The 71,057-nt window shown below is 51.8% G+C and overlaps 1 protein-coding gene across 1 annotated transcript; it reads right to left on the bottom strand.

Moving 5' to 3' along the window:
* Nucleotides 1–26,166: 26,166 nt before the first annotated feature.
* Nucleotides 26,167–52,616, bottom strand: NEURL1B (neuralized E3 ubiquitin protein ligase 1B). Its single transcript, XM_080942541.1, has 5 exons — nt 52,496–52,616; nt 36,039–36,584; nt 28,688–29,380; nt 27,066–27,191; nt 26,167–26,767 (listed from the first exon to the last, which is right to left on the bottom strand). Exons 1-5 carry the CDS (start codon nt 52,524–52,526, stop codon nt 26,523–26,525), a joined length of 1,641 nt encoding a protein of 546 aa, XP_080798667.1. The 5' UTR covers nt 52,527–52,616; the 3' UTR covers nt 26,167–26,522.
* Nucleotides 52,617–71,057: the final 18,441 nt, after the last annotated feature.

The following is a 71,057-nucleotide window of genomic DNA, read 5'->3' as shown; positions in this document are numbered from 1 at the left end:
CACCAACCCCGACCTCCCGCAGCAGTGTGACTTGTTAAGAACCTTCCTTGGAATCTTTCCACTCACAAGTGAATTTCCCAGAGAGGGCTGATACAGAGCAGTGGCTCTCATGGCTGTCTGCGCATCAGAGCATGGACTGCCTGGTCCTACCCTTTGGCAAGTCCAGATGCTGTTGCCATAGCAACCACACTTTGAGAATCTCTGGTGTGGAGGAAGCCGGGTTGCAGGGTTGGTAGTCAGACATGCGAAGGAAGGATGGAAGTTTCTAACTCTACTGGATTCTGCTGTGCCTCAGCTTCCTTATTCTCAAATGTGAAGAACAAACAACAGGCTACCTGATGCTGGGGTTATAGGGACTGCAGAGCCCAGGAGGGACCGGAACTCTCCTGTCACCAGCTCTTTCCACAGATGTTTGCTGAGCAAGCACTGTACTCCTTCCCCAAGGTGTCCAGGCCCTAGTTCCTGTGGGCAGCATGAATCCTTCCTCCCCCTGAGGGGCAGGATGTCCTCTGGGCGTGGAATGGGAGGTAGCATGGGAGGGGCCAAGCCAGGGCTTGGTCTCTAGTTATCCTCAAGGAGGAGACCTCAGGAGCCCAGTTTCTCCTCTTGATTGTGGAACCCCTTCAACTCCAGTAGACTCCACCCCCTACCTACAGTTACCAGAGTCAGAAAGCAGCACATAAGAGCGGCGTGTTGGAATCGCACACTAGCCCACTCTGGCCCACTTGGGGTGAGACTGAGTCCTGCGCTGTGTGGTACGTTCATCAGTTACTGAGAAGCTGTCTCGGTGTTCAGATCAACCCTGCATCCCTCTGGTGCTCTCTCGTTAAACGACCCTTCTCGGACTCAATAATGGGATGGGATGAAGCTGTCACTTGGAAGCCTCACAGAGGGCCGTAGAGAGCCTCCTTGAATTGAAAAAAAAAAAAAAAAAAGGTACAATCCTACAGAGTAAGGGAAAGACAGTCTGAGGTTGCCGAGGTTCCTCAAAATAAATCTCCGAAGGTTTCAAAGGGGGAGAAGGAATTTCGGGCTAATCATGTCGCATGCCAAACGGCAAACGTTCTGCCCACAGTGTGTGGAGGGATGGATGGGAAAGGCAGACACACTGGGAAGCTGCACCGGGCAGCTTACACTGCAAACTCCTGGGTACAAGTCAGGGCTTTTCAGCAGCCACTCAAGTGCAACTCTAAAGGAAATCAGCTGGGTGCGTTTCCATGCCACAGCGCCCTCTGGTGGGCTAACGATGTATGGGCCCCGTGACTCAAGGCTGTTGCAGCCAGACAAAACAGGAGAGGATGGATGGGGCAAAGCTTGGCACAAGGGAGGGGCAATTTGTACCCCCTTTAGGGACCGGGAGGAGCTGCCTTCCAGGCTGGACAGGGCCTCTCCAGGTCAGGAGCGGTTTGGAAGTGGAGATGGCTGTTGTGGCAGAGGTGAGGGAGTTACTATGAGAGGAATTCCTGAGGAGGTGAGCGGTTTTGGAACCTAGTTATATATCTGTAGGTGAGAGCTAGGTCTGAGCGTGGCTCCTAAGTTCATACGCTGGAAGATGTGCCCTAGCATAGCGCTGCAAGAGCTGAGGCCTTTGGTGTTCTGTTAGATCACTGAGGCCCCTGCCCTTGTGAGTGGATTAGCACCAATATCAGCGAGTGTGTGTGAGCATGCGCACTCACCAATTATCATGTTCTTACCAACCAAGAGCACCTTGGCAAAAACCCAGCAAAGGCCCAGAAGAAAGGATCCGTAGAAACACAGCCACCATAGTACCCAGGGAAGACTAGTTTGCCGTGACACACTGTATCTACAACAAAGCAGTGTGTGAGAATGTGTCAGCTTATGAATTGCTCCTAAAAAGTAGCTACTGCTGTGTTGCTGGAGAAGTTGTGAATTGTTTCAGTCTTTTGTGGAATGTTTAGGGTATAGATCTCACCTCTTAGACCTTGGCTGTGTGTGTGTGTGTGTGTGTGTGTGTGTGTGTGTGTGTGTGTGTGTATGTGTGACAGAGAGAGACAGAGAGGGAGTGATATACAGAGAGGGGGGAGGCAGAGAGGGGGAGAGAGAGTCATATGTATGGAATATGCATTCTGGGATATGGTCTCATCCTATAGCTCAGACTGGCCCAGTGCATGATCATTCTGTCTAAAGCTCCCTAGTGCTGGGATCACAGGCCTGTACCACCGTGCCTGGCTATCTTTGTTTGTTTTATGAACTGCCAGTTCTTTTCAGGTTTGGACCCATGCAAACAGTTGAGCTACGTAGAAGGACAGCTTCAGGTATCCACACAGCAACAGCACGCTAGATCGCCGAGATGTTTCCTACACAACCATAGTGTTTATTACCAGGGATGGTGACTGGGGTATGGGGTATGTGATGTTGGGCTACTGTGTACGATAAGAATGAACGATGAAAGGATGCAGCAGCCACCCAGAACATGCTGCGGAGCCCGGACACCGCAACTCCAGAGGAGGTGGAGGAGCATGTGGTGGAGTTCCCTGAAGCCCTCTCTTCTCCCATCTCATCTCCTAGCCTTGTCAGCTTTCCCAGGGCCTCTAGCCTTATACTAGGTACAGCAGTTTACACCGTGCTTCGGACACAGCTCACACCAGCTGCCCATCCCCGCCTGCCCTCTTTTCTCTCTTCCTCTCTTGCTCCTCACTCTCTGACCTACAAAAGTCTGTCACACATGCACCATCCCCCAGTTATACGTGTGTACACACCCTACTGGTTTACATGCTCAGCCCACCACACAGGCGCTCTCCTCTTACACACGTATACACACCATACTGACTGACAAGCACACACTCCTTACACACTTACATGTCTTACTTCTTACAAACCCCAGTCTCTCATACAGAAACACACTCTGTAATCATACTCTACACACACACACACACACACACACACACACACACACACTACTTACTTAAATGATGCTGGTCACTCACACATACACATTCTATTGTATGAATACCCACATACACACAGCCCACACTTGAGTGTACCAAGTACCCTTTGTTACCTGTACACTCTTTACACACTCAAAAGCCTAACTTTCCTTCACACTCACACATACTCACCCTCAATTTACACATCCATGACTCAACAATCTTGACCGATTTCCATCCCTAACTCACTATTTCTCACCCTCAGCTGTAATTCACATCTTCTGTTTGCTCAACCCTGATCCCCTTGACCCTCAGCCTCTCTCTTGTGTCTTCTGCTCAAAGAGGCAGCAGTCAGCAGCCCACCTTCTCCAGCTGGTGATCTCGGAGGTCCTTGTGAGCCCTGGCCTTCTGAGGGCTGCCTTGGAGACGTGGCATCCCTTTCTCTCAGAACGGAAGACACTTCTCCTTTGCTCAGAGTCAGTTTTACAAACTGCTGCCTCTTTTTTGGTTCCCTCCCCCATGTTCCTCTGGTTCTTCCCGCTTCGGCAGCCAGGGCTATTCTGTTGTCCACGCAGTCCCTGTCCTAAGAAACTGCCTCACCTTTGACATCTCGCACCTGAGTACCCGGATGTCTACCCACATTTCCTGCCCAGGGGTGCCGAGTAAGCGCTCTCTCCCCTCCCTCCGCCTCTTTCCATGGTTCATCTCCCCTCCCCTCCATCATTTGCTGCCCTCCCCGTCTACTCCCCTCTGAGTGGCACCCACTCTTCCACTGGCTTCTGCCATCTTGTTTGTCTACAAATCCTCAGGCTGGATGAGCTCACCTACTTTGTCCTTTTCGACTTAAAACAACTGCGGCCGCGGGCAAAAGAGAAGCGTCATATGTTGCTGGGGAGAATAGAAAGCTATTCACCCAATAGGAGATCAGTATGGGGTGACTCAAGAACCCACACATAGACCACACGCTATCTCACTCCAAGTCGGCACATCACAGAGCATTGTTCACAGCAGATTGGTTGTTATGGAAGGAACCTCAGTGCCCAACAACAGAAAACTGAATAAGTGTGTGTGTGTGTGTGTGTGTGTGTGTGTGTGTGTGTGTGTGTGTGTGTGTGTGTGTGTGTATGTGTGTGTGTGAGTGTGCATGCATGTGTGCATATGCATGTGTGTGTAAGTCTTTTTCAGTTGCTCTTTATCTTCCGCTTTTAAGATGGGAATCTCTCATTGGATCTAGAGCCTATCTTTTTGGCTAGACTGACTTGCACACATCCCTTACTCTGCTGTCCCAGAGTTGTACAGATTACAGGTATGTGCCACCATGCCTGGTGTTTTGTTTGTGTGAGTGCTGGTGATCCAAACTCAGGCTATTGCACATATATTGCCAACTGAGCCATCCCCCAGTCTCACAATGATATGTCCTCAGACATAAAGAGTGACTTTGTATCATTTGCCAGACAAGGGATACAAAGGGCGATAATCAGGGTAGGTGAATTAGTATGTGTCAGCAAGGCAAAGATTGTATGTTTTCTCTCATTTGTGGGACTTGGAGTTCAATAATCCGTAAGATGATATACAAGAGACTGCCTCTGTAGTAAGAGAAGCTGATGGGAGGGGGAGGGCTGCAAGAGGGAGGGGTGTGGAGAACAAGGCCAGGGGTATATGCTTGAAGTGATTATGTAATTGCATGAAGATGAATGTGTGTAACCCTGTCTCAAATAGTTTTCAAAAAAAAATTAAAGGCCTCAACAGAATTATTGGCATCTCCATCAAAATTCTGAAGATGCTGTTCATAGAGGAACTAGAAAAAGTAATACCCAAAGGTAAATGGAAGCATAAAAGACCCAGAATGGCCAACATGATCGCTGTATCTGATTTCAAATTACACTACAGAGCTACAGTAACAAAGACAACGAAGTGGGGTAGAAAAGGAGAAACAGACAGGCAGAGAAGTGGAATAGAAGTGTTCACTCCACAAGTGAACCTACACAGCTAAAACTGTTTTTTTAAAAGGGCCCACAACACACATTATGGGGGGACTGGATATCTGCACGCAGAAGCATGAGGTGGGGGTCCGTCCTCATGCTTTATGTAAAGAACAACTCCAAGTGGATCAAAACCTTAACCTAAGACCCAAAACTTTGAAACCAGAACAGAAAACATGCCAGGACAGTCACAGACAATAGAGCCCGGACTCTAGTTGTCCCGAGAAGAACAAGGACTGACATATAAGGTCACATCAAATGAAAAGCTTTAGTACCGCAAGAGAAACCCTTCCCAGAGGGAGCGGCAGCCTGCAAAATGGAGACAGTGTTTGCTAGCTACCAACCTGGCGGCGGACTAATGTCTAGACTACGTAAAGAAGTAGGCAACCTAAACACAAAGGAACAGATAATCTAACCAATAAATGGGCAAATGAACTGAATAGATACTTTTAAAAAAGAAGAGATATAGCCAGCTGTGGTGGCAGATGCCTTTAATTCCAGCACTTGGGAGGTAGAGACAGGAGGGTCTCTTGAATTTGAGGTCAGCCTGGTCTACATAGTAAGGCCTTGTTTGAAAAAAGAAGAAGGAAAGAGGGAGGAGGAGAAGAGAAAGAGAAGAAGGAGGAGGAGATACAGACAAATGAGAACATGAAAAAAGAAAAATCAGCATCTTTAGCCATCAAGGAAATGCAAGCCAGAACTCCATGGAAACCCATCTCCCATCCGTCAGAGTGGCCGTCACCAAGGCAACCAGCACTGCTGGTGAGGCCGTGGGGCCCAGGCACCGCTTACTCATGCTCTTGGGGATGAGTTAGTAAGTTAGTTTAGCCACTGCGTAAATCAGTATGGAATTTTCTGTAAAACTAAAGCTGGAGTTTTCATGTGACCCATCTTTGTCACTTGAAGGTTTACTCTCAAGAACCAAGGTGAGGTGCAGCAAAGGTGCAGGTACTTCGGGACAGCATTGTAACCAAGGTATGGACAGGTGCCCATCGGTGGATGCGTGAACAAAGTGTGCTGTTGTGGTGCATGTGTGTGTGTGTGTGAGTGCATGCCTGTAATCCCAGCACTCAGGAAGCAGAGGCAGGTGGATCCCTGTGAATTTGAGACCAGCCTGGTCTACAGAGTGAGTTCCAGGACAGCCAGGGCAACACAGAGAAATCCCAGCTAGAAAATAAAACAAAAGCATCAAAACAAAACCACCAAACAAACAACAAACAAGAAAACAGAGAGAGTGTAAGTTGTGTGTGAGAATGGTGTGTAAGCCGCTGGCATGGTGACTCAGGTCTGTGATTCCAGCCCATGGGTGAGGGCATTAAGGCACATGGAATGTTGCAATTTTGAGGTTAGTCTGGGCTACATAGTGCATTCCAGGGCAACCTGGGCTACAGAGTAAGATCTTGCCTCAAGAAACCAAACCAAGGGGCAGAAGAGATGGCTCAGAAATCAAGCACACTTGCTGTTCTTGCAGAGAACCCACTGTTGCTTACCAGCGCCCACATGGGAGCTTACAGTCACCTGCAACTCCAGTTCTTAGGGTCCTAATGCCCTCTGCAGGCTTCGTCAGGCATGTGTGTTGCACTTACATGCACATGGGAAAAATATGCATATAGAAAAACAAAAACCAAACCAAACCAAACCATCCAACCAACCAACTAGCCAATAACAACTAAAATAAAAACTATAAAGAAGACATTAGAGTCTGACTCAATTATCAATAATAACAAAACACATCCCTTCCAGTCAACTGAGTGTAACCAAAGAGTATCAAGTTAATCCATATCAGAAAGACAGACATTACAGGCTCTAGTTACTTTGCTCATTGCAACAAAATATCCCATAGAGGCAACTGTAAGAAGGAAGGGTTTATTTTGGCTCACAGTCTGAGGGTTCAGTCCATCATGGAGGGAGACTGGGAGGAGGAGAGCCACTCTAAATTGTGTTTGAAGGAGCATGAGGCAGCTGGTGACAGGTTCTGCAGCCGAAAGCAGAGAAAGTTGAATGCTGGTGCCCCTCACTCCCCATCCCCCACTTCCTTTTATTCAATTGAGTCTCCAGCCTCCAGCCCATGGGACAATGCCTTGCACACTTAGATGGGTCTCTAAATTCAGTTAAGTGTCCTGGAAACGCCTTCACGCAGAGGAGTGTGTCATAGGCGATTTGAAGTCCAGTCCGGTCTTGAATAAGAGCAAGCACTCTACCTGATGTGTTTTCTCTCACATGCAGCATCAAGAAGAAGAAACAAGGGCTGGAGAGATGGCTCAGTGGTTAAGAGCACCGACTGCTCTTCCAGGGGTCCTGAGTTCGATTCCCAGCAACCACATGGTGGCTCACAACCATCTGTAATGGGATCCGATGCCCTCTTCTGGCGTGTCTGACAGTTACAGTGTACTTGTATATAATAAATCTGAAGAAGAAGAAGAAGAAGAAGAAGAAGAAGAAGAAGAAGAAGAAGAAGAAGAAGAAGAAGAAGAAGAAGAAGAAGAAGAAGAAGAAGAAGAAGAAGAAGAAGAAGAAGAAAGAAGAAGAAGCCAGGCTGTTTGGGAAGAAGAAAGGAACCAGCAGGGGCTGCAGGACCATGCTGCATGTATACATAAAAACGTCACAATGAAATCCAGCATTTGATACAGGTCCCAAATGTCAACAAAACCAGCAGACCCTCAACTCTCAAAGCTCAGTAGCTTCTATACTGGGGCATTCATTGTTGGGAACATTTTGGGAGTGCCCATAACCAGACTTTGGGGATGGGGGTGACTCCCGCTTGTCTTTGCTTTAGGGCTCTGTCTGCACTTATTGGGAAGAGCCTTGCATCTTAATTAAGTGTTTGGCACTACATAGACGGTCACTGTGTTGACTCTCCTTATCCCCAGCACCAGTTTCTTCTGTCATTACGGTCCATTGGCCAGTCATCCAGGAAACCTCTGAACACTATACACTACCTGTTTCTCCAGTCTCCTTCCAGCATCCCAGAAGAAAATGTATGCTTTCATCTTTGTCCCCTCAACCCCGGTCACTCTGCAGGACACTTAGGTATCAAGTCCAGCTCTTGCTTCGCTCCCTAGCGCCCTTGCTGTTGCTGTGCCCCAATCCCACCTCCTTCAGCAGCAGCATCTTCGACACAGGCTTCTTCATTCTCTCTTCTGGATGCTGCACACCCTGCTTCATCTCTCCATCCTGAGGCTCCTTGATTGCCATGAGCTCCCGTCTCTCTGTCCACCCTTATCTTTTGATCTGACCCAATCCATGAATTTTTTAACAAGATTTACTTATTTTGTGTATGTGAGTACACAGTCACCCTCTTCAGACACACCAAAAGACGGCATCAGATCTCATTACAGATGGTTGTGAGCCACCACGGGTTGCTGGGAATTGAACTCAGGACCTCTGGAAGAGCAGTCAGTGCTCTTAACCACTGAGCCATCTCTCCAGCCCACGATCCATGATCTTTAAATACCTACCATAAGTTCTTGTCCTCATCTGTGTATCTTGGCTCTAAAACTTTCCTGGCTCTAGACTCATAGTAATAAAGAATGTCTAATGGGCATCCTATGTCTCTCTGCCACGCCCAGGCATGCGTGCCTACACCGGGTCTCAGGTTGGACGTTTAGGGCTCACATTTGATTCCTTCCCCATCCAACCCTCAGCCCATCCTGTTATCTCTGCCTCAAAGCACAAATTCCTAGCTATGACCTGAATGTCTGCGCCCTCCACACAGCTCCACATTCTGAAATTCAAAACCCCAACGAAAGAGGATGCTACTAGGAGGGGCCTTTGTAGGCTGCATCTGTTGTGAAAGTGGGCGTGCAAGAACGGGAATTAATGTTTTATTCATTATTTAGTAAAGGGAGAGTTTATTAAAGAGACAGTATCACGTGCTTTGTTAAAGAGGGCGTTTCCCCTCTAGTATCTGAGGGTACATCAGAGGGCCAGCAGGTACCTCACTCTTGGACTTTCTAATCCCAGAGCTATAAGATGTAAACTTCTGTTCTCGGTAAGCCACATAGGCCAGAGCACACTCGCTCACACTCATTCAGTCTCTCTTGGGGGAGAGGGGGCTTGACGGAAGCCTCTGGAAGACACTGAAGTCCTAGATGCTCACATCTCTTTTACGAACAGTGAGGGGTTTGTGTACAACCTACCTACATCCTCCTGAATATCAGCTCATCTTTGCGGAACCATTCTCAATACAATGTTTGCTTTGCAAACAACTGTGAGTCTATATTTCTTAGGGAATAACCTGATAGGGAAAAAAAGGGGGGGGGGACGGTGAGAGCCTTTAAATGTTCAACATAGGTGTGAACCACATGGTGAGGAGGGTCAACTTAGTCTTTCAGAGCAGCCAGAAGTGACTGACCTTTCTTCTGCCTTCTCGGGTCTGTTGATTCTGCCCCGAGGGCAGCCATTGAACCTCTGTCATGGACCCCATGAGAGTCTTCAACCAAGACTGAGCAGCCACGGACCAGGTGCTGGGCATAAAATGCAGAATGGACTCATCTGTCCCTACCTTCCCCCCCCTAATGGGGTAGGTTCGAAAGACCCAGTGACGGAAGGAAAAGGCTACGAAGGGACAGAAGACTGCTGATGTGGTCACAAGGTGACTCTCAGACAGCTATACTTAGGCCGAGGCATTAATACAAAGATTAGAGGCAGGGGCAGGCCAGAGGCAGGGGGTAGAGACTGTGCTCTCCCACCTCAGGGTCCAAAGCCTATTTCTGAGACCATGAGGCCCAAGTCCTTCTTGGAATGCACCCCAGTCTCTGTCTTACTGTGTACTCGTCTGTTTAACTGAGGAGATGTTTGTGTGGTGCCTACTGAGTGCCAGGCACTGTTTGCACATTAGGGGCCTCCACAACGAATTAACTGTGGTCCTGGCCCCTGAGGAGCAGCAGCTGAATGATTACCGATTAACCTTGTCTGATGGGAGCTTCCCAGGAGGAGCAGTCACATGGGAATGGGGTCACAGGAAGTGAGGGATGGGGGGTGGTGTCCAAGTAATAAGTAGCCTCTCTCTCTCTCTCTCTCTCTCTCTCTCTCTCTCTCTGTGTGTGTGTGTGTATGTGTGTGTATGTCTGTCTGTGTCTGATTCTCTGTCAGTCTGTCTCTGTTTATGTGTGTGTCTGTCTCTGTGTGTTTATCTCTGTCTGTCTCTCTCTGTGTCTGTCTCTCTGTGTGTCTGATTCTCTCTGTCAGTCTGTCTCTGTGTGCATGTCTGTGTGTCTGTATGTCTGTCTCTCTGTGTATATGTGTGTGTGTCTGTCTGTCTGTTTCTGTGTATGTATGTGTGTCTGTCTCTCTATATGTGTGTATCTCTGTCTCTGTGTGTCTCTGTCTCTGTGTGTGTCTGGCTCTCTCTCTGTCAGTCTGTCTCTGTGTGTGTCTACGTGTCTGAGTCTGTATGTCTTCGTCTGTCTGTCTCTGTATGTGTGTCTGTCTCTGTGTGTGTATCTCTATCTCTGTCTGTCTCTGTGTGTCTGATTCTTTGTGTCAGTTTCTCTTTGTGTGCATTCTGTGTGTCTGTCTGCCTGTGTGTCTATGTGCCCGTCTCTTTGTGTGTATCTCCGTCTCTCTGTATATCTCTGTGTCTGTCTGTCTGTCTTTCTCTGTCTCTCTGTATATCTCTGTGTCTGTCTGTCTGTCTGTCTCTCTGTGTACCTGGAATGGGTGAGGTCATTCCAGTCTGAGAGGAGCATGTGGGGAAGAGGTATGACACTTGATCCCACAAAGTTCATTCATGACATGAACTTCTTTCCGTGGCTTACTTCCCGTTCTGAGACCCTCAGTCCACCAGGGCTCTCCCCATCTTCATCAGGTCATGGCTAAGGGCTCAGTACCAAAGTGTTGATGAGAAGCCAGCAGAGAACCTGGGAGCCCATTTCCCATGCCATCTGTTGCCATGGCAATCCAGGCTACTGGCTACCCCCAACTTCCTATTTGTGTCCTGCCCTGGGGCGTCTTTCTGTGGAACAGAGAGGGAGCAATTCCAGGTAAGGAGGAAATGATAGCCTTGAGCACTGCAGAGGCTCGGTCCAGAGGGAACAGTGAGACGCAGTACTGGGAGCAGAGAGGGAGTAGAAGGGAGGTGGGAAATCAGCACGTCAGGCTACAGAACTTGAGTGTCCTGTGCACAGGTGTCTGGATTTAACTTTGACTCCAAAATTAGCTGTCCACACTTCAAAAATGTCTGGAAGCCATAGGGAGATTGTGTATTGAGTTCTCACAGCCCCTGTCCTCTTTCTTACCTGTGAAAAGGGCTCAGGCTCTTTCCCACCACTGGGGACCCTCACAATTTCACTGTGGCCAGACCACGCATCAAGAGGTGCTCTAAGTGCCTTGCTGTCCTGCTGCTGAAGAAGCCAAGGACAGGAGGTGCTCTGGCTGCAGGCATCATGGAGATTCCAGAGTCAGGGTCTCACCTCCACCCCAGGGCACGCCCTTGCTTCTCTGTAGCCCAGTAGGGATGGGGTGACCGGAATTCTCCCTCCTTTAAGTTGATTTAAATCTTAGCACTAGCAGCTCAGGAGGAGGCCTGTCTTATATTCCTTTGTGTGTGTGTGTGTGTGTGTGTGTGTGTGTGTGTCTAGGTAAAGCCTGATGAGTCCGTGTGGGAGGAAGCTGCCTCTGGGCTTTGCATATGCCGTGCCATCTGTCTGGCACACCCTTTCTCCTTGTCTCTGTCTGCAAACCAACTGCTCACACTCCACGAAGCATTTCAAGACACGTCTGGGAGCCTCCTGTGATTCAAGAAGGTCAGGTCAGAGCTTTCTCCATGTCCTAGGCTTATTCCAGCCACGGCACCGTCTTCTCTCGTAATATTTGCCTCCTATCTGTCCAAGAACAGAGTGGAGCTGTGTTAACTAGCTGAGTCGTCTCGTGAAGTGCTGGAAAAGGGACCTCAGGCCTCACACAAATTAGGCAAGTGTACTCCTGAGCCACATCTCTTTGCAAGAGATCCCTTGTTAGTCATCTTTTCATCCCCGTCTAGAACCTTCTTGAATTAAGCAGCAATGACTTCCATACCACGACAGTGATGTTGGACTCATACAGAATTATTCGTTGCTATTATCACACAGAGAGACAAAGGCCATGAACGTGTCTACGCTCACTTCCACCGTCCCTCCGTCAAGACCACCTTCGTTAACACCTTTGCTTATGCTTGTGAGTGTGTGCACTGCATGTGTGTGCATGTGCATGCGTGTGCTGCGTGTGCACACAGTGTGAGCCCCAGGAAGGGTGGCTGGAGGAAAGCTTGCAGGGGTCAGTTCTCTCCACCCACCGTGCAGCTTCGGGAATCGAACCGAGGTCTTCAGCCTTGGGAGTGAGCGCCTTTACCCTCTGCTCCAGCTTCCTGGCCCGCTTTCCGCCTTCTCAATGACTCTCTATCCATGTGCTCGTACGAATGCATTTTTTTTTATCATGGTGTTGGAGGTCGAATTTGGGGCTTCCAGTGTGCTGAGTGCATTGCTTCCCAGGGCTCCAACGCCATCTCTGTTAACCTATTTTATTTTGGTTTTTAATCGATATAATATTTATTTTAATGACATCATATCACACAGATGCTCTTGCCACTTTTTCCTTGCTTCGGGTGTCTGTTCTGTGAGTGAATCTCAGATCTCGTCACTGTAATGTGGGGGAGAGAGGCTCCGGGCCTGATGTTTGGAGGATATGGTGTAGGCTTTACCTTTTCAAAACCTACTTTTAATAATGGTTCTTAAATGCTTTATACCTCCCTTCTAGCCCACCACCCACCGGAGGTAATGGGATAGAAAGGATATTAGGATATGGAGAAAGCGGACCTGCTTAGAAATTGTTCTTTGAAGCAAATCCCATCCGGGTGTTCAGGAAATCAGCAGTAGTAGCAGCTGATCCACTCGCAAACATTTCACGGATACACCAGCGGCCTAGTAGTGTTGGGATAGCGGCGGCGGCAGGACCTAGCAGGAACAGCCAGGCCTCAGACGAATTGTCACAAGTCAGCAGGAGAACCAGGACCACCAGGGATGTAAGGAGAAGTTCTTGGCTGTGCCTCCCTCCGTGGACCAAAGAGACCAAAAAGCATTGTACACATAGTTCCATAAGCAAGCCCCATCACTGTCCTGTCCACTGGGTCCTATTTATGCTCCCTCCAAGCATCAGGAGCCTCACCATGGGAGTCTGTCTTAGCAAAACCGTGAGACTCTGTATCGGCTGACACCCCTCTGCCAACCAGCCCGAGTATTTGGAAATGACAATGAGCAGCCAGCACACCACCAGAAGCTTTCTGGGTGTGTTTCTCTCCGTGGGGTCCCGACAAACGGTGACCAGTAAATGATGGTAAGATGTACCAATACCATCCGGCGTCATCCATTGTCTGTTGGGTGCTTCTTAACGCCACGTGGTCCTTCAGCGACATGTTTGTTCTCGAGTCTGCCTTCGAGAAACATCCTCTCACCCGTGCCTGCCTCGAAACACTCCTGCCGCTGCCTGCCCCCGGCAAAACACCATCCGACGCAACTGACTTTTCAAAGAAACCAGAAGTTTCCACTTCAAGATGGCCTATCTGCCCAAGGGCCACCGTGTCTCCGAGAGGGCAGGCTGGCACTGTGGCTGCTGTTGGCAGGCAGCCTGGTGCTGGGGCTTTGCAGCTCTGTCCTAGCTGATGTGCAGAGGCAGTCACGCCAGCTGGGCTTCAATTACCACCCTGAAAAGTAACTGGCTTTGTGACCCGGAGACTCACCACACACTAGACCAGGCCTCTGCGTCACCGGGTCACAAATCCCTCAAGTTCTGGGATACGCATATTCCATTAGCTAAAGCCATACTTTAAGCATCCTTATTCTGCCATGTCTGTGTTCTCATGACCTTTCTTCATGGTTCCTGGCATAGCTAGATGAACTAACGTGAAAACAGTGGCATGGCCTACCTCCTGGTCCTTCAGGGTGTGGCACTCCTGGGATGCCGTCCGGGTCTCAGCTCCTCCAGTAGGCTACCACCACCAATGCTAGGCCATCCAAAACCAGCCCCAACGTCACCCTGATATCTCCACACCCTCTTAACACCAACCTGAAAAATCAGTCACTTTTCTGGTTTCTGGGTGTCACCTGGAGGGTGTCACCTGGAGGGTGCTGGGTGGGGTGGAAGTGCTGATCTCGATTTGATTGGAGGGCCAGCTTCTTATGTGAGCCAGAGGAGTGCCACGTTTCATCTTGAACACTAGGGGGCGATGACATTTCATCTTCCAAACCGATAGCTCCAGTTGCTTCTCCCTGAAAAATCCAAACCCCCTTTTAACTTCAGCTTTATGGCTTCCCAGAGGCCTAAGTGTGGGTCCCTGAGGAGGAGCCCTTGTGCCCATCCGGGGAGGAAGCCTGCTTAAGAGCCATCCCGGAATGGCATCCGGGGACATTGCCCCAGTTCCAGCGGTGCGCCAACCTGCTGACCTATGCTCCTTGGCCCTGCAGCCCCTTTCTGCTGGTGGGACTCAAGGCGGTATCTCTGCTGGCCAACAGTTACCTGCCTCTATCGAGTGCCTGACTTTCCTGAAACCTAAGAAGAGACTCACCCAGGCCTAGAGCTCTGATTAGCTGCCACAGCAGAAAACAATGCCTCTGTGGAAAGGTATTCGTTCCCATTTGACGCCAAAGGGGGCCCGTGTGGAAGTGAGATTGGCATAGAGAGGGAGCAGGGGAGTGTCTGAAGGGTTCCCTTCTAGTAACTTCTGTCATCTATCCTGTGCCGGCTCAGGAAACCTTCCCGGAGCCCATTTCCGTCCCACTGAGGTGGGCTGGCTGTCTCTGAAGGCCGTGCAGAGGCTGGAAGCAATGACCGGGTTTTAGGCAGTTCCATTGCCTTCGCTGGGGAAGGCCTGGCCCTTCCCACGCTTCCCCCGGAATGCAGGACAGCTCCTGGGAGTTGAAAGTGTGACTTTCCCTCCAGAAGGTTAGCCTCCCAGGCCTGGACCAGCATTCTTGACCAGGAACCAAAACAAACATGGGGCACCGGGCCAGGGCAAGCTCAGAAGCGGGCCTGGTACGCCCCTGTCTCAGCACCCTGCTTTCATCCTTTGTGGGAAGGAGGTGCTCTAAATTCAGAGACTTCGTTTGGTGGAGGTGGGATGGGACTCAGTAGCGCCACCATGTGGTGGTAGAATGCAAGGAGCAGAGCTGCACACAGCCCTGGGAGGCTGAAGGGAAGCCCAGCAGGCTGTCCCTGGGGGAACAAGAAAAGGGAAAAGCACCTTCCTTGCAGGCTGCAGCATCCACGGTCAGCAGTCACTGCCGTCCATGGTTCCTGTCCAGGCACTGTCTTCAGCTCCCTGCTTCCACCTCGGACATTGTGATGTACGTAAGAGTCAGGACAGTGGATCTGACAAGCCAGTTAACTTCACTGTGACCACAGGCTGGGTAGCCTATACGTTGCAGACACTTAGGAGAATGTACAGTTTAAGCTTGTGGGTCATTTATTACCAGAGTGTTCCTTGTGGTATTCAGACCGAGGTTGATTGTGGGTAAACCATAGAAAGGAAACCAGGATAAAAGAGAGTCCTGTTGTCCTTAGCATTGACTATGTGACATCACCGTGACCTACCCCACAGGGCGGGAGATGCCTCTCTCTCCTCAAAGATCCAACAGGTTCAGAGAGGGAAGGGGTCTCACCAGAAGCAGGTTCGTGTGTCCATGCTCCGTCACCCACCACGCTGGGTCCCATCAGACCTCCAGAACCCCCTGTGCTAGCTAAGACCCCCCAAGCTGTATGCCCACCCAGCGGCGAGAAGATGGACTTTGGGGAGGGGTGCAGTCACGTGCAGAGTGACCTTTGAGATGGTGGAGAGGATCTCATACAGGAGGCGGATGGAACAGTATATGGGCTTCAGGCCAACTCCAGAGATGGGCCTCAGGTACAGTCTCTGAAAAGATGCCTAGGCCTAGGTGGGCCACATCTGGGACAGCAGGCAGAGAAGGGACCAGGGCTGGAACTGCCTCTCTTAGGTTTCTGGAGGCTTCTCTCTGGGTGTATTTTATAGTCAAGGTCAAATTTCGTTTCCAAAACTGGATGCCTGGAATATTTGAGTTTTCTACATCCTCAAGTAGGAGCCAAAACAACTTCCAGGACCAGGCTGAACCCATAGGAAGCCTACGTGAGACCCTGGCTCCGGGAGGGCACAATGGTACTCCCTGGTCTACTCCTGCTCTTTGCCTGTCTGTGTTCCAAACTGTTCAGGGGTCTTTTTTTTCTCTTTCTTCTCTCCCCTTCCCTACCTTCCTCCGTCCTGAAGATTTATCCACGGGTCAGCTGGGCTGCAGCCAAAGAACCAGCCTGTTCAAACCCTGCCTCACAGCTCACCCACAGCACCTGCCCTCCATGAGCTCCCTCCTCTTCCTCTTCCCTGCTGGGCCAGAACACTCGGGGAGGTGGGTGAGGGTTGTGATGAAATTCCTTTGAAAAAAAAATCACTTGCCTTGGGGGGAGGGGAATCACAGATTTGGAGCAGAATGACGGAGCCGGAGAAGAAAGCTTTTGGAGACACAGAGAACTCCTGTGTCTCTAGGTCTGATTTTCCCTTCTAGCAAATGCAAGCGGCAGTGAGGCCCACTCTGGAGTTTTTGTGTGTGAGGAGCTACGGATGACAGGCTCACTAAATGACCCCCTTTACTCTTAGCTCTGTGTGCTCCTTGGTGTGCAGAGCCTCGGGAGCAAGGGAAAGGAAGCTCGTGTGCAATATCGTCCAACTCGAGGTTGGCTCAGTGTCTGGCTGTAGGAGTGGTGGGGGCCAGGGTGCTGGCTTTGCACGCTCAAGGAGAAATGGGAAAGGGTAGGGACAGGTATGCAAGACCAGGAGAAAGAGGGGCACTGACGACTTCTTTGTATTGCTGTGATAAAGTCTCTATGATCAAAAGCACCTTGGTGGGGAGGGAAAGAGTTGGTTTCATTTTACAATGCACAGTCACAGTGAAGGGAAATCAGGCAGGAACTCAGGGCAGGAACCTGGAGGATGGAGCTGAACTAGAGACAATGGAAGGATGCTGCTTATTGGCCCGCTCCCTGTGGCTCCATACCCCGGGGCCACCTGCCCAGGGCGAGCACTGCTTACAGTGGGCTGGACCTGGCTTGTGTCAAATTGACAACAACAACCAGCATACCACTAAGTGATCCATGGCCTTTGCATCTGGATTGGTCTGGCCCACACTTGATGGGTCTGTTTACCCCTCTGGGGAGGTTGGCTTTAGTGAGCAAAAGACCCTGGCTTTGTGTCAAGTGTGGACATGTGACAGAGACCGGCTCAGGGACTGGGCTATTTGTCAATTAGGTAAAAAAAAAAAAAAACCAAAAAAAACTTTGAGGCTTTTCTAGAAACTTCTGTACAGTCACCGTCATAGTCAATGTTAACTGTCAACTTGGGATCTAAGAATACACTGGAGATAGATGCCAGTGAGAGGTTTTCTAGATTTTTCTAGATTAGGTACTGAAGCGGGGGGGACCCTAGGTGCCTCACCAGATAACAAGAGGAAAGCCAGCTGAGTACCAGCATTCATCTCTTTATGCTTTCTGACCATAGGTTAATGTGACTAGCTACCACACTGTCCCTGACACCATGGTGTGCCCACCACGAGGGACTGGGACTTTATGCCAGTACTGGATGTTGGTACCAAGAGTTGGAGCTGTTGCTGGGAGAAACCTGACTGAGTGGCCCTTAGGCCTTTGGAAGGATTTTGCAGAAAAGAGTGGAAATGTTTGGAACTTCGGGCTAGAGGAGCCCTTGAGAGTCCGGTGGGCTGTTCTGGTGAGAATACGGAAGCCTGGGGGTGCTGAGAGCAATATTGACAGCTGAGACCCACTCATTAGGCATCAAAGGAACATGGGCTTTACTGACAACTGGGCCAGAAGTTATTTGTGTGACAGAGTCTGGCTATATTTTTCTCAAATGCCAAGAGTTTGAGCAGTGGCTAAGGTCCCTCAGAGCCCCTTCCCTATTGTCTGTGTGCAGCTGGATCCCTATTTTCTGTGTGCAGCTGGATCCCTATTGTCTGTGTGCAGCTGGATCCCTATTGTCCAGGTGCAGCTGGATCCCTATTGTCTGTGTGCAGCTGGATCCCTGTTGTCTGTGTGCAGCTGGATCCCTATTGTCTGTGTGCAGCTGGATCCCTGTTGTCTGTGTGCAGCTGGATCCCTATTGTCTGTGTGCAGCTGGATCCCTATTGTCTCGGTGCAGCTGGATTCCTATTGTCTGTGTGCAGCTGGATCCCTATTGTCTGGGTGCAGCTGGATCCCTATTGTCTGTGTGCAGCTGGATCCCTATTGTCTGTGTGTAGCTGGATCCCTATTGTCTGTGTGCAGCTGGATCCCTATTGTCTGTGTGCAGCTGGATCCCTATTGTCTGTATGCAGCTGGATCCCTATTGTCTGTGTGCAGCTGGATCCCTATTGTCTGTGTGCAGCTGGATCCCTATTGTCTGTGTGCAGCTGGATCCCTATTGTCTGTGTGCAGCTGGATCCCTATTGTCTGTGTGCAGCTGGATCCCTATTGTCTGTGTGCAGCTGGATCCCTATTGTCCAGGTGCAGCTGGATCCCTATTGTCTGTGTGCAGCTGGATCCCTATTGTCTGTATGCAGCTGGATTCCTATTGTCTGTGTGCAGCTGGATCCCTATTGTCTGTGTGCAGCTGGATCCCTATTGTCTGTGTGCAGCTGGATCCCTATTGTCCAGGTGCAGCTGGATCCCTATTGTCTGTGTGCAGCTGGATCCCTATTGTCCAGGTGCAGCTGGAAGTCTTCTAACAGTTGCAGTCACTTCTGCAGTTTGCACCTTGTCTGCAACTTTAAACTTACTCAAGATCTTTCCTTTCACAAACTGGACTTCACACATCTTCTTTCTGCTCCACCCCCCGCTGTAGCCCCAGATAAGAGTACTGAGCAATAACCACCCCACATCATGAGTGTTACCCCACCTAGGAACTGCTTTTACCAAACAAATGACTCATTACTCCTGATGCTACCCACCAAATGTTCTAAACCGTGAAATGTAATTTCATTTGCGAGGCAGTAGCCTAAACTGAGGGCATAGCCTGCTTCTGAAAGGCAGAGGCCAGTGGAAGTGGTTCCCTGGGGTCAGTGCTCAGAAAAGATTCAATTTTGCTGCAAGGGGGTCGAACTCCATCCCCAGCTGGTGGCAGCGTTTGGTAGCATTGTCCACAAGGTACTGGTTTTGCACACCTGGAAGATTTAAGATTGAGGGGGTGGTCATGGAGCCTCCTACCATGTTTCTAGAAAGCTGCTGGGAGCAGGAAACCATTACATGAGACTGTGGAGTAAGGCTCAAGCTGCAGTGGAGGTATTGGAGAAACTAGAACCGAGGAATATCCACCGAGGAAGGCTGGAGGCACAGAGTGTAGGTAGAGGCAGCTCACGAGGGAGGTTGTGTGTGCTGTAAGAAGCAAGGCTGGAAGTGTGGGTCCACGTACCCTGTGGGAGGTCCAGAGGACAGGAGGAGCTGTAGGGTGTGATGTTTGCCCCTCTGAGTTTAGGTCCTGCTTGGGTCCATTCTTTGATTTGTTCTGGTTTCCACTTTGGAACAGGAACGTTTGTTCTGTTCCATTGTGTGCTGGGAGAACGGAGGGTTTTTAAATTGCGTTTCATTTTTATAGGAGCTCACGGTGAAGCGATTACTGTGAGTCTCATATGAGACTTGAGCTTTTAGGAAGTGTTGAACCATTAAAGACTATGGGGACTTCTTAGGTTGGATGGGACGTATGTTGTATTATGAGATGTCCGTGGGCACACAGGCACAATGGGGTTGAAGACTGTGACTTAAGAGTTTTGCTTGAGTGTCAGGTTGACAAGGGGTGAACGTGTGATGATTAATAGTGACTTTCCACTTGACAAGATGTAAAGTCACTTAGGAGACAAATCTTTGGGTGTGTCTCTGAGAGATTTCATAAAATTAGGTTCATTGAGGTAGGAAGACACACTTTAACTGCCAGATGAAATAGAAAACAGGAGAGCAAGCCTAGTACTGGTATGTATCGCTCTCTGCTTTCCGACTGCACACTACAACAACCCTCTCCCTACTGCTGGTGTAACCTCTGCATCCCTAGAACCATTCCTTCTCTAAGATGCTTTTGTTGGGTACTTTGTTTCTACAACCGGGCAGATTGCTACTACATTTTCTAGGTTGGTATGACAGGGTTAGTGCTACTTTTATTGCCACAGGCAAATCTGACTAGTGAGACACTAACCTAGAAGAAAGCAGAAGAGAAACAGAGGCAGATGTACGAACAGCTGGATCCAGCTATTCCTGAACGAGCTAGAATTGGCGAGTTTGCTGTGTTAAGTCAAGAAATTCTCCCTCCCTCCCTCCCTCCCTCCCTCAAGTTGGGCTTTACTTCTCTCTCTCTCTCTCTCTCTCTCTTTCTCCCTCCCTCTCTTCTCCCCTCCCTATCTCCTCCTTCTCTCTCTTCCCTCCTTTCTCTCCCCCTCCCTTTCTCTCCCTCTCCTCCTCCCTCTCATCTATCTATCTATCTATCTATCTATCTATCTATCATATATCCATCTAACATCTATCTACCTGTCTATCTACCTGTTTATCTATCTATCTATCTATCTATCTATCTATCTACCTGTTTATCTATCTATCTATCTATCCATCTATACATACATACATACATACATACATACATACATCCTATTAATTTTATAAGATCTCACAATATAGTCCAAGTCCAAAGAAGCCAGGTTAGTAATTTTTTATTAAAAAAAATTTTTGCTTACTTGATGAGTATTCATGAAAATGTTCCCTAGCCTCAAAGAAAAAGATGGTGTTATGGGAGGGAGAGAAGGAAGGAGGGAGAAGAGGAGGGAGGGAGGGAGAATCTGAGTTCTGAGAGCAAACACAGCTGTGGAGGGTTTTGCATTGACAACCTCTACTTCTCTAGGGAGTCCTTGGTCTCTTCCTCTGTCGATGAGAACCTGACGAAGCCTGTGGAGATCCTGCGGATGCTGTGGTTTCTGTGGCTGGCACATTTCTCTTGCCCCCTTGTTCCTAATGCAGTGGCCTGAGTGGGATGTCCTGACAGGGCGGGAGGAGCAGGCCTGTACACTTCCCTCACCTTCCCTATTTTATTCCCGGTGCTTCTGCAAGCTCACCCCAGTCACATGGGCCCTAAACCCTGAACTACAGGAAGCCAAAGCCAGCCAGTCAGCCTGGCCTTATCTCATCATGAATAAATGCAGATCTTAAACTCACATATTGGCTGCCTTGGGCATTCTGATAAGTTCCAGCTGGGGCCAGCTGCTCTTTGTGAGTTTTGCAGAAGTGGGAAGGAATTTTCACTCTAACCCGAAGTTTAAATGGACAGCCAGCCATACCTGCTTGCTATAGAAAAGGGGAGAACTACAGGCAGTCACCACGCAGACCCTGCTCAGTGCAGCCCGCTCTGGCTGGTTGTCTGTGCTGGCTGTGATGTAGAAACAGCAGCGTCAAACCTTGTGTGGGAGGTTTTTTCTTTAGTTTTCTTTGAGACAGGGTTCCTCTGTGTAGCCTTGGTCATCCTGGAACTCACTCTGTAGACCAGGCTAGCTCCAAACTCAGAGACCCACCATCTTAGAGATTGGTTCAGGAAGGGACACCATACAGGTTGGTTCACTTAGGGACAATGGAAGGCAGGATGCAGGCTGGGCAGACAGGCAGTTTTGAGAACCTGCCTGGAAAGGGAGAGAGGACAAAGGAGGGTGAGGCAGGGAGCAGAGCCATCTTCTCAGTGGAGGCAGCTGTGTTATTCTGTCTTATGTTCTGTTCTTCCTGCCTTGGGAACTTTGTTACTTACAAGGTTAAGGCAGCACCAAGTGTTGCTTTAAGTGTTGCACACTTCCGGGTCCTGGTTTCCTGCCACACTGATGCTTTTGCCAACATCTCCACGATCAGAGCTCACCCGTGATGCGAGGATTTCTTTGCAGTATTTTTTTTTTTTTGCAGATATGAGATGATGTGACGAAAAAACAAGTGGCCATCACACAGTGGCCATTACACAGTGGCCACCATACTGTGTTCATGAGACAGTGGCCATCACACAGTGGCCATTACACAAGGCTATGCAGACACAGGGACACCTGTTTAAAGGCTGGTAGGACTTAAAGACCCCCACCCTCAAACCCTTGCCAACCTGGCATTCCGTATGAGTTAAAAAAACTGAATTCTGATAAGACACTTTTTTTTTGTACCAAGCCAAAGTTGTATTTGTTTTCGAACAGGAAAGTTTTGTTAATATAAAACAGATAAAAACAGACAAATATCAGAACACACAACACACAAAGACCAGCGCGAACCCTTCCCGCTCATTCCCCAAGCTCTCAGGCCTTAAGTACAGTTCCCCCAAAGACGAGACGGAATTGGAGAGTCACAGTATTGAATCAGAAAGGACGGACATGTTCCAAAGGGTCTGTACACAGGTAATGGGGATGGGTGGGGGTGCACACTTGTCAGTCCAACCGCAAACCGCAAGAGGGTCTCAGCGACTCCTTGCTGGCGTCTGGAACCCAGCCACATCTGCTAGCTTCTTGTTCACATCGAAGGGTTGCATTTTAAGGGATAAAAGTGCACACAGACACACACACACACACACACTTCCATAAGGCACAGACAGATTGTCATATGAGTAGTTCCACTGGGGACATGGGTGAAACAGGGAGACACTAAAATATTAAGAAACACGGGGAGTATTCCTGAGCCATGTCCCCAGCCAGGACAGGATGGACGGAGCATCGAGCAGTTACAGCTTCCCGTGCTCCAAGGCTGCACAATGTCATCTGCAGCTGGAATTCAAGGCTCTTGTGCCCCGCCCCCCAGTGCCTGAAAGTTACCTCCCCAGAGACTCCCTGTAGGAACTGGTAGGGTCTTGGTTGTTGGGCAAGAGCTCACTAACCACAAAGAACACCCGTGATGTGGGTGCGGGAAGCTGTGTGGGCATTTAACTAGATGGATCCAAGGCAACAGAATGGTCAAGAAAGCCCACGTGTCCCACCCCGGCCTGCCTCATCGACGGCACCACTCAGACATCAGGGCTGGGTGCTCGTTCCCCGTGGCCCCTTACGGCAGCTGACATCCTGAGGGTACTCCGCAAATGTTTGTTGGATGACTTTGCATCCATATATATGGGAGGCTATTTCACCAACCCCCTGACCACGTCTAACCTGGCTCCTGGTCTGACCGGCAGTCTTTTACTGAGTACTTACTACGTGCTAGTACAAGCGCCAACTCCAGAGTGATCAAATCAGCTAACGGTCTGGCCTCTTGTCCGAGGCCTTGCCTTTAGTCCCAGTCTTCAACCTCACGTCCCGATCACAGGGCATGCTGGTGAGTGGATGTAGAACAGGTGAAAACATGTGTCACAGCCTCGGCAGGACAGCTGCCCAAGAGGCTCAACCAATAAGAGAAGGAGCCTGCTTAGCCTGGGAAACAACTCTTTTCCAGAACGTTTCAGTGGGCAAGGATATGGCTGCCATGAATGGGGGGGCCACTTGTCCTCCCCATCCTACTCTTGGCTTTTGGGGTTCACAGGGCACAAATGGGAAGTGAGCCTGGAAATCAGGCTGGGGTGCTACCCAAGACGGGAGTGGCCACAAGGTCCCAGAAAGGGGTGGCCTAAAGTCCCTCTCCAAAGCAGCCCCACATGGCATCCCAGTGCTGACAGATAGTGAGTGCAAGAGCCTGGGAGGACATTTGTCCCCTCTGTGGTGTGGGCAGCAGAGGGACTGTAGCCCAGAACCTTCTACACAGGTGCGGGTGCCAGCCAGGTTTTCCAAGTGTGTCCGGGACAGAAGACTCAGGCAGTGTTAAGCTTCTTGAGAAGTAGGGCAGGCAGGCCAGGGCTAGATGTGGGGACAGGAATCCCAGCCCTGCCACTTCCTCTTTTGTGACCCTTAAGAGTCTCACAGGATCTCAGCGCTCCCTTGCCAAATGAGGACAATGCTGTATTTCATAGCGCCCCCCCACCCCAGTACCTGTGTCTCACAGCTTACGGTCTTTGACCTGGAAGCTGTATCCCAGCATCCTGTGGCTATGGTGGGTGTGGCTTTTGCAGCTGCCCATAAGATGGTGAGCCTTCTAACCAGCCAAGTTTCAGATGGGACTCAATATGGCACTAAAGCCTATAACACAGGGTCCTGTACAGAGCTGTCTATTTAACTCAGTGCCCAGGGATGTGAACCATATGAAAGACACTGGTTTCTTTTCCCTCTGGCCCCTTGTGGAGATGAAACACACACACACACACACACACACACACACACACACACACACACACACACTGCCCCTAGGGCCTGACTCCATCTTCCAGAGCACGGCAAATACTGGACTTTTAGAACAGAAACACCCCCCCCCCTTTGCTCTGTGGGAAACAAGGCAGCTATTTATAGCAGCTGCAGAGCAGGTTAAACAGGCCTGTGGTTCCTTTTTGTCCTGGTAACAGGTCACCAGGAGCATGCCTGGTCCACCTCTGTGTCTAGGACCTCAGCTGTTGATGTCCTGGTGGTGACTGTGGGGGACCCCTGCTGCAACTCAAGGGTCTAGCTGGGAGGGTAAGAGACAAAGCAAAGGAGAGCTTGTTCCCCTTTCACTGAAACTGTGGCAGTTAGAGGCTATCTTCAGACAGGGCTGTGGATGCCCAGAAACCTAGTGATGAGGAGGCTCAGCCTATACCCAGCACATGTAGGAGCTGTAAGCCTGGCTGTGTAAATTGAGCTGTGTACCCAAAACGCCTGCTTCTCAGACTCTCACCGAGGCAAACAAGGGTTACTGTAGCTCCTTAAAGGATCCGGCTGCACCAGGACAGTGGTGGTGCACACCCTTAGTCCCAGCACTCAGGAGGCAGAGGCAGGCAGATCTCTGAGTTTGAGGCCAGCCTGGTCTACAGAGTGAGTTCCAGGAAAACCAAAACAGTGACAAACCAAGAAACTAAAAAGAAAAGAAAAGAAAGAAAGGAAAGAAGGAAGGAAGGAAGGAAGAAAGGAAGGAAGAAAGAAAGAAAGAAAGAAAGAAAGGCAGAAAGAAAGGCAGAAAGACCACCAAACAAAAAATCCACCCTAAAGTGAAAAGTCGGTCATGTGCCCTGAAGTCCACAAGTTAAATTGAGCTCTCAGAGGCTCTTGCTGGGGGAAGAAGAAGGAAACTGAACAGGCCAGATCTAGACTTTCTCAGATAGGGAAGCAGTGCAGATCCAAGGTCTCTAGCCACCAAGGGCACTGAGTTTGGCTTGGGTTGCTCTGTTCCATGAACCTCACTTCCTGACTGTTTCTTTTCCCCTCTTCTTCCCTTCTTCACAGCAAGAGAGGGCCAGATTAGGAGCTATGAGGAAAACAGTTGCTCCTGGAGAGGTGTCTCAAGGTTTCTCTAAAAACCTGAGCAGGCCTCGCCAGTGGTCTGGCACCAGGCTTCCAAGTAGGAACAGAGAGAGGCCAAGGAATCCTCGAGGTACAGCTCAGGGTCGGTGGACATACATGCACTACAACCCACGGCTCTTCAGAAGGCAGGGGTGCCACACACGGCCAGAGCATCAGCAATGGTAAGGTCTGGAAGCCTACAGGATTAAGTCTGACCCAGTGAGAAGGTGACAGGGCCAGGGGCCTGGGGAAAATGCCAGCAAACAGGCCCAGGAGTGGGGAATATTTTCAGTCCGCTCCTTATGAGTAGCTAACTAGTGTAGTTAACACCATAACAATCAACAGGAAAAGGAGGAGATCAGGACAAGGATCAGGTAGGGGGTCTGGGTCTCCTAGCTTCTGACAGCTGGTCACCAGGACATGCCCACAGCTCGCATTTCTACAGTGGGAGATATGGTGTTGTCCCAAAGAACAGGAGGGACATCCCAAAACCCCAGAGCATGTAGGCACAGGGCTGAGGTGTGTACTGCTCTATTGGCTGGGGATGAAGAAATCTAGATGCTAGAGCCTGGGCACCCTGCTCTCAGATGCCATGGGAAAGCCACGCCCAGTCTGAGTAAGAAGCACAAACCACCTGTTCTCTGATGGTCGCCCGCCCACCTCCTCCCTGCAGCAGGAGCTGCTGCCTGCAGCTGTAAACAGTGAGTTATTTTTGCTTTCCCTTAGGAAAAATCTGAGTGCCACTGAGGGAACTCTGTGTAGGTTCGGGCCTCCTGTGTTCAAAGCTAGCTCATCGCAGGAAACCAAATCCCCAGAAAGCGGACAACCATCACATTAACATTTGGGCCCAGATTGCACATCCTTAGCGTTAAATACCCTCCAGGAGACGGATCCCTGCCTAAAAGGCTCACCCATCCTCTCTCATGCATTCTCTGTGCTGTCTCCCCGCCCACCCTGACACACACACACACACACACTCAACCCAACCCCAAAGAAGCATTGCACAAACAGAGGGTACCCTTTCCCAGCGGAAGGTCACCAGGAGGCAGGTGATCTGCCAGGCAGTTCCTGAGCTGAATCCTGGCACAGGCTTTTGGGGACAACGTGTGTTTGAACCAGAAGCAACAAATGCTTGCCCGGGCTCTGGCCCCCAGGGCCTCACCTCCACACCTGTCCTGCCTTGCTCGTCACTGCGGAGTGGCAGACAAGATGGCTCCTGACCCCGGGCTCCCTGGTAACCATGGTGTCGCCCACCTAGCAGGGGCTTCAGAAGGGTGACCTCGCCTCGGCCGTAGCCAGTTGCAAGGCTACGGCCTGTAGATCTTGATCACATCCTTGATGGGCCGCCGGCAGATGGGACAGCAGGCCCTCGCCTGCCTTCGGAGCCGCAGGCCACAGCTGTGGCACAGGCACATGTGTCCGCATGTGTAGATGACCGTGTCTACCTCGCCGTCGAAGCACACCGTGCACTCGCCGTTCCTGCTGCCTGCCGGCTCGGGTGCGGAGAAGGCTGGGGACACTGGGGGACTCAGTGGGGAGCTGGGAGCTGTCACTGCCAGAAGGGAGATAGGGTATCATTAATGACGCAACGGGCACAGGTCCTGTCTTTGTTTGCATTTTGAGTTTTACCCTTTTTTTTTTTTTGATAGCGCTGCTCCACAAAGCACAGATCGCCCTCACCAGTGGCCTTCATTATGCTTCTGATTCTCCACATTTATGCTCCCACTGAGCACAGCAGAAAGGAGCAGATGCAACAGCAAACAAAGCAGCAAAGGCCAAGGTCGCTGGCACAGCCAAAGGAGCCGTGCCGTGAGGAAGTCCCCCCCCCCCCAGGGTCTGTGTTTCCTTACCCAGAGAGGATTCCGATGCTGAAGACGACTGGTTGACCCTGAAATTCATGTCCGAGTCACTGTCATCCTGGGAGCCACTGAGGGACCCTGATGGCGTCGTGGTCTCAGGACTGGACTGTAAGGTACCTGGGAGTCAAAAAGACTCTATTAGAGTATGAGAGAGGCACAGCCTGGTCCTTGCCTGTCACCTCTCTGCATCCTTCTCCCACCCTAGTAATTGATGGGGTAACCGTCTGGGGTTCTGTCAATGTGGTGATGTCTGCTTTGCCTGATCAATCCCCGTTCCTATTTAGGTGCCTTCACAGTGGTATGGTTACAGTGCTATTAAATTATAAGATATAATGAATATATTGGGTATGATTTATATAGAATATGATATATGTATATATTGGTTCTGTTATAGCTCCCATTTCAAAAATTGCCTCGGGATGCCAGGCCAGACCCAAAGAACCTTCCACCCTTTAATCCCACTGTGATTCAAGGGAGGACATGTAACCCAAGCAAGGCCACCATGGTGCTGCCATTACAACTGTCAGTAAGGGAAAGGCTTGTGCCAGCGGGGTGGGGTGGGGGGCAGCCTGGCCTGGCCCAACTGAGCATGGAGCCAGCAGAGGCTTATCCTGGTGTACTGGCTGGTTTTGTGTCAACTTGACACAAGCTGGAGTCATCACAGAGAAAGGAGCCTCAGCTGAGGAAATGCCTCCATGAGATCCAGCTGTAAGGCATTTTCTCTACTAGTGATCAAGGGGGGAGGGCCCAGCCCATTGTGGGTGGTGCCATCCCTGGGTTGGTAGACCTGGGTTTTATAAGAAAGAAGGCTGAGCAAGTCAGGGGAAGCAAGCCAGTAAGTAACATCCCTCCATGGCCTCTGCATCAGCTCCTGCTTCCTGACCTGCTTGAGTTCCAGTCCTGACTTCCTTTAGTGATGAACAGCGATATGGAAGTGTGAGCTGAATAAACCCTTCCCTCCCCAACTTGCTTCTTGGTCATGATGTTTGTGCAGGAATAGAAACCCTGGCTAAGACACCTAGGATGTGCATTCATCATGTAGACCTAGCTTTCCTGAATCCACCCCGGAGACTCCCAGACTTCTGAGCTACTCTACACTCTTCACTTGGGCCACTCAGAATGGGGTTTAGTCACGGCTTCAGGATTCCAGGCTGCGAGTATCTCTCCCTGCCCAAGCTCAGTGATAACTCAGGAAGTATGTCCCTTCTTAGGAAGAAGAGAGATGCTTTTTTTTTACCCCGTTTGAAGGAAGGCCAACTATCACAGTAGGAACTTGGAAAACTCACCGCAGGCCGAAATCTTAAATTACATGGTTCAACACTAACAGTAAAAACAAACTATCCTAACCAAACCCCACCGACACCCTGCTGTTCCTTCAGACCCCCAGGTTGTGTTGTTATGACCATTCCATCCCATATATATGTTCGTGAATTTCCCTCGCCTTTTACAGTTAAAATGCATTATGCGTTTTCTTTAAAAAAAAATTCTAGTAAAATAAAGTAAATAAAAATAAGTAAATAAATATTAAAGGAAATAAAACTCCTTCCAGTCAAGCCCTGACAGCAGCTGGCTGCTTCAGGGAGCTCTTATTGGGGACCCTGGCGCACACTCACCCAGGAGACGCAATTGGCCCGCTACGCCGCCGCGCACCGCGAAGAAGGCCCAGAGCGCCTGCGAGGTGTCCACGCATAGCAGGCGTCCCCGCGGGCGCCCGTTCACCGCCAGCAGGACATCGCCGTCCGGTCGCAGCGTGAAGCTGAGCGCGTCGCCTCCGCTGGGCACGGGCCCGGCGCGCGCCACCACCCAGTATTCCTTGCGGTCCAGCAGCGCAGCGGGATCGGCGGGCAGCTCGGATGGCCGCAGCGAGCCAGGATCGCAGGACGTGATGCCGAAGGCCACAGCCGCGGGCGCCGCCAGCCCCGGGCGCCCCACTTCCACGCACAGGCTCTCCCCCGGCCGCAGCGGCCGCTCGGAGAACACGAGCGTGCGGCCGCCGTCGGGGCGGGGTGCGCAGGCCAGCCTGCGGTCGGCAGACAGGCTCACGTCGGGGCCGCGCGTGGCGTGGAATCGCAGCTCGGCGTCCAGCAGCGCGGGCGAGGAGGCGGGCCTCGCGCGTTCGCGGGCCACGCACGGGACGGCGGCGTCCGGGCGGCCGAGGGCCAGGTGACCCAGCTTGGCCACCACCTGGTTGTTCTCCAGCTCGTTGTTGTCGAAGTTGGCAGCATCGTGGCTGCCGGGAGGCGGGCACGCACTGAGCCGGGCCTGGCCCAGGCGCAGGGGCGTCAGCGTGTCTGCGAAGGTGCTCTCTGTGGAACAGAGGAGAGGCATCAGGAGGCCACTGGCACCCAGGACCTCAGGTCTCAGACCTGGTCCCTTAAGCCTTAAGGGCTCTGGACTCCAGATGCCCCTGGTTTCCAACCTCAGACCTTGCACCCCACCCAGATCCACTGACTTCCAACCTCAGGTCTAAAGTCCTATACCCCACATTCCCTAGACCGCCAACTCCACACTCCTGAACCCCTAAATCTCATAACCTGGAGCTTAGATCGCCAAGCCCTACGACCTCAGTCAGACACGTGACTCTAGACTCCACCCCCCTGTAGATTTCCTATCTCAGACTTCAGGCCCCACTCAGACCCCACTACCCTAAACATACGTCCCCAGATCTTGACTTCTGACCCCTAGCTTCCTTGGACCTCATCCATGACCTTCCTGACCTCAGACTCTGGATGCCTTAAGGCTGCAGGCGATTGGACTGGCTTAAATGCTACCTGAGCCTCCTGCCCTTGCTGCCTCCATGCTTTGGAAGGGCCTTCCTTCCCTCCCATCTCCACCCTGCGTCCTCTTTCCTTCCTCCCTGACCCGGCTGTTCTTGAACTCATGGTCTTAGTGTTCCGAGTCCTGGAATTCATGCCCTATACCCAACTTCTTGCCTCTTTTCCTTTGTTCTCTCTCTCTCCCTCCAGAGGTTTTCACACATTGGCACAGCTGGGTATCGGAGTTCCTTTATTGTTTCCCCCTAGTTAAAGAGCAAATCCTACACTGGGCCCCAGCCTGTGGCAGGCTAACCTGGGCTCATGGATGTCACTTAACCGAGCACCTGACAGGCAGGAACTGTTACTACTGCCCTGTAATATGGGGACTGAGGTACAGAATTCAGGGCTCTTTAGCACCATGTCACGGGGAACAGAAGGGACAGCAGAGGTGGGGGAGGAAGTGAGGATCTCAGTGTCCGGAGTGGGAGGTGCCGTTTGCTGACAGTGGGGGTGGGTACTGGGAGAGCAAGCGGTGTGGAGAGTCAAGAGTTCCATTTGCAGGCTCAGTGCGAGGCTGGGGTGTCATAGAGAGGCAGGTAGGCAGCAGGAGGGTGGAGTGCCCCTTTGGGAATTCTAGACTTTGCAAAGTCCCCCCTGGGGTTCCTGTGCTGGGGGCTAGATTAGAGGTAGTACAGGTTCTGAGAGGCAGAGCTCTGTGCGTGCCATTGGAGGTGCTGGTCCCCAAGAGTAAATGCTGGCCTAGGCAGTCCTGTGAGAACAGGGGTGTTAGGAAGAGGGCCGGCCTGACCACCGACTCTCTCCGGCTTCTGGCTTCACGAAGCTATGCCTCCCGCCTGTTGCTCTGTCGCCCTGACGGCAGCTCCCAGAGGCCCTGCCTGACCTGCTCTTTCAACTTGCACAGCATGCTGAACAGATGCTTTTTGGCGAAGCCTCGGGTATTTTGTGGCAGCAGACGGAAGAGTGACTGAGATGGACAGATGACAGTCAAGTCCTGCCGATGCACCGAGATCAGTAGGTAAGGGAAATGGTCTTCTTTCATGAGCGCTTGTTCTCGTCTACGAACACGTAACTACCTTCACGTTACACATACACACACACACCCAACCACACCCTGGGTGGCTCTAAGAGCTGGATATATATTTAAAATACGTTTGTGTGTACTTTAAAACACTTTTGTTTGTACGTTTACATGTGTTTTGCCTGTATATATGTACCACATACCTGATGCCCACAGAAGCCACCAGAGGGCGTTGGATCCCCTGTTACTGGAGTTACAGATATTTGTGAGCCCATGTGGGTGCTAAGACTAGAACCTGGGTTCTCTAGAAGAGCAGCAAGGGCTCTTAACTGCTCGAGCAATGTCTTCGGCCCCACGTGCACTGTTTTTAACGTGCGTTTAAGGGATGCTGTCATACACAACAGAGTGAGTGTACCCAGCACAAAACCCAGGGCCTTGGGTCTCAGTAGTAGAGGGCCTGTGGTCTTTCTAGAGCAAGACCTTTGGAGAAATGCTGCTCTGGCCTCTGTGCCCACACCCAGATATCCTTGAGCAGAATCACCCACCTCCTCTGCTTTCACATGAGGAGTTGGGGGTCCCTCCACCTGGTCAGTCACTACTAGACCCTCCCCGCCCACAATGTGTGGATGGTTGGTGAGGTAAGTTTTGAGACTTGTAGGACCCAGGACGGCCACAGTAGGTGACCCCTTGTTTGTCCCACGGGATAGCCAAGCTGAGGAAGCCTGCAGAATACAGCAGAGGAAGAGGTGTAGATGCCTCCTCAGGCTCTACCGTTTGCGGGGTATCGGCTCACCTCTGTGTCCCTCTCCCCCTTAAATGATATTAAAGCAGGATAGGCAGACTGTCTAGCCTACGATACCACGGCCTTGGCGTGGTATCTGTTTAATCTGACCCAGACACTGAGCAGAGGCGGAATGGGACACACTCAGACCCAGACCCTTTGTGCCAGGAAGAGGGATGCATCTCCTTCAGCCAGCATCCCTGGTACCCTACGGTGTTCTGGAATGCCCGTGTAACTTAGCAGACGTGAGCCTCTGTTTCCGCATCCACAGGGTGTGCTAGTCACTCGGGCCTGGCATATGTGGCACAGGCCCATGATCACAAACATAAATACAATGAGAACTAACGGAATCTGTGACCAGTGGCGGAGGGGCAGGCACCCAGATGCAAAGGGCTTCCTCAGCATTACAGCAGGGCCTGGCTGCAGGCTGAGCCACCTGAGAGCTTTGGGCACGCTGGGTGCTGGGAGCCAGCCTTGCTGTCATTGGCTTAGGTGCAGCCTAAGCAGAGACTTTCCAGATCTCCCAGGGGACTCTGTGTACAGCCAGGGCTAAGAGCTGCAGAACCAAATACAGACAAATCCGGCCTTGCAGACTGAACGTCAGGACTGGTCACTTTCCTTCTCAGAAGCTGGTTTCTCACCTCAGCAGGGAACGGCACCCTGGACCTACCTCGTCCAGTGCGGTTGCTGGACCCATTGTAAAAGATGCAGGGCATGTACTACCACCAGGCCAAAAGCTGCATGAGGCCCGTAGGCCCCTTTGGCTTGAGTTCTGGGGCAGTGAAGACAGTTCCAAAGATGGACGGAGACTGTGTTTCCCAGGTCTGTGGTGCCAGATAAAATAAAGCCCTACGGACACTGGAATTTTAGATAAACAAATTTGGGGAAGACGGGGGGGGGGGCTGGGGAGTATGAGCATCTCCCCAAAACCGCCACAGAATATACTGGTACTAAATTTTCTGTTTTGTTTATCTTAGATTCAGATCTAACTAGATGGCCTGGATTTTTTATTGGCCTATGTGACAGCCCTACCCCCATATCATCTTTGAGTCTCACCTCTGAGGCTTTATTCAATGGGAACGAAGAGAGAGGGAGTGATGAGGGGGTACTGGGTGTTGGTTTTGAGGGATTTCATGGCGGAGAATTTTAAGGCGATTAATCATCTCCTCAGAAGTCTAGGGTACATAGTGCAAATCAGACCCTGGCTGTTGTGAGCTATTCTGGGGTACCGCTCTCCCCAAGCCAGGTTTTCCCAGGATCTCTCAGGATTGTACGTGACACCATCACCCCGGGGTTGTAGGTTACGCCAGTCATCCCACACGTGCTGCCAGTTCTAAATATTAAGTCATGGCGGCTCGATCTCCATTTATTTACTGGTATTTTTTTTAAAGTTTTATTCAGTGCTAGGGATCAAAACTGGAGCCATGCATGCTGGGTAATGCTCTGTCAAGGAGCAACAGCCGTGCATGCTGGGTAATGTGTCATGGAGCAACAGCTGTGCATGCTGGGTAATGCTGTCACGGAGCAACAGCCACAGGTCAGTCTTATTATGTAGCCCTGGCTGACCTGGGACTTTTCTCTGTGGATCAGGCTGCCCTTGAACTCACAGAGATCCACCTGCCTCTGCCTCCTGGATGCTGGAACTAAAGGCGTATAGTAACACACCAGGGTCTTCTTATTTCTATTACCCTCCTCCAAACCCTGCAAACCTTATTCACTTGGGAGGAGAAAAGAAAGAAAACATTATACAGATTATTGCTAGCCCCTGGCTACTCGGGGACATTGCCTGGGCATTTTGTGACCGAGAGAATTTCTGGGGTGGCGTGTCCACCCCCAGAAATGGTAGGTCTCTAAAACCCCTTGATTCCCTTCACTGTCCCTTGACTCAGATCTCACCATTATCAACCTGCTTTGCCCACTGGAAGGCAGAAAACCACTTAGGAGTCAGAAGCTTCCTTCACATGACCCTGGAAACGGTTTTGTTGGTCCTTTTTAACTGTACATGGGGCTGGGGTGGAGAGATAGCTCAGTGGTTAGTAGCACTGACTACTCTTGTAGAGGACCAGGTTCATTTCCCAGCATCCATACAGTGGCTCATAACTCCCTGCAACTCCAGTTCCTGGTGGTCTGATGCCTTCTGGTCCCCACCACATGTATAAATGTGATGTATGGGCATACACTCAGGCATGCCCCCATGCATATGAAAAAGAACAATATAACTGTATGCACACACAGGAAAGGAAGTTCATCCATGCCCCCACATCCCAGAGACAAAGCTCCCCGGCACTCGCTGCCCCTATTACATGTTTGTGTGATCACTGTTCTGTGTGGAGGGTATCTCATCAGCACCACTCAGGGATGACTCGAAACGTAAGGAAACAGAGGCTCAGGTTTGCTTTGTTACATGGTAGGCTCTGTTCCATTCTCTGTAAGGGTCACAGGGTACTGTGGTGGTGATGGTGGTGGTGATGGTGGTGGTAATAGTGGTGATGGTGGTGACGATGTTGATGATGGTGGTGATGATGTTGATGGTAGTGATGATGTTGATGGTGGTGATGGTGGCGATGATGTTGATGATGGTGGTAGTGATGGTGGTGATGGTGGTGGTGATGGTGATGGTGGTGATGGTGGTGGTGGTGGTGATGATGTTGATGGTGGTGATGGTGATGGTGGTGATGGTGGTGATGATGTTGATGATGGTGGTGGTGATGGTGATGGTGGTGGTAGTGGTGATAGTGGTGATGGTGGTGATGATGTTGATGGTGGTGGTGGTGGTGATGGTGATGGTGATGGTGGTGGTGGGTTTTCATGCATGTTTGCTGACTGAGAAAATGAGAAGGGATGTCCCCCATATCCCCTAGGTGTATCCAAACGCATTTCATCACCAAGGCCAGCCTCCGACCTGTATTTTTAGAAGACTCCTAACCCACCTGCACTGTTCATGTGTGGCTGTGGTTTCCTGTCTGCTCACAGAGACATGGGCTGGAGAGCCGGATGTGATTGCTCCCCAGTTCTACAGGGATAAGGGCGGTGGGATATTTGGGGGGCTCAGGAAAACTGCGGTTTCTGGAGCCTTTATGGGAAACCGTTAAGGGGAAAGGGTGGGCAGGGGTCTGGTTAATGCTCAAGTGAGGTCCTACTGTAGAACACCGCCCCTCAGTCTGGTCAGCCTGAACCGGGGACACAGACCCTGCCCACAAACAAGCCAGCAGATCTTGCTTTGTGGCTGCTGTTCAAACACCAGTGCCTCAGGCCGCTCCCCCCTTCAGACACTATTCTTATAGCCCTGCCAGTGATGCTGGGAGGTGAGCACGGAGGGTCCAGCTTTGAATCACAGACAGAAAGCTGTGGAGAGCTGGGCCTAGGCAATAGTCTCAGGACGCTCACATCTCTGCCTGCTCTAACCATTTAAAACTTCTGTGGCCTCTTTATTTCTGGGGAGAGGGGAGAGGTAGCTCCTGGACACAGAGTCTTTTTCACATGCTCAGTGGTAGGGTGAGGGGCTCCCAAAACCAGAAACCAGCCCAAACATTTAGCAATTTAAGCCATATTCCTGTAACAAACCAACCAACCAACCAAGCAAATAACCAACAAACCAACCAAGCAAGCAAGCAAGCAAGCAAGCAATTCACAGCAACCTCTAGTGTGAAGCGCAGTCCACTCACACAGGGCTATGCAGAAAGATCAAAGAGCAGCTACTTTTAGGGAAGAGGTGCCTCCGTGTGGGAAGCCTCAGGCTACAGACAGGTGGATAACTCAGTCCCTCTGTTGCCCATGCCCCGACTTTGCCTCTGTGTACTTCCATAGGCTGGTTACATTCGGGGGTGTGGGTAGCTTTCCGGAGGAGAAACCTACTCTCTTCACACCTCCCAAGCCTAGGGCCGGGTTGTTTCAAGTGCAGGCTGCAGGCTCAAAAGAAAACAGGTGACTGCCTTCCACTGGGGGAGGAGGGAACCGAGAATGCCCCCCCAACCCACCCTGAGCTCCTTCACAGTTAGCCTGGCTCTAGCTGCTGCGTCTGGCTACCCGCTGGCATAGGTTCATCTGCAGGGTGAATGAATGAGCCAGCAGTGGAAATGCATGCTGGGATTGGGGGAGGCGCAACATGAACAAAGGAATGGCAAGAGGGAGTGAACGGACCCATAATGGTCTAAGAGTGATCAACAGGCTGGCTACCCAAGGCATGGACTCTGGAACTAGCCCACGTAGTTTCCCTCCCAGTCCGGTGACAAAAGTAACTCTCTGCGCCTCAGTTTCCTCCTCTGGAAATTGGACACCGTGACTTTTGTGAGAATCAAGACCCACTGGGCAGCTGGGTGACTCACGGAAGCCAGGCCCATGGGGCTGTGAACACACTGGGGATGGGCAGGCTGTGCCAACCGACCTACCCAGCAGCTGCACCTCGTCCGTGATGCCATAGACGTCGATGAGTGCCCAGAGTGGGCCTCCCACGGCCACACCACAGTGGAACAGCACTGGCTCGCCATCGTTGACGCTGTAGAAGACGCGACCATGGCGATCGGCCCAGTAGGCCAGCACCGTGTCCCGCAGCGCCAGGTTCTCCGGCAGCGCTTTGGCCCAGTATCCAGGCCGCGTGACCAGGTCGGGGCAGGCGTACTTGGGGATATCCTGTGCGCTCATGAGCGATGGGTCGTGCGCCGTGAAGCCAAACCGCAGCGCGCCACTCCAGCCGGGACGCACGGCCACCAGGCGCAGCCGCACCTGCTCGTACAGGCGAATGGGCCGCTGAGTGAAGGTGACTCCGTTGCAGAAACTGTTGCGCCGCGTGGCCCTGCGCGAGTGGCCGTCCAGACGCACGTTCTTGCCCTTGGCCTGCGCATGGAAGCGCGGCGCCTCGCCCAGGACAGCTCGCCTCTCCGGGCCCGGGCCATAGCAAGGCCGGGTGGCCAGGAGGCGTGCAGGAGGGCTAGAGTCTGTGGGCAGAGAAGAGGCATGTCAGCGCTTAAAAGTCCTGTGGCCAGGGATTTTACTACCCAGTTCCATAAATCCACCTTAGACTGAGCATGGATACATTTTCGATTCTAAAATTAAGAAGGTTCTGGGCTAGACCTAGGGAACTCCTCCACCCCTGTCCCTAACCATGGCAAGTCGCATTTCACAGGTGAGCAGGCCAAAGCTTGATGCTGCGTGCGCGCTAAATGGCTCCCTCGGTCCCCCATTCAGTTTACCATCGCCTAGCTTGGGGTCTGGAAACCTCTTCATCCCCAGCAGACTCTCCCAAGTCTAGAAGCTTCTTCCTAGGATCACGTCTGAGCTGCAGAGCGGCTGGATTCTTGAGGATAGGCGGGGATGCCTAGCCATTTTCCTTAAAATTTAAGTTCACAGCAAGGTAGGGATCTGGGGAACACACATCCTGCTGGGATCCCTATGGCAGCAGCCCCCCAACCCTCCCACTCCCCCCCTTCAGTCTCTAGAGCTAGACCACCTGCTTTCCTTGTCTGCAAACGGATGCAGTAAACTCCTATCACTTCTCAAAGTCAGCGTGGGTCAAGTCCCTACGTATGAGGGGACACCAAGTGTCTGATGGTGGTCCACAGGTAACCTCTGCGGCTCTGTCCTAGCCAGGACTCTGCCTTTCCCCCTTCTCTGATGGTCATAAAAATTAACATTTCTAGGATGTACCTTCTGGGGGATTATTTCTAGGGAGATTTTCCCCGAGGGGCTTTTCAGCGAACCTGGCCGTTGGTGGGAGTCACCCTCCCCTCCTTTCTGGTTTCACTCCGAAGGAGGTGGTAGGTGGATGGTCATTGCGGGGAGGAGTTCCTGCTTATAGCAGAGGCCACCGTCAAAGTGGAAGACCAGCATGGGGTCAGCTCCTTCCGTGCTTACCCCAGCACACATGCATGCTGCTATGGTCCGCTCAGGGATGGGCATGGAAGGGTTAGCTGTCTCTAAGGCTGATGGCTGACAGACCAAGGGAGAAACACAATCCTGGCCCCTCTAAAAGCTGAGAAGGGAAGCAGGCCCGTTCAGATAGAAGGCACCCACCTGCTGATGACAAAGTGTTTTTATGGGGGGGGGGAGAGGGAGGGAGGGAGGGGGGAGGGAGGAAGAGAGAGAGAAAGCCCCAGGGACTGTCTTCAACCAGGTACTTAACAAACATCAATCAAGGGTCTATTACTAGTCAGACAGCATCCTAGGCAGTGAGGCTACAACTGTCCCAAGAGGGTCAAAGATCCCCCTCTGATGAGCTGACAGCCCAGGGACCAAAGTCTGAGAACAAATGAGGCATCTGTGTTGGCGGGGTGGTATATTGCAGAGAACAGTTCGCTGAGCTGGAGCCAAGACCCTGCCCTGGGGCTTTCATGGAGAACGAACTCTCTGATAGCCAACTGGAGGCAGAACCCTAAAGGAAGGGAAGGAGTGAGTCATGCTGGTTTAGGGAAGAGGCCAGGCAGGGACAGCAGTGCAAAGACCCCGAGGAAGCTGGGGAGTGGGTTCTGGGTGAGCCCAGGGCAGAAGTGGGGGGGAAGGGGCATATGAATCCTGGTCTTCACTTCAACAGCTTTATCCCGAGGGAGCTTCATAACTGGAAGCTCAGAGCAGGACACTGGGGCAGGATGGGCTGTTGGGAGAGCCATAGCTTGGACAGGCCTCCAGGATCTTAAAGTTCAGATGGGAGAGGGGCCAGTAGGTGGTGAGGAGGGGTCAGATCCTGGGTGTGCTTGAGAGCAGAGGAGATAAAGATTCTAATAAAATGTCCACGACGGGGGGGGGGGGGGCACAAGATATATTTGCTTTGAACCTTTAAACAATACTCAATGAATAGAATCCATTTTAAAAAGGGGGTTGGTTCTTTAATGTATATTTGAAGAAGAAGCAGAGAGAAGAGAACAGGGTTGGCTTGTGGCAGGTGTGGACCCGGGGGGGGGGCTTCTATTGCATCCTCAGTACCCAATAAAGACCACAAACTAGGTCCTTAATATAGGCTAGCAGCTGCCTGCTAGCCTAGAAGTTAGCTATATTGGCATCTCCAACAGCCTGTCTGCAGATAGGGAAATGGGCCAATGGCGAGACTGAAAGCCCTAAGCTTAGGTTCGTCTTTTCTGTAGACTCCACTAGGCTACTCAAGTGAAGCCATGCAAATGTCAGGGCCACTATGGCTCCAGGTTGACCAGGTACAGCTTCCAGGTCTGGGCATCATGGAGTAAGACTCCATCCTTCTCTACACAAACCCTCCAGTCAGTGAGTGCCCTGTAGCCGCTGTTCTGCCTGCCTACCCTGGTCCGTCCTTCCCCAATGCCAGGTCCACCTGCTGGGGACACTGCACTCACACCCAGAAGCTGGGGTGCAACCCTGGTGGTTGGCCAGTGCAGACCTTTCTCCTTGTCCCGCAGCCTCCCTCCCATTCTCTCAATAAAGCAACAAGGGCCTGGGCGGGAAGGCTGCAGGAAGTACTCACGGGAGGCCCTGGAGTGACACTAGAGAGCGGCAGGCTGTGTTCCTGCCACTGCCCATTCAAGTCTTTCATCTATTCACCCACCCCGTGCGCTCTGCAGACCCCACACAGTGATTGGCATCGTTCCAAAGGAGCATAAAGAAGGCCGCCTCATGCCCCAGCACCTAAGACCTTCGATGTCCACAGAGACAACTCTTGAAAGACCCGAGGAGAATGCTGTGAGCAGAGCTGTGGGGAAAGCGGGGGACTGTGGTAGTGGGGGGCCCTGGACGCCAAGGCTAGGTAGCCACTGCTGTGAAGGGGCTATGTGCAGACTTCCAGCAGAGTAGCCCGTGGCCAGCCAGTAGTGCCCATGATAAGAACTACCGAGACCTACGGAAGTACAGAAGATAAAACCCCATCAATCAGAGTGCCCATGATAAGAACTACCGAGACCTATGGAAAATAAAACCCCATCAATCAGAGTGCCCATGAGCAGGGTTAGCATTCACAAACAGCCTTGGGGCTACGGCTTTCGCCAGTGCCCAAAGACCAAGGTCCCTGTGTCTGCCAAATTCTCCAGGAAGCAGCAGTGGGACTGCAAGTCAAAGCCTTCCGAGCACCCAAGCGCAGTGTGAGCTTGGTTAACTGTACTCCTCTTCCGGCTCCACGATCTCTATGCACCAAGCAGTTTTATCCGCTCACCACAGCCCCTCACCAAGCAGCCCTGGAGCCTCAGCACGTGTTTCTGGAGCCTATTCTGATGACTTGGGCGGGGAGGTGGGGAGAGAGATGGGGAGATCCAGCCTCTGCTACTTTCGGACAAGTTCCCTGCAAGACACCACCTTGCTTTTGGACAGCGCGCATCCAAAGGCCCCAGGCTGACATATTTGTTTCATTTTGATTACACAGCCCAACTTCCCTCAGGGAACGAGAGATAAATACTCTGCTTCCCATCCCACTCCCCACACACACTGAGGCCAGAGACCCCGTGACAGGCAAAGAAAACCAGAGCGATGGATGAGCTGCAGTGTTCTCGACACAAACTGAAGACACTTAAGATAAAGGCCGCCAGGTGTCCTGAGGTGTATCCTACCTGCTTTGCTGGGCCCAAGGACATGGGACACTCAGGCTACCAGGCTCTGCTCTCAGAGTGGGAAACTGAACTCGGTCACTTGGACAGGGGTGACAACAGCTGTGTCACACACAGAAAGACATCTCTGTGCTGTCCTACCATAAGCCAATGCCCTCTACCCTGCACACCCCCCCCCAATGGACTTTATGCATCATGACTGCTATTGGCTTTTAAGATGAATCCTCACCTGCAAGATGACTGTACCCATTTCTGAGAAACAAGCAAGCTCTGGGCAACCACAACCTACAGAGCCCAGGAGCAAGGACATGAGCCTCAGGTGGCTGACCCCTTCTCTGCAGCAGCCTGAGGGCCCAGTCGCTTCCCAGACTTGCTAGGGGTCTGTTGGCATATATACCCCATCCTGCCCTGGCTTGAGCCTTCCTGGCATTTCACGGTAGAACACCCCATCACAGCTGCTGAGCTCTAGCCCATGAGCACAGAATTTCTCAGCTGCTGCCACCAGGACCAGATTCAGACAGACACCCTCATCACAAGGATGCTCAGCTAGGATGAGGCTTCCAAATCACACTAGGACAAGCCCATGTCTCTTTGCTCAAGCACACAGCCAAGGACCCAAGGCTTCTGAGGCCCATTTGGGAAATATGAGACCCAGAGGTGGGGCAGAGCGGAGCTCTGCAACTACCCTTGTCATGGACGACAGGGACAGTATCTGCCTGAACCTCACAGCCAGTAGCGCTGGCCCCACACAGAGGTGTGGGTTTTTCTAGAGTTTACCTAGAGGAACAATGCCTGACACTAAACCATGGCAGTTACAGAGCTAGAGAGGGCAGATTGGGTGTCTCCAATGCCCAGTCCTGGGCAAGCCTATGAATAATCCTCCTTGGCTGGCTCCTGCTGTGTGGCTTTCAGCAAGTTCTTGAGCAAGTCCCTCACCTCCAGCTAGAATCTTGGTGTGGCTCCAGAGAGCACGGCCCTGTGGCCATACAGCCTCGGCTCAAACCAGGCAGTGTTGTATGTTTGCTGTGTGAGCTTTAAATCCACACTTAACATCTCTGAGCCTCAGGCAGACCTAGAAGACTAGTGAAAATCATGTCTACCTTCTGAGGTCATTTGGGGGGTGGCACAGGCTCGTTTAACCTTTTAATCACTATACTGGCAGCAACAATGGCATTCTGGTTTCACACAGAAGCTGAACTTGCCCACCTTTAACAAGAGCAAATCCTTCATTGGGAATCCCGGCCGAGCTCCTAAGATGTGCTGGACACAGGCTTTCACACATGGATCTGAAGCTGGGAACACCCCCTGCGGGTCACTACCTTCCATTTCCAACAGGAAAGAGAAACCGAGGCTGTGAGGCCAGACTCAGGGCCTTCCTCTTACCCGCGCATCTTCAGGGCAGCTGGTTAAAAGTTTGAGTAATGGGTTGTGTGGGGTCACAGGCTTTACTGAGAGCAATGAAGCGTGAACAGCCAGCACTCCACTGGGACACACCCATACCCCACGCACACAGTCTGACAATCACTTCAGAGGCTTCCTGGACCCTTGGATGATCCATCCTTAGATTATAGATACTGAATGAGAAATATCCGGTTCAAGAAATAGTTGCTCTGGGCTGGAGAGAGGGCTCAGTGGTTAGAGCACTGACTGCTCTTCCAGAGGACCTGAGTTTAAATCCCAGCAACTACATGGTGGCTCACAACCATTGTAACGGGATCTTATGCCCTCTTCTGGTGTGTCTGAAGGCAGCTACAGTGTACTCATATATATAAAATAAACAAATCTTTTTAAAAAAGAAAGAAATGGTTGCTGAAGTTAAGAAGGCAAACCAGCTCTGCAGGCAGCACAGAATAACATGGAGTGTGCTTGTGGGTAGGGCAAGCTTCAGAGATAACACACACACACACACACACACACACACACACACACACACACACACACACAAATGAGGCTTCCCGCCATACCAGAAGGGCAAGGACTTGGACGTCCTTGGCAGTAGAGGAGACCTTCCCATTGGTGGGTTTAAAGTGACTAGAAAAGGACAAAGTCACCCTGACTCTCCTGCCAAATTCAGTGACAGGCGTACAAGGGACTTTGTTCTTGGCCTCACAGGCCTAGCTGGCCAGCACCCGGAGTGGATGAGGGCCAGCCCGCGCTGGAAAAACCGCCACTGGCTGCCCCTCTCTGCTCTGCAAACAACTATCAACACTCAACAGCTGTGGGGGGCTTGGGGGTCCCTCAGGGTAGCTGGAGAGAAAGTCTTGTCTGTTCTCTGGGGCCTGCGCAGCGGAACAGTCCCCTCAGCTGCGCTGGCTTTGAAGGGAGCCCAGGCAGGATGTCATCTTGCTGTCCCTCCAACTATATGGTGCCCTCGGCCAGGTTCTCTCATGATGAAAGGACCCAGGTAATGCCAGCCTTTCGGGCACCAGCTCCAGGGTTTAGGCTCCAGCACTGGGAAGGCCAGAGAGAATGTCCCTCGTGCCTTCCTCAGCCCGTCACTTCCTCCGTCTCACAGCTCCTCCGTAGCATGCATTCTGTACCAGTGCCTGTGTGGGATGTGGGGTACACGTCCCAGTGAGTCACACAGAGGACTCCCCTGCTGTCTCCTCCCCCCACCATGAGGTAGATTTAGAGCTAAAAGCAGCAGGAAGAACCCACAGACAAACTGCACAGGGAGGCCAGAGGAGCTTGCCGGTCAGTCAGAAGAGGGGCTGGGAGACTTGGTTCAACCCGGGGGGATGGCAGGAGGGAAACCCTGGAGGGAAGAATAGGCAGACTGCTTTGGGGGCCTTGGAGGAGGCAGAGGGAGTCAAAGGCTGGATCACAAAAGGCCTTAAAGCCCAGGCAAGAAAGCCTGGGGCTGCTCAAGAGTTGGAAGCCCTCGGTGGGGCTGCCTCTCTGAAGAATGAGGTTCAAACTGTGAACCTTCCTTTCTTCCACGCCTGTCCAAATGGCCGAGTGGAACAAGCATGAGAAAGGCAGCCAAGATTTTGAACATCAAATCTAACTGCCACACGCTCCTGCCTGGTCCACCCCCCAGCCCCCCCCCCCCACCCCAGTGGCGATTCTCCAGGCCGACCTGGCAGCTGCTCACTGATAAACCGGCTCGAGCTGCCCAGGCCTGTGTTTCCCTCTCTTTTTGCCTTGCAGACAGCCACTCCCCCAACCTGGTGGCCCGAGCAGAGGCTCGGTGCCAGGTGAGCACCTACGGGTGCTCCTAAGGGTTGGTGTTTGTGCCAACAGACCCACTCAGTGCCTTGAAGGGTGGGCATGGAGCAGAGGTTTCTCCACCCTACTCCTCTTCCCGGACTCATACTGCACAGCGTGCCCACCCCAGGTCTCCCTAACATCCCAACCTGCAAGGAAGATGTACCGGAGGCCATGGTGGAACTTGGCACGGAAAGGGACACTGGCTGAGGTGGGCAGAGTGGCAGTGGAAGCCATCAATCAGCTGGTCCACAGCCTCACAAAAGGTCACCATTTGGCGGAACTTGAGATGAACAAAAGCCAAGTATCTAAAAAAAAGGAAAGCGGGGACTGTGGGGGAGGGGAGCTCCAACACCCCCCCATCCCCCACGGAACCCTGAAAGGAGCTAGAGGGACACTGCTGGAAGGCAGATCCCGGGAACCCAGGCTCACCACCCCAGACAGAGGAAGCTGCAACAAGCCCCACCCCTGAAGAGGAGGAGCTTAGAGAGGCAGAGGAACTGTCTAAGACTGAGGTGGGCTGACAGTGAGGTTCTGAGCAGCCATCTAAAATGGGACCAAGATGCTGTGACCACAGCCTGGGAGGAAGGTTGGGGACAACACTTAGCACATAGTAGGCCAGGGTGTGTTTAGTTTTGTACCCCAGGCTAGCTCTTCTAGTATCTCACAGGCCTCCGGGACAGCCTTAAGGTTAAGGCTCCCTGCAGCCAGTCTATAGGTCAAAACCCATTTTACGGATGGGAAGATCAGGCCTATAGATGGAAAGGGTACACGTGAGTGAAAGCCCACGCTTGTTTCCATGACACAGGAGGATGGTGGGTGTGACAGGGCAACTTTGGTCTTAGTCCCTCATCTCAACAAACCTGTGTCTGCAGATTCTTCATCTCCAAGCATAAAGGCCATACATGGAGTCCTACTGTGTGCAGGGATTTAACTTACATCTGCCTTTCATTTCCAGAGCCCGAGGGGAGCAGAACCATCGTCATTCTCTTCCTACAGAAGAGCTGGAAGCTCAGAGTGGGGAACTGGCTTGCCCCAGGACACACAGCTTAGAGGTGACAGGACAGAGATTTGAACTAAGCATTGTCCCCAAGCCCAGGACTCCTTCAAACACCTCTCTTAGAATTCTAGCCAAAGTCCAAATGTAATCGCTCATAAGACCCTAGGCCCAGCTCCAGACCTCAGTGCCCCAAGCCTGACTGAGAGATGGAGCAAGATTGCGCAGAGTTCCCTGGTTCTGAGAACAAAGCCCCTGTCTTCCGGGATGGAGTCCTATGCCACAACCCAGGCACATGGAAATTCCACTCTGCCATCTTCTGCCCTTGAACACCAAGAACCTTGGAGGACAGGAAGCTCCCGTGAGGCCCAAGGAGTGGCTGTCTGCAGTGGAAAGTTACTGAGCCCAGCTTTGGAGGCACAAGGTGGAGCGTGTGCCTACCCATCTCATAAATCTATCATCCTGGGGGGCCGTGGGGAAAAGAGCACATGCCCAAGGGCCATAACTGCGGCATAAACTGGGTGGTGTTGTGAGGGTGTAAACAAAATGCCCTGGGCCCTCTGCCAGCCCACAGCCAGATGCCCCCGCCTAGCCACTTCCCCAAATGGCTTACTCATTAAACAGCTTTCCCCCACCAGTGGGAGGTAAGGTCTGAGGTATGGTGCTAACTAGACCAGTGGAGTCCCCGTCAAGAAGGAATGAGGAAGGATTAGGGTGCTTGGTGGCTGTTCACAAACACCTGCTATTGAGCTGAACTACACAGAGGCTGGTAGTTGGCTTAGCTGAAGTGAGTGGCTTCCCATCACCTCAGTGTCCTGATCTGTAAAATGGGTCTAACTCCTGTAGCCTACTAGGAGACATAAGTACAAGGGTGAGGAAAAAAAAAAACATCCCTGGCTCACAGGGAAAACCCCCCACCCAAGATTCCAGAACAGTGACCTCCCAGGATCCACGTGACATATGGCTATGCCAAACCACACCAGTCAGAGGCATTTCCTCACCCCTGCACCAGGGGCCCTGACTTGTGTGGAAGTCCTTCAGCATTACCATCTGTCTCTATAGACACAGCCGATCTCTGCCCACAGCACTCTGCCTATCCTGTCTGAAAGTAGCTCACAGGTCCTGGCTCCGAGCTGCTAATGCGGGCACTTCCAACGGAACGGCCGGTGCCTCTTCTCAGCTGTGCTGCTCAGAAAGCCCCAGGACAGTGCCTGGCTTTGACAAAGGCTAAAATATACGCGCCAGATGTGGGGGATGCTCAGGAGGGAACCCACGGTGAACCCACAGGCCACCCAGCGCATGCCCAACCCACCATGCCTTCCGGTGGGATTCAGGACAACCAAAGAACGCAGAACTGCCGAGAGTTCACCTGCAGGGGGCGCCATCCTCAACCCGTCAGTAGGTCCTCTGGAGCACGCTGGCCCCCTTCAACGTGCAGAAGCTGTGTGCCCCAGGGCAAGGGACTGTTTCTCTTAGTAACAGTCTGTCACCAGTCACAGGTGGCCAACAGCAGCGGCTAGCAGGGCCTGTGCTGAGGGTTGAACAAGTTACGGCCTTAGAATAGTGTTTGTCACAGGCTGCGGGACACACGTTAGTGGCTATCCCTACTCTGTGTCTGCCTCCTGCACCCGATCCAGGTTCACCAGGGAGCAGCCTACCGACTGGGCGGATGCATAACTCTAAGGCACAGGATGAACACCCTTGTGGTCCAGAGTTTGGCACACCTGGATGGTCTCGTCACTTCACAGGACCCCGGCCTTCGTGTCAGTGAAAGCCAGCATGGGGACAGGATGTTCTTGCCTGGCATCCAGCCTCTCAGCTTTGCCCACTGAGCTCAGGGTAGCAAATGGCCGGCGGTGTTAGCCTGGGGTAAGCAGATTCCACCCGAGTGGGCTCATGAACCCTGAAAGGGACCAGTGTAGAGCCACGCCCACCTTTATGGATTCAGAGCCAATGATGCTGGGAGGGGATGTTTTGCCATAGGCAACTGGGATTACAGATGAGTCACCTTGAGATGACAGAGAAGGTGTGACTTAGGATGCTTAGGATGAGGACAAGGGGTAGCACTTGATACCAAAGGCTCCTGAAGGCAGGCCTGAGGTTGGGTTGCTCACCTGCCACTTCTCAGTCGCCTGAGCCAGGACAGGTTTTATTACTGCTCTGAGTCTGTTTCCTGGTCTGGCCCCTTAGCCTCTGCCCCCACTTCCATTTTACACCCCCAGAGCACTGCACTAAACACAAACAGGAAGTGCAGAGTCGTCCTTTTCTACCCATGGGCTGAACAGTCTGTCCCTGGCCCTAAAGGGGAAGCTAAGGAGTAGATTGCACTGTCTGTAAAACCCTCCTACCACCACAACCCTCCCAGTCACCCCATAAGTACCGCCCCCACCAGAGCTCCCTAGTTCTGCTCCTGAGCCCCCCACTGGGGTCTTTGACCTTGACCTCTCTGCCTTCAAAGTCACTTCTCCCCAGGATGAAGAACACCTCCTTCAGGAAGCACTCCAGGAATGGTCCTCAGGTCTGTTACTCACTGTGTCCTTGCTAGTTCCTCCCACTAGAACCCGACTCCCTAAAACCAGGCTATGGTCTCTGTTCCAGCTGAGTGTGCCAACTGCCCCCTCAAAAGCCCGAGAGCCTGAGTCCAATATCCATGTGTCTGAAGGGAGCCTCTCAATCCAGCCCTGGATCAGCCACCTGCCAGCCAGTCCTTCTGGCCCCCAGAGGCAGGGCTGGGAACCTCTTTTTCTCAGGGATAGCCAGGATCATGGTGGTCTTCTGTCTTACTTATCACTCCTATATCCTACTCAATGTACCCTGCCTGCCTGGGAGCTTACCCTCGTGTCCCTGCTTCCTGCTGAGGGTCTGGGGTACAGGGTGACCTTAGTCTAAGGTCTGGGCTCCAGGCTCTGCCCCCACCTGCAGCCAAGTGACCTCTGTCCACAAAGGCTGTACCCATCAGGTATTCATTTGACCTGTGACATGGGCATGTGCTAACATCCTAGTGCTCAGGACGCAGAGGATTGCTGGACTCAAGGCCAGTCTAGATTCTACAGAGGGAGAACCTGTCTCCAAAGAACCCTCTTGGACTCTCTTGACCTCCCTGGTTCAGAAAGGGCCATCACTACTCCTGCAGAGGACCAGCATTTACGTTAATGGGAGGCTTGTAATTCCATATAACTTCAGCTCCAAGGGATCTGAATGTTCTTCTGACCTTTGCAGGCACTACACACATGTGGTTCACACACACACTCTCTCTCTCTCTCTCTCACGCACATAAATAAGACAAATCTTTAGAGCTGGAGGGACTGTTCAATGTTTAAGAGGACTTGATGTTCCTCTAGAGGACCTGAGTTTGGTTCCCAGCACCCACACCAGTCAATTTACAACCATGATTGTTAGCATTCTGTCTAAGCTCCGCCCCACAGTTACCTGGCACCAGCCAAGTACGCCTGACAGTATAAAAATGATCATTTCCGTTCCAGGAAATCTGACATCTCTGACCCCCAAGGACATCTTCATTCATGTGTGCACAATCTCACATACATGCATATACATAATTAAAATAATAACATATCATTCAAAATAATCCTTTTATAACGAGTGCATTCTAGTACATTTTCTATGTTCTATCACCGAAGAGCATTTAGTAGTTGGAGCTGACCCCAGTAGGCAGGCGCTTTTGTGCCCAGCTTGGTTTGGGGATGGCGGGCACTAAGCTGACCCTACTCTACAGGAAGCACGCTGTCCCTCTGGCCATGACATTCAGGCCTGCACCTCATTCTGGGCACATGACAGATATCGGTAGCCACAGAGTAACTAAGGCACAAAGCCACAGAAGACCCTAAGAGCAAGCAGACACTCAGCTGGACTTTCTTTCAGAGGTAACCTCTTCCAGGAAGCCTTCCTAATCACCCACAGAGAGGGAGGGGCAGAATGAGCCAGGTACAGTGGAGCAGAAACCTAACTCATCTGTCCAGAACATAGACCACTTCTCCACCGTGCATCCATCCACACCGGACAGACCCCAGTTCCTCTCCCTATATCCTCTGTCTGCATAGTGCAGCCCATGGCATCCCTACAGGACCTCACCAGAGGGAACTTGCCCAGCCCACACAGCAGCATGTCGGACTCAGAGCAGCTGAAGGAGATGCTGTGGCTCTGAGAGGCTCAATGCTGAAAGAAAAGAAAATTTCAGTGGCCTGAGGGAGAGGGGGGTATATTTGGCCAAGGAGGAAAAGGAAGCTCCACTCAGCTCCCCACTGCATGTGAGAGAAGAGGGTGTGAGGAGAAAAGCAATTGTCACTTGTTGGCCTTTGGCTGGCTACTGCAGGGTGACTGCTACCTTCCCAGGGGCTGAGAAAGTCATGGTTCATAAACACCAGAAGCTACTTGCTCTGGGAGCATCATATAGCACTCAGCCAGGCTACTATGCAGCAAAGTGAGCAAGCAGCTATAGGGCTTTGTCTAGGAGGGTCTTGATTGGGTGCTCCTTGTTCAAGATGGTCATGTCTAGGGGGGTCTTGTTTGAGGCTGATGGGGAGAGGGGCTCTGTGGGAAGGGTCACTTAAGACAGGTGTTTAAGACACCCCATCTGCAAGCTATGTAGTAGGTTAGGAATCCTCTCTCTCTCTCTCTCTCTCTCTCTCTCTCTCTCTCTCTATCTATCTCTCTCTCTCCCTCCCGCTCTGTGTATGTGTGTATGTCTGTCTGTCTGTCTTTCTATCTATCTGTCTCTCTTCCCTCTATGTATAGCGCTTCTGCCCTTGACCTTTCCGGGCCTGCATTTTTTAATCTGTGAAATCGGAGGTAGTCCTTTCGAACACACACAGTGAAGGTCTGGCCCAGCCTGCCTATGGCAGCCCAGCACAGATTCAGCATACCTCCTCAACCAGAACTCTCACATAACTGGCTACCGAGCAGACACTGAAAGCCATTGGCTTGGCCAAGCACTGAACAACTTAATGATTAAACCCAGTCTACAGTTTGAATTCAGCATTTCCTCCAAACGGTGCCACAGGTGAACCCCAGAGGTGCACAGGGAAAGGGCTAGAATGCACTGGTTGGGAAAAAGGGAGAGAAATCGCCCTCTCACCCACCCCGTTCTGAAATGCTACGTGCCCATTTCTACTTGTTAAATTTCTCCTTATGAAGCCAAGGGGAAGGCCAGGGAGAGAATAATGCTGGGGGGTATTAGGAACCTGATGGATCTCAATCAGCTAAGTCCAGCTTGAACAGAGCCTGTGTGAGCTGGACTTACCCAGTCTCTTTGTGTACCCACCTCCAAACTGGAGGGGACCATATCTTGCAGGAAAGAGATGCTGGAAAGTGAGTCTGACCCATACAGTAGGAGCTCAGCAGGTGTGACATCTCCTGCTGACCCTTGCTCTCTCCCGGGTCAAGGGTAGTATATATATATATATATATATATATATATATATCATAATATGTTGATGCAGTTTGAGAGAGATGCCAAGGTTCGGAACACCAACCAAAGGGCACTTCCCTTTCTTTGGCATTTCCTTATTGTGCCCTGTAGCACGCCATGCGCACGATGGAATGCCCAATAAACATTATCTAAACCAGGGTGGCACTTAGTAAGTGTTATCTGAGCCCCGAAGGAGAGGATAATGCCTGTCAGGAAAACAACGGAGGACTTTGGAGCTAAATAAACCAGGACTTCAATTCTGGCACTGCCAACTACAGGAGCTCTCTGTAGGCGAGGACAAGCCATCGGACCTCAGTGAGCCTTGGTATTTTTTTTTTTTTTTTCATCCATTAAATGGGAGCAGTGATTCTGCTGGGAGGGGTTGCTGGGAGGACTAAACTCATCCATTCATTCATTCACTGCCCAACTAGCCAAACATCCATGTCCTAGCCTCTACTCAACATACAACGGCAATCAAGTATACATGTGCGGCACAGCGACTATGCTCACATACACGTGTCACACAGGAGAGTCATCGAGCAAAGAAAGAGGCCTAGGAGGGAATGCCATTGTCAAGACCCAGTCTAGGACAGGGGCCTGAGGGAAGGGAAGGAAAGGGAAGGGAAAGGAGGGGAGTGGGAGCCCCTTGGAAATCAGAGTGAAACTTCTAAGCGGCCTGCTGGCAGTGTGACCAGAGTGTAGCAGCCTCTCGAAGCATGCTTGGTTTATGGCTGCAGCTACGTGTGCATGGAATCCAGGTGCTCCGCAAATGCCAGCCCTCTATTTCCAGTCCTGTGGAATGAGCCCCACCCCACGCACGCGTCCCTTCCCCCGAGAAGGAAAGTACAGGCTTCCCCAGGGCAAGCCTGAGCCAAGTATTCCTTCAGCCAAAGATCCATGTGTGTGCCACCACCCGGTTCTGGGATGGGCAAGCCCGGGAACAAGATAACCATGGCTTGGAGCCTGTCCTCACAGAACCCCTAGAGAGTCACAAGAAGACACAGTGACAGTGCAGCATGGAAGGTGTCCCCCATTAGGGCAGAGAGTGTAAGGTCCCTGGGAAAGGTGGCCAGGAAACCTGGTGGTAAGACACTGGCTGGGCAAGGAAGATGTGAGGGTCTAGAGGTGCAAGAAACTAATGGCAGGCAGATCTGAGAATAATTCGTATAAATCCTCACATTTTTGGCGCCTGTTATCTGATGCGCTTCCTCTCACTTGGTACCTGAGGGTAGGAGGCTCCCACATTGCGTGGGGTGACCTGCCTTGACCCCGAGCCCCTAGCTTAGAGTGCTCCACCTACAGACAGCATCAGGCCCAAGTGGAATGGGTACCCCGGTAATGTGTGACCACCTGGTGAACCTGCCTGTCCCCTGCCTTTCTCCAAGTGTGACCCACAGGTGGCAGAAGGGCTTTTAAAAGACCGAGTAGGATCCACAGCACAGGCATTCTAGTCGGGTGTGGAGTGCTGTCCCAGTCATGATCGGTGGCTGCTGTCTTTGATGAGACCTCAGGCTCCTCCAGATTGGTGGCTGGGTCTCCTCAACCTAGCAAATAGCTATGTGTGTGCACAAGAAGCGTTTGTCACTCTATCTAGTATGGACCCAGGTTCTAATGCCACCTCTGTAGCTGACCATCCTGGGACTCCACCTGGCTGACCTTAGGGATCCAGTGAAAGCCGCCCAGGGGCTGTCTCCCTCCCCAGTAGTGCTGGGGCCTCAAGTTGGCCCAATCGCTTCCCGGGGAGGAGAGAACTCTATTGGGGTGACTGCTGGAGGAAGGGCTGTGGGGGTGGTAGAGCAGAAGAGGGGTGTCTGCTGGGCTGCACTTGTCTGACCTATAACCAACTTGCTTCTTCTCTGAATTACCCTCCCCCAACACACACACACACACACACACACACCCCACACACACACTCAGCCTTTGCCCAAGGATGCTACAAGTGCCCAGTATTATTCCCAAGTACTTGTGAAGACTTGGGGCAGTGGGGGCGAGGGGCGGGGCAGACGGGCTGACAGGGTCGGTACAGTCTCCCACCACTGCCTGTCATCGGGTCATTTCTCCTGTTCTGAGCTTCAACTTCTGCTTGTGTAAAATCGGGGTGCCTTTTCTTAGGAGGACACTTCTTCGCAGACAGGCAGTGACAGCCTAGGCGCGCTGACCTGTTCCACCATCACTAGGTATTTTCAACGAGGCGTGGCGTCCCGTCCCCCGGCCTCCGCACACCCGCCCCACGCCCCTCGCCCACCGCTTTTCTCCGGTCTGGGAAATTCTAGGGCGCTTTTTTAACTAGGGGGCGATGCGCTCCGCAACAGCGGCTCAGATGGGGATTGGAGGGCCCCCAGCTGAGTGGACACCCGAGCGGGGCGCAGCCCGGCGCGCGTGGGAACGCCGCCAAGAAGTAGCACGTGTGGCGGGGGCGCCTGCCGGCTGTACGCGGAGACCCGGGACACCCGCGCCCAGCAGTCCCCCTGAAGGCTCTGGCCGGGGGAAGCCCCGATGCCCCACTCCGGATCGCTCATCAGCGACCTCCGGCTGGAACAAAGGCGTGGGGCGCAGGGCCAAGGCTAGGAGAGCCAGGCGGGGTCCCCACGGCCCCGCAGGGGTGCGGCTCCGGGGCTCGGGCTCAGGCAACCAGGCTCTGGCTTGCACCCGGGCTCCGCGGCTGCGGCAACCCGGGGAGGACCAGGCGTTCCGCGCCACCTTGGGGCGCGGCTCCGGGCGTACCTGGCAGGGTCCGGTGCACCGTGTTGCCCATCGCTGCTCCGAGGGTCGCGGCGCGGGGCTAGCTGGGCGGACCGGGGGCCGCGGCCGGGCTGCGGGGCATTGCCGCTGCACCGGCGACCGGCGGGCGGCAGATGGGCGGCGCGGGCGGCGGCGGGAGGAGGCGGAGCCACCGGCCGGGGCGCGCCCGCCCCGCCCCCGCGCCCGCCGCCAACCGTGCCGGGGCGGGGCCGTGGCCGCCGCCGCGTCTTTTGAAAGTTTGCACCGGTAGCTCACTGGAGAGGCGGGGCTGGCCTCCCGCCCTCGCCGTTCCCGCGCGGACTGCGCTGGATCTTTCTGCCACTCGGGAGGGGCCGCGGGCCGCCGAGGCCTCCTCCAGGCACTGGGCCACTTTGGGTGGTGCCCGGACTCCAGGGCGACGAGCACACATGCAGGTCACGCCGGACAGTGTCAAGGGCTCCATGACATTCCATCCAGGGTGAGACGGGGAGGGGTGGTAACGTCTCCATTCCCTAGGCTACATACCTAGGAGGAGAGACTTCAGTGTGTGGGGATAGGGTTGGGGACAGCGTGGAGAAACCCATTCTTCAACTCTCTGGGCCTTCTTCATAAAGTACTGCCCACACCCTATGTACCAGGCCCTGTGCAGAGTCCCAGATGCAGTCCCTGCTCCCGAGGAAGAGACAGGGAACATTAGCAATTAAGATCCCACAGTGATCAAAGCCAGCAGTAACACTGGGAAAGTCAGATAGCACTGGTTGAAGGTTTTTTAGGGATTTTTAGAGAACGAGGTGCCCTGTGAGGTGGATAGCTTTGTGTGTGTGTGTGTGCGGGGGGTGTCGAGGCACAACCATTCGCCACTATATAGGTCTTTTCTCTGCACCGTCCAGCTTTGGCTACTCGTCTGTACTGAAGCCAGCTAGTTCAAGCCACCCCTAGTCCCAATTCACAGGCTGACACACCAAGATGGGGGAGGTGCGATAACGCGTCTGAGGAGAGCCAGTTCCTAAGCATTCCTTTCAGAGTCCCACACTCTGTATTCTCATCAGCTTAGGAAGCGGGGTTATTACCTCCGAGGCACAGACAGGGTAAACTGAGGCTCAGTGAGTGGAAGAGATGCCCAAACCTGTCTCTCAGTTGCTGAGGGCAAACTCCACCACCCACCCCCGAAACTGTGTGAATAAAACAGGGTGCTCAGAGAAGAGCATCCTGCCTTTGTTTCTCCGTCATCCTCAGACTCTCTACCCCAGTGACCAGCCGGACATTCTGTACCGAGTTTCTAGTTCTCAATTACAAGGGCTCTCGGTTATTTAAAATTTCACCCCAAACTCTGACTGGGAAAGGTGCTTCAGCTGGGCGGGTCTTTGCTCTGGATGACCCTGCGGGTACTTACAGAGGTCGCCATTGCTATAAAAGGAATTGAGGAATCTCACTCAGATAAAATGACTCGGGACAAAAGGACTTTGTGGCGGCAGGGTGGGAAGCTGCTATTCAGTGGCCTTTAAAAGGCCATTTTTAGAGCACTCCAGCCAGCGGCCTTACTTCAGCCACCTTTCGGGATGCTCACCTGCAGCCACTGAACTCACCCCACCCGACTGTCCTATTGTGGGGGCAGGGGATGTGGATTTGAAAGGCTGAGATTGGGCCCCTGTGCAGATGTGCGGTGGGGGAAAAATTCTTCCACATCCTTGACACAACAGCAAACCACACAGAAAAGAACCAGGATCAGAAAATGTCTTGAAGGTCCAGAGTTCCAAATTAGTGTGTTAAATAGCACGAGTTTAAAGCAATGTTTTCAGTGGGGCTGATATCGCCTTGTGCAACAGTGATAATCTGGTGGGGTGGAGGTGATAAGCCTGTGCCGGCAAGATAATAAATTAACCTTATAAGTGAACACCCGACTGCCTCTCCCCCCAACCCCCTGCTTGTCTTTTTGGACTCTCTAGCCTGACATGCAAGGGCTCTTGGGAAGGACAGAGGTTGTCCTTCCATCTATAGTCAAGGTAGATTCCAGACTTTTATTTGGGTATGTATGGTAATTGCTCCATCACTGAGGTCCCCCAGCACCGTGTCCTGTCCTTCAGCCACACTTAACTGCAGCTGCTGTCTTTCTGTCCCTCCCACTCCAAGGGGACACGTTCATCCCTGCCTCCCCACATAAGGCTGGCCTACTCAGTGCACACTGAATAAAATATCTGCAGAGAGGCATTGCTCTGACAGGCAGAAGACAGAAAAGGAGGAGGGAGGCAAAAGAGAAAGAAAGAAGAGGAAGGGAAGAATTGGGAAGAAATAAGCCCTAGTGATGGTAGCCCCACCTATTCATCTTGAGTGACAGGTGTGGGCAAAAGAAGCGAATAGAATATGCAGTGCATTAAAACATAAACTGGGGCTGTGGCCACTCCGTTACAGGCCGATCTGCTCATCCTAAAAGTCGTTTCGGCTCTGGAGCCCACCCCTGAGAAGAAGGCTAAGCTGTTGAATAGGTTGGGGGCAGTGGCTTAGCCAGATAAAGAGACCCCTGTGTTAGGAGTCAGAAACAGCCAGGAACATCACTGTGAGCTCTTCTAGATTCCACGGATTTCTAGAATTCACGGAGAGGTAGGAGAACACTGTAGTGGGTTGTTCTAGAGTCCCAGGCAGAAGAAACACAGAGGCTATTCCCCTGATCCAGCCTCATCTCCTATGGCACCTAGCTCTTCAGCAGGGCCAGCTGAGAAAACGTGGAACTTGCATGTACACGGGATAGGAGATCTGGGACCAGACCTGGGGCAGAAGCATGGAAAGATGGAAGGAATGTGGACCCTGCTCATGTGCTGCGCCTGGGGCTCTGTGACTATAGACACATCCCATGACCCTCTCCTGCCTCTGCCACACCAAAGACCGCTTGTAAATTTAGCTGCAGACACAGAGCCTCAGAAAGCAGAGTCCCTTGCCTCAGGCATCCAGCAGCTAGGACAGTGGAGATGGGTAGCCGGGTCGGACAATCTTCAATGTGCCTCAGAGTGAGAAAAGAGAGGCTGTACCAGGGGCTGGGGCACTGAAGCTTAGAGAAGTGGGTGGCAGGTCAGATGTATCCCCACAGGGCTCAGGGGACAGGGCAGGTGGGATACCATCAGACTTTGGCCAGAACCTTCAGTTTCTTTACTCCTGCACATAGCCACCTGCCTTATCCAGCAGAGACTGGTACCCCTTTCTTTTGGTACCAGCCCCACATGGGCTGTAGGTCCTGTGTGAGCGTCACTGTGGTTATACAATGTCGGGGGCTTGTAAAGCAGGAGGCAGTGAGAAGTGGTCCTGGCCCTGCTTCTGTGGGGTCAGCTCTAGCTGCAGTAGGTCTCTTCACCTTCCAAGATTCACCTGAGCCGGGGGTGCCCATTACAGACACATCCACAAGCTCAAGAAGCCAGAATCAGGCTGCAGTTGAATTACAAAGCTGCTTTAAAGTTGCCCCCCAGGAAGGCTTGGTGGAGGCCCGTGAATCCTGGTGAGTTTGGGCTTCAGAGCAAAGCCCTTGTCTCCCAACACCAAGGGATATACTTCTGAGACAGGGCGCTTGCCCTGGATTTGGTCCTCACTGTTGAAGAAAGGGCCTCCATTTGCAAATCTCAGGGTCAGAACCTCTCTTCTCACAACTTCTGTGTAGAGTTCCAGCAACTGGGAACAGGTACCTGGCACCACTGTCTGAGACCTCACCACCACCTGCCAAGGTGACCATGAACCTCCCAAAAAGGAAACAGCTTCAGGGACGAGGTGGGAGAGCTTTCAGGCTCCCCCCCCCCCCCATTGGGAGAAGGTAAAAACGCAACAGGTTCTCATTTCTCTAGAGAGAAAGAAGCAGGCTCAGAGTGATGTAGTCACCCAACACAGCCCTAAGCAGAGGAGCCAGGGGGTCTGAATGAGTCTAGCTCCAGGATCCATTCCTTCTGCACTGCCCTCAATAAGCAAATCTGTCTGTCTGGCACAGAACCCAGCAGCCACATACCTGGCAGTCAAGGAGAAAAAGGAAAACAAACCTTGTGCCATAGCTTTCCTCATTTATTTATGGATGCACATTTGATTCTGGAGATAGTTGCAAGAGGAGCTAATCTCAGGGCCCGCCAGAAGGTCATTTTTATCTAACGACATATCTAACATGCTCAGGTAGATGTAGACATCAAGGTGGGAATGTCCCTAAAACCCAATGGAGGTCGCAATGCCAGAAACTTGAGGCGTGTCCAGACTCAATGTTTCCACAGCCCAAGGTCAGAGTGGAAGTGATCTGTCTCACTCTGTGGGTACTGGGCAGAAGCCCGAGGCAAGGTGGACTGGAGTCAATCCACGATCCTAGCTTTCATTGGCTGTGGAGGTACTGGGGTAGTTACAACACTAAGGTGGCCCACACTGTGTGAGTAGTGAGCCCTTTGCATATGCTAACATCAAGACAGTGGAAGGGGGTAGTTTAACCAAGGTCTCTATTTTTCTAGTTGGGGAAGTTAAAGCCCAGTATGTGTGGGTAGCTTCCCTATGGTCATACAAGAGGAGACATTGAACATCTGGGCTCTGATCTGTTAATCCCCATGGTAACCCTTGTAGTGAGGTAATACATACATACATACATACATACATACATACATACATACATAAAAAATAAAATAATAAAAGGAGCCAAGGGTCAAGGACTTGTTTCTGAAGGCCCCACCTTGTCACTTTCTTTAATGTTTGTGTCCTTCAGCAAGGCATGTGCTGTTATCATCTGGTCTATGTTGGGAGGCTCAGAGCAGCAGAGAAATTTGTCTAACGCCACTCAGCCAACTATGGCACGTGTGGGTTTGGAACCCGGCCCAGTTTGACCCTAGAGTCTGTGGATTTTTTTAAAATACTGGCTCCCAAGTGACCGAGAGTTTACAGAGAGACCACCCTGTCCTACTGGAACAGCCAGAGTCCTGATGACTTCCTGGGGCCGTAGAAACTGGCCCTGTGCGTATGGACTTTTCACAAAAACTAGAAGGAAGGGTTGTGTGGTGCTTAAGAGCCCAGCTTCAATCGGAGCTTCCCCTAACTGGCTAAAGGACCGTGGGCGGGTCACAGGCCTGTCTGCCTTGTTCCTGGGTCTGTGTAGTAGAGATGACCAGGACACACATGCCTCCCGGTACTGGAGAAGTGGCTCATCAGCCAGCCACAGCAGCCACAGCATGGGAAGCAGCCGGGTACTCCGGATGCTAGCCACCCCTGGATCCATCACTATGCCCCTGCTTGCTGTAGCGACCTCTATTGAGAGGTCCAGCCTGCATAAGCAGGATGGTTTGATCCACATTCTGCTCTCTTCTGGCTGGTGTTCTTTCCAGGCTAGATCCCTATAACAGGGAGGCATTGGCTTCCGTGACCCTCTGTGGCAGCAAGATCTCCCACTTTGTCAAACAGCAATTCACACTAGAACTACTCTGACTGTCAGTGGTGTTAAGGGGAATCTAAATGGGCTAAAATAAATGAAGGGGCACATGCCATTCTCTCTCTCTCTCTCTCTCTCTCTCTCTCTCTCTCTCTCTCTCTGTGTGTGTGTGTGTGTGTGTGTGTGTGTGTGTGTTGTGTGAAACTAGATTCAGAAGAACTAGAAACAGAAGGATGGAAGGACAGTTTTTTACAATGAAGGAGAAGAGGAGAAAGAAGAATGAGATCAGTTTCATTAGTAGGTACCTTTCTGTATGCGTTGTTTTCTTTTCATTAGCATATACAGTAACAGGTTTCATAATGGCATATGCCCACTTTGCTTTGGTCCAGTCTCCCTCACCTCCTCCTCTCCCTTCTCCACCTCCCCCATGTCCCCAGCCCTCTCTAGCTTCACTGGATATTAATGTCAATCATAAGGCTAACTAAAACACTGTGGCATTGTGTTTGGATAAATGACCAGACCTGTGCGGAGAAGACAGAAGACAGACACAAACAGACGTGTGGCTTGTGCCAAGCATAGGATAAAGACAGTCTTTACTGACTGGTGTTAGTCCTTCTGGCTGTCCGTATAGGAACAGAACCTGCCCACACCATCACAATGGCAGCAGAAGGATCTAGGCTAAGGACAAGAATGACATGAAAGAATGTTTTCGGAGACAGAGTGCAGGTCAGTCCGTAAAGCGTTTGCCTGGAATGTACACCGCTTCAAGTTCAAACCCCAACGCCTCATAAACTGGGCATGGCCATGTGCACCCAGAATCCCAGCGCCAGCACTTGGGAGATGGAGGCAAGAGGGTCAGAAGTTCAAGGCCACCCTTGACTATACGGAGTCTGAGGTCAGCCTGAGCCATGTGAGATCCGATCCCTCCAGCTCGCAGAAACAGAAACCGTACAGGTGGGCACAAAAAGAATATTGTCATGTCAGACATGGCACACACCTGCAATCTCACTTCCGGGGGGTGGGGGTTGGGTAGGAGCAGGAGTCTGCTACATAGGGAGTTCCAAACGAACAAAAGTGAAACCAAACAACAACAAAATTTATCCTTAAAGAAAACTGTAGCTGGGCACAGTGGCTCAGGTCTCTAAGCCCAGAACCAGGGAGGCTAAAGCAGAAGGATTTGCCACAGGTTCAAGACCGGCCCAGGCTACATGAGCCTTTGTCCCAAAATACCCACTCCATCTGAAAGTCTTACTTATGTGACATTAAAAATCAGAAAACAGGGCTGGAGAGACGGCTCAGTGGTTAAGAGCCACTGTTCTTCCAGAGGTCCTGAGTTCAAATCTCAGCAACTACATGGTGGCTCACAACCATCTGTAATGCGATCTGATGTCCTCTTCTGGTGTGTCTGAAGACAGCTACAGTGTACTTATATATAATTTTAACAAACAACACCCAGAAAACAACATGACCAAGGGTTGTTGAGACGGTATGGCATGAAAACTGACTACCACTCAAGCGCGAGGGTCTGAGTTCGAATTCCCAGAGCCCATGGTACAGGGGGAAACATGGAAGTAGGTGCTGTAACCTCGGCACAGGGAGTGCAGGTTCAGTGAGAGACCCTGTCTCAAAAAATAAAGTGGAGAGATTGAGGAAAGACACCCAACATCGACCTCTAGACTCCAAAAATATGTATACACCCAGACTAATGAGTACAAAACACACATATGGGGGGTTAATGTACTCATTAAAAGGGGGCAAAATCACGATATTTCACAAGGATTTTAGTGGCCAGTGATCATGAAGACGCTGAATCTCATCAATGATCAGAGAAACAAAAAATCAAAGTTACAAAGAGGTAGCCACAGCACCCCAGCTGACTGGCTAAAACTTAAATCTTGATACTACTAAGTGTTGACTAGACTGTGGAAAACCAGGAACTGTTGTGTGGCTAATAGGGTATAAAGTAATTACACACTTTGGGAAACCATTTAACAATATGGAACTATTTATGTCTGGTGTTCATTTATGCCTTCTCAGCATGCATTTCTATGTCCTGGCATCTTTTAGATATCGATTGGATAGTATCATCTACTCTAACTAAGCCTGTCTCCATGACGCTTCAGTCACACTGACCACTGTACATGGTCATGCTCTGGGTCAAGCCAGGCTGACAGGACAGACATTCTGGAGCGAGGAGGACTGACATGAGGTGGTGGTCACTTGGGCACGATATGGTGGTCAAGGCCCGACCTTGTGGGAGCTTGAAAGCTTATCTTTTAGAGGAATCTCATTGCAGTCTCCTGAGCTATGGTGTCTTGGTGCTGAACTCCACACTGCAAATATTTCAAGGAAAGATTCCCCAGGCAGCCAGATAACTGGCAGAGATAGGCAAGGTGGTCACAGAGTCTGAGCTGGGGCTGAGGAGAGCTGTCCCAAGCTGCCTGGCCCTCTTGGCTGGCACCCGGGGTGGAAAGTAGGGTCCTGGAGTGTTGTGGGGGGGGGGTTTCTGTGAAGAAACGGTTCCAAGCCCTGAGGCTCATGAGATGTGTGAAGTCCATTTCTTTCAAGCAGCTCAGGAGCCTATTTGCATTTATACGGAATGGTTCATTCACATCCTGTACGGATGTCTGTGTCAGGAATGCTTTCCCCAAGTCTCCGGGGTCTGCAGTACCCCCTAGACTCCCGAAAGTGAGAGGAGGTGACCACAGGGCACCCCAGGGCTAGATGGCAGGTGTTAGCTCTGCTTGCTACAAAGGTCACGGCATGGAGGTTCTGCCATGGCGGTGGAGTCACCTTGGGGATCGAGACCAAAGAGTCTGTGGGAGGAGCTCTTTGAGGAACAGGTGGCCCAAGAGAGTGGCAGAAAGCATAGAACGAGGTGTCCCCAGTCTGCCACTATGTGAGGCTCCTCTATTAAAAAGGCCCAACAGAACAGACTTTCCCGCTATGGCAGCTGCCTTGAGAGGCCCGTGCCTGTCCGTGTCTCCTCAGACTGCCACAGTTTCCCAGTGACACAGGCACTGTGTTCTGGAGAAAAGAGCCAGAGTTTGACAGACAGCTGAGGGGGAGGGGCGGGCGTCAGCGCTGCTGTGTAACTATGGACAGATTCCTTGCCTCCCCGAACCTCATTTCCACATCTGCTAAACAAAGGCTAGGAATAACGGTACCAGTATCAGGACATCCCATAATGTGAATCCGCCAACAGTGACCGGCACTACCTCCTCCCACGAGCGGAGCTGAAGTTCCTAAGGGAGTTCCTATTAGTGGATGACAGAAACACTGGATGCAGGAGATGTAACACCAGGGCAGTGAGTTGGGTGTGGGAACTGTGGTGTTCATCTGTCTAGTGGGGCTGCTGTCCTTGGGGGTATGCATTTCCTTCATGTCACACGGGCATTCCTGCTGCTTGTTTATCTGATGAGATGGGGTCTCTATATGCGGCCCCTGGCTATCCTGGAACTCCCTGTGTAGGCCAGCCTGGCCTCAAATCACAGATACCCACCTGCTGCTGCCTCCCGAATGCTGGGCTGAAAGGTGCGTGTCACCATGCTTAACTCACACAATGTTCTTATGAAGAGAAAAGGCACAGAAATCAGTTCAAGGACACATAAGGACCCAGGAGACAGGATTTCAGCAGGTCCTTCTGGCCTTCAAGACCTGGACCCTGAGGTGTGCCAGTCAAAGAAGGTTAATGGTGTGCTGTCCCATAAGGAGTTAACACCCCACCCCCATCCCTCATCCCTAGAGTCCACAAAGGGCAGCAGCCATCGGCCAGGAGCTGTTCCACTGGACACCCTTCATCAGTCCTGTACAAAGACCAGAACTGCCCTGAGCTGGATCCCAGAGATCCAGGTCACCCTGGGTCAGTCTCTGGTCCATCTAAGGGGCAAAAGCTCCCCTGGGTCTAGTCTCCTTGACACTGAGGGTCTATTATAGATCCTAGATCAGGCCTGAGAACAGTTGTTGGATATTGACGAGGCAGGAGTGGATTTGAGGGAGAGCTAAGTGGCTGAAAGGTATCCAGGCACCCCATACCCTTTCTTGGGCCTCACGTTTTACAGATGCTTCCTTGCTCCACACAGTAAGGCCTGCCTGCAGACACTCACCCTGAAAGCGGGCATTGCAGTCTGGTTCCCAACATCTGAAGTGAAGCCACAGTTACAAAGAAAAACAGAATCCAGAATCAGGCTGGAGTTGGGGATTAGTTGCCATTACCCTGGCTTCCCTTGGATGGGCACCCAGGGTGGGCACACACCAACCTAGTGATTTGGGAAGTGAAGCCCTGGGGTCCTGGGTTGTGACCAAACCTGGCTTTGCCAGGAGCTGGCTCAGCCACTCAGCCGGAGCTGCTGCCGGGAAGGAAAGAAGAGAAGAGGTGGTATTTTTGGGACCCATCACATGAAGCAGGCTGAGGTCCCCCCTATTTTTAGCAACCAGGCTGCAGGTACCTGCTTCTCCCCCACTGGGAGAAAAATCTTCAACAAACATCCGTTCACACTATCCCAATAAATTCCTTAAATAAAGCAGCAACATTTTGGCATCCCCTGCACTAGAAACACACGCTCTCTGGGTTTTTAATATCGCACACGTGGCTTGCATAATTTTAACCTGAGTGCATGGTTGCTGTCTCGTTCCGTGAGTCACTGTTTGGGGTGTCAGAAGAGGGGGTGAAATGGGCGGGCTCTATGGATGTGTGGGCCGTGTGCAGTGCAGGTGGTCTGCCTCAGGGAATGGGCTCCCCTGATCCTTAGAAGAGGGAAGGCAGTTACAGGAGGCCCGGAGGTCACTGTGCTACATTTCCTAAATCCTCAGACCGTGTGGCAGACACCCTCCCCACAGCCTTCCCATCTACCCATGGCTCTGGGGGACTTCTATAACCTCAGCTCCTCCATGGCTGTGATCAGCAGGCACGCTGAGCCTCCTGTAGCTTCAGGGTACCCTGTACCTATTGTCTCCCACCCTAGAGTGTCCCCTTCTCAAATCTCAGAGTTTCATCTCACGGCTGGGGGGCGTCTTAGCTCCTGTCATCTCCTCTGAAAACCCCATAGTCTTGACCATCTTGACTAGGCTGAGGCAATCCCTTCCATCCTCTCCTGAGCTTGGGGTTGAAAGGAGAGAGGGAATGGGGGGACTTTCTCTTCTTCATTTCATACCAGGCTTTTAGTCACACACTGACAGGGTTGCTTTCTAGCTGCCTTCCTTTCCCCTTAAGCCTAACATGGCCAAGGAGGGCCTTTCACCTCCATTGTCCTCAGCATTGTCTCTGATGCACCTTTAGTAGATGGTAGATAAATATCCACTGAATGAACGAACGAACGAACGAGCAATTCCTCCCAACTCCCAGGAAGGCTCCTTCCTATTTCAGAGATAAAGAAGCTGAGGCTCAGAAAGGTTAGTGACTTACCCAGGGTCACATAACCTGCGTGGAGGGATCCAGAGTAAGTTTGGGGCTAGGAGTGCCCCAGCACGGGACCCAGCATCTTTTCCCCTCTGTGGATAGGATGAGCATCCCTTTGCAGTGTAGGCAGGGAGAGGTTGAGTAGCATCATTCATTAGCCAAGTTGGGCACTGTACAGTGAGGACATGTGTTTGGTCATAGTCCACAGGGAGCGGGACAGGAATGCCATCTATAAAGAGTATGTCACTATAGCTATTAACTCTGGCTGGTTTATTGTAAAATCAGCTTATGTTGTTACCTTAAAGAACTCAGAAACAGAGGGGTCATTTAGAACACAGTAAGGTGGCTCCAAAGGTCTACCATCTTTATGCAAAGCGGTTCCTTTCATTAAGAAGTTCTTCCATTTGTCCCTCCCCCTGCTGCTCCAAACCCATGGCCTATGACACTGCCACCATGAAGCCCACCCTGGTCTCAGGCACATGGGGGTGAGGACCAGCAAGCCTCAGAGAGATGAGACACAGACCGCCTTCACTTACAAATGGGGCACTGAGGTGCAGAGGCCCAGTGAGGGCTATGATGGTGACGTCATTTCTTCTACTCTGCCCACCGTCTCGGTGGCCCTGCTGTCTCTACCTGGGCTGCCACCTGCTAATCAGCTGTCCACCTACTGTTTTTCTTCCCCAGTAGCTAATGCAACGCTGCCACGGTCTTCCATTTGGCTCTGTAGATAATAGGTCTGTGGGATGTGTGTGACGGGGAACCGGAATTGTGAAGGTGTCAGGGGTGGGTTTATCCTCCCCTGTCTGTCAGCAGAGACACAAACAGAGTCATCCTGGTAGTCTGGGATCCCAGTGGATGTTAGCATCTTGGCACGTCTTGTTCTGCCCGCCCGAGGGAGGTCTGGGTCCTCATCCCTCCCTGCCCTGTGGTTCGGCTGCAGGGCACTGACAGACTTGCTCTGAGCTAATCCCATGGTTGCCCCCCCATGCAAAGGCAGTTAAAGCCAAAGCACGTCTTGTCAGTCTTCAGATTGATCTCCCAATGGCCCATAGAAAAATGGACAGCTGGCCTTGCCCTGGGTTGTCCTCTATAGATTCTTAAATATCGCTTAACAGAACCTAGGGCAGGGAGGGGCTGGGACACACTGGAGGGAGCCCCAGCACGGGGGCTCTGGCCGTTCCCCTAGGGATCCTCTTAGGGCGATAGAGAGATGCAGAGAGTTCTGCACACACAGTGAGTGTGTGACGGTAAGCAGACCAGGGAAGGAAGAGGGTTTCTCCATTAGAGTCACAGCCTGCTGAAGCCAGGGACTGGTTGCTTTGTCAGGTTCGCATAAGCACCCTTCCTTCTTGCTCATCCCAGAAGCCCGAATGTGTCACCTCTGGCAGAAGGCCAAAGGAGAGCATATTTTGGGATGCCCCTCTTTTCTTCCTCTTCCTTTTTTCAAAGTTCTAGTCTATTTTACTTCTCCCAACGCTGGGTTTTCTTCCAGCGAGCTCTCCTCATGGGCTTTGATGAAGATTTTGGGAGTAACAGCTACTGAGGGCTGCCTGCCTTGCTGTGAATAGCTTGGCTTTCTAGTAATGTTGCTTCACATGGTGACCAGGAGGCACACAAATACTCAAGACGCTCACTTCAGGAACATTCCTAGTGACACAGGCTACATATACTTCTGGTGGGACTTCCCTTGATGGCTTTTCCCTTGGGCATGCATCTGGAGCGCTTTGTGTACTGAGCAGGCTGCGTGTAGCTGTGGCCCTCTGTCTGCCATCTTGGATCCAGGGGCCAAAACTTGTTTCGCTTTTTAGAGCCTTGTAACTGTAAGGGTCCTTTAAGGACCCTGAACAGTGGGAAAAAAATGATGGGGATCCGGGAGCAGATGTGGAAGACTGCGATCAATGTGGATGTGGAAATTCAGCGGTCCTTTTTCTCTTCTCTTCCCTCCCATGACGCATGCGTTGAGCCATCTGAGATTGGTTTCCTTGTAAATGACATTTGAGGGTCTGGGGCTGTAGCTCAGTGGTAGGGCGTTCCTTGACACAGCTCCTTGCCTTCAATTCTCCAGCACAGCAAACGAAGAGAAGTTATCCTTGTGTTTTATTTGGGGTAATTTCCTCTTCTATGTCTTCAAGGTCACTAACAACTAGAGGCCTGCTCCGCCTGTCAGGTGCTTTCCCACGACACGGAGCCAGGATCTCCGGAGCCCTTTCTTCCAGGTTAGTCCTGCACCTCCCTTCTTGTATCCTGCACACACTGGAGCTTTCTTCTCGAGAACTAGAGGGGCGGGGCACTTGTCGAGATTCGTGTTTTTTGAAAAATGTGACTGGCAAACACTGCGTCCATGTGCAGTGTATCTCCCGAGGGATGTGTGGTGTGGTGGAAGGACAGCCGAGGCCAACCCTCCAACAGCTGGTTATCTCACACACTTGCTCTTTGATGTTGGTGATGAACATGTACGATCTGCCCTCTGCCTCTTCAAACACACAAAATTCTACTACACACAGGATACTGCCATTAACTGTATCAAAGTCACATTGCGTCTTCGAAACTGACTTCTCTGGCCTTCTCAGACTACACACATGCGACCATACACAACTGTTTCTCTGTGTCTGGTTTGTTCCACTTGACATAATGTCCTCCAGGCTGTTGATGGTGGTGGGTGTTCCTTTGTTTTCAGAGCAGAGTTGTGCTCCACAGGCATGCAGACTGACTCCATGGTGTGGCTGTTCAGTGCTCAGTCTGCACAGAGGGCTGCCATCTCTCCGGGACACCAATCTTTGGCCTTCTGGGAACAACCAGTGCACATCGAATCCATAGAAGGCTGTTTTCAATGGACCCGTGCTGCTGTTGAGACAAGGCAACCCTTTGCCCTCATGCACTGCCTTGTCCTTGTGGAGCTGTAGTGATGATGGCTTGTGTGGTCCTCAGAACATCTCCTGGCAAGGGTGGGGCTGAGCATCTCTTATTGTTGGACTCAGCCCTTGGGATAGTTCTTTGCCTCACTCAATAAAAATGACCTAGCACTTGAATTTGGGGGGCATATTGCCAAATATTAGATTCTACTAACACACAGAGAATACAGAGACAACAGATCAGCCCATGTAGAGGTTTGGATGAGGACAGACCCCAGGGGCTCATATGTTGAATGCTTGGTCATCAGGGAGTGGCACTATTTGAGAGGGATGAGGAGGCGTGGCCTTGTTGGAGGAAATGTGTCACTCATTCAGGGTGGGCTTTAAAAGCTCAAGCTATGTCAACTCTCTGTCTTCCCACTGCCTGAGGATATAGGTGTAGAACTCTCAGCACCATGTCTGCCTGGATGCTGCCATGCTTCCCACCATGGTGATAATGGATTAAACCAACTATAAGTCAGCTCCAGTTAAATGTTTTCCTATCTAGGAGTTGCCATGGTCATGGTGTCTCTTCACACCACACTGATCAAGGCAGTCCATAGAGAAGCATTTATGAGGTCCCAATAATGCCAAACCCAGGCAGCAGCTGCGTGTGTCTCTTTTTCCTATGCGGGAGCTGTGTATGGGGTGGGAGGGACATGGTAGCAAGGAGCTAATTGTTGAATGGTCCCAGGAGGCGCAGCATAGGAAACTCTCCAGAGAGGCAAAGATGGCCAGTGGAAGGTGGTGGACCTTTACCCTCATCTTCCAGAGGCCCAACCTAGATGCCACAAGGATGCTGCTTCCTGGGGGTTATCCAGATGCTCCACACTCCCCAGGCATGTGGGTAAATTTGCTGTCAACTACGTATTTGCAAAACCTGTCTTCCTGCGGCCTCCCCCAAGACTGTTACCTCGTGCCAGCTGATCAGCACCAAGTTCGCCTCCTGGCCACAACCATCCTGCTGGATTTAAAACTTCCTTAGAGCGCCAGCACCAGAATCTAATTACTAGACGTGTCCGTCAAAGGCAGCCATCCATGGTCAAGACCATACTGTGAGGTTAGATATGAATGACAAGGCTCCACGCCCATAGAATTTCTGAGATCCTAGTGTCTGTGCCCACAACAGCACTGGTGGATTGATCCATCTATTGAAAGCCACCAACGTGTTCCCAACGGAGCTTGTTCTTGGCTTATCGCGGTGAGCTGCTTTCAGCACACAAAGCCCCACCCATGGCACAGTCTGGCCCTGTGTGTTATCTTTCTTCCCTTAGAATGAATTCCCCACAGCAAGCTGGCACGTCACATTGTAACACAGCCGGAGGCACAGTGAAAGGATCCGGCTTCAGAGGGTACTATCACCTATCAGACCATCAGCCTGCAGGGAGTGACAGCTGCTTGTCTGGCCCCACCCTCCAATGAGCCAGCTCTCCTTTGTGTCTTCCATCAGTGGTAGCTCCTTGCTGTGTTCGTTCGCTGTGCTCTGAACAGTCAGCATCAAGTTTCGGCACAAAACAGCCATCTGGAACCTTCCGTTCTCGGGCGGGGGGGGGGGGGGCCCTGAGGTCACATTGTTCAGGAGACATTTGGGAGTCCTGGCTTGTAGCCCTACTTCACTCATTGATGAGAACAAACTGGGGCGCTGCTCTTCCCCATGCAGTGCCTGGCTTTTCCCAGAAGACACCTGGCTGTGTTGCTCAAACCTGTATTGTCATGGCCACCACACCCTCTGTGCCATCACCAACCTCCTACCTTTGTCTCAGGCGAAGCCGCCTGGTGCTGGCGCTGAAGCCACTTGGCATGCTGTGGGAAGTGGTGCCGCCTGAGAGCTGGGTGGGAGAGGCATAATCGGACAGCAGCTGTACAAATGGCCAGGGGCTGGGAAAGCGATTGTCACACAGCTACAAGGCCCCGAGTTAGAATTCTCAGTCTCCATACAATTCCCAGTAACCAGGCTTGGAGATGCGCATTTGTAACTCCAGTTCTGGGGTAGCAGAAACAGGAGGAGTCCTGTTGCTCATTGGCTGGTCATCTTAGTGTAGTCAATGATGTTCAGTAAGAGACTGTATCTCAAAACAAAACAGATCTAGAAGCTTGAGAGTCGTAGTGGAAGGCATCCGACCCCTGGCTTCCACATGCAGGCAAGTATACACTCAAATATGGACACTTCTACATGAACATGTACACACACCGTGAATATGCATATGTGCCACATGGCCTGAGGCAGGCCCGTGCCTTGGACAAGTTAGATCACCTGCCTGAGTCTCGTTGCCTTTATCTACAAAATGGGACTACCAGTGCCTCTGAGTGTACAGTCCGCGGGAGACCAAGTAAGCATTGAGTGACTAGGTCAGGGCTGGTACTCAGTGGGTTATGTGACAACTGGCATTCACCACTGTCTCTCTGGAGAAGCATGCTGAGCCACATGCTCCTTGAACTGGATCTCGCAGGTCTCCTCCAGCCCTCTGATTTGGATCAATGTGGTTACCATAAACCTCACACAGCTAGCTCCAAACAGTCTTGAGAGTGGCTGGCCACCATAGGACCTCTCACTTCAGAGCATCTATTTGACTAAAAACAACCATTCACGTTCAGAACATAGTCACAGGCTTTCTCCAACATCCTGGTCTCTTCCTCCTTGTGTACGTGGGACAGAGTTGTGATGAGGGCTCCTGTCTCCTTTCCTGTCAGTAACCTTGGTCTGAGATGCTTCCTGAGGCTTTCAACAGATAGCCTTCCATTCCTTCATCTATCCATCACCCATCCATCATCCATCCACCCAGTACTTACTCCTCACTCATCTATACCACCTATTCATCAATCTATCCATCACATCCACCCACCCATCCATCCATCACATCCACCCACCTATCCATCATCCATCTATCACATCCACCCACCCATCCACCCATCCACCCATCCATCCATCCATCCATCACATCCACCCATCCATCCACCCATCCATCCATCCATCCATCCATCCATCCACCCATCCATCCATCTATCCATCCATCCATCTATCCATCATCCATCCATCCATCCATCCATCCATCCATCCATAAAACTATCCATCCACCCACCCACCCACCCACCCATACATCCATTCATCCATCCATCCCTCCATCCATCCATTCTTCCATCCTTCCACCCAGTCATCATCTTGTCCATTCATTCATGCATCCATTTTTCTAACAGGTTGATGAGTCAGGTCTGCTCTCTACTCTTCAACACAGTCACTGAGAATCACCTACTTTGCTGGGAAGCTAACATTAAGGAAACGAGCCAGCAAACCAAGCATAGCTTCCCAGGCCCTCCCCACTACGATCTGGCCCTTGGCTTCACTTTTTCCCTTTCCTACTATAATCCAGAAACTCAGTGAGAACTGCCCTCAGTGGGGAGAGTTTGTCTTGGATCATTCCCAAGAGTTCCTTTTCACTGTTTGGTATGTAGGCTGCCTCCACTAGACTTGACTGACTAAGGTAACATCTGACTAGTGCACCCACCAAGAGGAGTCACACTCTACATCTGGGAATGGAGGTGTAGCCATGGGAACTCTGGCTGAAGGCCTTAGCCTGTGACCCTCACAGGTCTTGCCATCCTCTAAGCACCTTTGGCTTCCTGTGTGTCAACTGAAGTCCCTATGTGGGAGCTCATGTCCTTATGATCCTCCTCCATGCTCTGTTCAACAAAATTCTCCTGCCCTTTAGCCAAGAACTGCCTCAGCACCCACAGGTCACCTGAAGGTCACCTGAAGGTCACCTGGGGGCCACCCGAGGGTCAGTTTTACACATCCCTGTGTTTTCTGACTCTACTCTGTCTCTCAAAATAAATTCCCTTCCCAGTAGGCTCAAGTAAAAGGATGCCTTGAGGTAGCTGTGTTCACTTGGACCCAAAAAGCAGAAATGGGGAGCATGATCACGGCTTTGATGTTTTTGTAAAGATCCCCCCCCCAGGTCTCTGGGTCACCTTTATACTCTGGGGTGCTTTTCTAGATTTCTGGGGCCTAGAAAGAGTCAGGAGCCTTGCTCTCTCTGATTCCTCAGGAGAGGAGGACAGGAAGCATGCTTCTTCCACCCCCAGGCCCTCCTCCCCCAGGCCCATCCCTCACTGCTGTTCCAAAGAGGAGGAAGAATGTCGTAGATGCTGTAGCTGTTTTTCTGGAAGACTGTGAAGGCGCATTAAAATATGTGGTCCGTGGGCGTGAGCTAGGCTGGGGCCTCAAAGCTCCATGATGGGGAAAAGCACCAAGGAGATGTGGTTGGGAGGGAGGCAGATGAGGGGGGGAGGGGGAGAAGGGAGAGAGGAGAGCAAGGGAGCTAGAGGGGGGGAGGGGAGGGGAAGAGGAGAGAAACAGAGGGGGGAGGGGAGGGAGGGAGGGAGGGAGGGAGGGAGGGAGAGAGAGAGAGAGAGAGAGAGAGAGAGAGAGAGAGAGAGAGAGAGAGAGAGAGAGAACACACATGCTTGCTTCGAGGGTCTGGCCCCTGGCATGGCCTCTGGTTTTTAAGTTCTGGACACAGATTTATGAGAGTTTATCCTAAGCGCCTACAGTTTGAGGCCATGGATATACACCGTGGTTATTTTGAGGAGTGGCAGGGAGCTGCTCATTGAAACTGCCTGCCTGGCCTCTCTGTCCCCTCCCTATGCCCCGTTTGCTGTTCCCCTCTAAGGAACAGGCAGGATGCAGGCAGAGATGGTTCACAGCCTTTCGGTGCTGGTGGGAACCTCCTGGCCTGGGCACAGTGGAGTTGGGGCAGGGTGAAGAAATCTGGGGAGCTCATGGAGGCAATGAGGAGAGCAGTAGGAGGGAAAATATGTTAGCTGGGCAGATCAGAACCCCACTCCGATCCGAGTCCCCATCCTGTACTCTGTGATCACAGGGCAAGTGAGGCTTAGCATGTGGCTGGTGAC

This window comes from Micromys minutus, assembly GCF_963924665.1.
Source record: "Micromys minutus genome assembly, chromosome: 31".
NCBI classification, from domain to species: Eukaryota; Metazoa; Chordata; class Mammalia; order Rodentia; family Muridae; genus Micromys; species Micromys minutus.
This window is presented reverse-complemented; position numbering and strand designations above follow the sequence as displayed.

Bases quoted from the DNA above. Each gene is read 5' to 3' on its own strand.
- NEURL1B (XM_080942541.1), bottom strand. From the start codon at position 52,526: ATGGGCAACACGGTGCACCGGACCCTGCCAG. The intron at 29,381-36,038 runs GTAGGTCGGTTG...TCTGTTCCACAG, and splicing joins GGACGAGGTGCAGCTGCTGG to AGAGCACCTTCGCAGACACG. The intron at 27,192-28,687 runs GTGAGTGTGCGC...TTTGACTCCCAG, and splicing joins GGGCCAATTGCGTCTCCTGG to GTACCTTACAGTCCAGTCCT.